This window comes from Pelodiscus sinensis, chromosome 1, assembly GCF_049634645.1.
Source record: "Pelodiscus sinensis isolate JC-2024 chromosome 1, ASM4963464v1, whole genome shotgun sequence".
In the NCBI taxonomy this organism is placed as follows: domain Eukaryota; kingdom Metazoa; phylum Chordata; order Testudines; family Trionychidae; genus Pelodiscus; species Pelodiscus sinensis.
This window is the reverse complement of record NC_134711.1, coordinates 245,040,996-245,113,084: the sequence shown is the minus strand read 5'-3', so window position 1 is coordinate 245,113,084 and position 72,089 is coordinate 245,040,996. Positions and strand designations below refer to the sequence as shown.

Here is a 72,089-nt window from a genome sequence, read left to right as displayed (position 1 = left end):
AGAAACTAGTTTCTCAAACCAAAGGCAAAAGACCTAGTTGCTCAGGACTAAGATTCCCCCAGATGGGTAGATGGTCTTATACGAAGATTGAGATTTTTATTGGTTTATTATTGTTTCAAGAATTAGGAATTACATTTTTAAAAAATAAGGACACGACTTCTTGCTTGTATAATGCTACCTTCAGTGCTCATACCCAGCATGCATAAAAGAAAGCCACTTATGCTGCATCTCCACATTGATTTAAGATGTTGGAAAGTTAAGAAAAAGGCCTATTCTCAAAAGACATTAAGAGAATGAAACAGACATCAGATAACTGAGAACAGATGCTGTTAAAATGTCAAATAAAACAGCTGCTGGATAGATATAGACAAGCTTTAAAAAGGTTAGACTTTGATCCAGTTTGGGTTATGAGGATTAAATATATCAAACCGAAGCCATAATTTACACTCTGGACTAGCTTGTGCCAGCCTTTCTCCAGTACTTCGCTCCATATTGATTTCAGTCAGAGTGCTTACAGAGTAAGAGGCTAATCAGAATTTCAGTTAAGGTGACACAATTTGTCCCATCATTTGCATTTCTGTTACCCTATGCTTAAAAAAAAACACTTCACAAAGACTCGCAATCACTGTCTTCAGTATGGCCCTGCTCATTCAATTGAGACTAAAGTTTTGTCCCTTGTAGATTTTTTTTCAAATTTATCACCATAAGGATTACATTGTGTCCTTAGTAGGCTTGCCAGATGCTTTCACCAAAAATCCCGAACATGAAAAAAAACAACCCAGAGACAAAAGTTTCACAAACTTGTTGAGAAAAAACAAAAAAAAACAAAAAATGTACAACAACAACAAAAACCAAGTGCTGCACTTTTAAGAATCCCTACATTCCTTGCTTCTCCCCCACCCACGCCAGATGTGGCAGGGTAAGATTGTCCCTGCCGACCTTCCAACCGGCTTTAACATGTTCTGTATTTTCTGGTTTTATTACCGGACGGGGCCAGAAAAAAACGGACTGTCCGGGTGAAAATCAGACACCTGGCAATCCTAGTCTTTAGGCATAACACTGAGTAAGAGTAGTGAGCAATCTCTACCACTCTAGTAGTAACTATAGGAAGCACTGTACCTTAGACACTCACTTCAGAGGCATGATTCCTTTTCTGCTCCTACCTTACTCTAGTAGGCTAACAACTTACCAGAGAGGTTTTTAAAGGCTAGATGGTTCTTAAGTCACACTGACTAGTAACTCACTCTGTAAGCACTCATTATCTACATTCAGCAAGAATAAAGGTAATCCAGTCTAGTCTTTTGAGTTTAATAAGCTGCTTCACCTGTCACATAACACTAGCTGGAGTTGCTAGGCTCAGTCCAGAGTAAGGTGATGTGTACAGAGGTGCAGACAGCCTCTGTGGACCCCTAAGTAAGGGGGGTGGGACAGCTCCACACTCCTGGAAGGGGCCAGGCCTGAAGCAGGAGTGGGACTGGGGCAGCCAACCCTCTATGCTCCTGGAAGGAGGGTGGGGGCCTCAAGTGGAAGAGGCAGCTGGGTGTAGTCAACTCTCTTCACCGCCTGGAGTGCATCACCAAACACACACATACACACACACACACACAGCACTCAATACCACCCAGAGAGCAGATCCCCACCCAACCCTCAGAGCCTCATAAAGTAGATGGCACAGTGCTCCAATGGAGATTTAAAAGGCCCAGAGCTCTGATCACTGCTGCTGCCACAGTAGCACAGGGGCGGCTGGGAGCCCCAGTACCCTTTTGAATCACCAGATCCCAGAGCAACTGACCCCTTTGTTCCCCCCTCCTCAGTGAGCAGGCTTGGGTGTGTAAGTTGACAAGGAGGAATTGGAAAAGAGGCAAAAAATCCTCCTCCGCTCCCCTCTTATTCTGCTTCTCTCCACTGATTTGCTCATAATGGAAGGTAGATACATTTGAGCATCTCCCATGCTCTGCCTATACACAGAGCCAGAATCTGGACAACGCTAGCCCTAGTCTGTACAGGGAAGTAAGGGTGGGCCTCTCTCTCTCACCTTTGACTATTTAAAACTCATCCACAAATGAGACACAACTTAGTAATAGCAAAATCTATTTCATCAGCATTCAGACCTTGTGACTGAAAATAATACGCTGCTAGTTAATTAGTATGTTCATTGCTACTTATCAGTGCTTGGACATCAAATATGACTGTGGCCTAAAAGACTCAGGGTATTAGGGCCCAACCTTGCTTCTACTGGAATCAGTGAACATTTTGCCATTGATTTTAATGAACAGTCATAGTGATGAGACCTTTATAGGTAATACAATATATTTACTTTTTGGGGGTTACTCTATTTTACAGTAACCAACATAAAGCCCTGCCATATTACTAACTTTTTGTACTGAGGGTTTTTCTTCTGACTACAATAATGACAGAGGGGGAAAAAAGTGTGATGATCCTATTTTGTAACATCATCTGTTACGATTGTTCAATAACACCATTTTTCAGATAAAAGCCCCATGCAACAGCTGAGCTATGGAGTGACTCTCTCTGGTGTCAGTGTGACACTTTACCACTTCAGTTCTCTGTGACCTATTGCTGAATATAGCTCTAACCTTTAAAAGAATTGCCGATAACAGCTTTTTCTTTTGCAGGGATAATAGCCTCCAAGAGTTGTGCTCTCAGTTCAACTTAAAGATTCCTCTTGCTTTTATGGGCTTTATAGGTTTAACACAATGGTTTTGTTTTATTACTCTGTTCAGAATCTTCTCATCTGTCCTGCTCAACTTACTTGGTTTCCATTTAGGTTATATGTCAAAGTTGTTCTATTATTTTTACACTGACTTGGGAAATTAGTAGTCCATTTGTACTGACTAGGTTGGCTAAACACTGAATTAGGGATTGATAACCATACCCCTTTGTGATGAGCCATCATTACCCAGTAAAATTTAGAGCAATCTCAACTGTAATAATTTTGCACTTGGCATATTTAAAATGTTGTAAATATTGTATTAAGCAAGCAATTTAAATTTTTGTGAATTAATAGTTTAGTGAACAAATCTGTGCCTCTTTTACCACTTTATTATGCATGCCCATGCTTAGTCCCAGTAACCTACCAGTGAAATGAGTGCAACAAAAGCCCGTCACCCAAATTAAACTATCCGGCCACTAAAAATGAAACATCCATGTAAACTTAAATTAGACATTCTGTTCCTCGTAATGGACAAAAGGATAGTATTTTAGATTCAATATTATTCCTCAATGGCCCTCTAGTAAAATTATGCAGAACAATACAACCAATCACCCAAATAGAAATATGTACATAAAACTACATATGTAAATCAGGGCAACAAAATATACCAACCAAAATTCCTCAGTAATGCTATATACAATTTTCCTGATGTTCTAAGGGAAGCTTTGGGCAGAGATGCCGGAACTAGGGGTGGGGTGGGCGGTGGTGCAGCATACCCCCTGACTTACAGTGGTTTCTATCATATACAGGGTTTACAGTTTTCTAAATGTCTTTCACCCCCCTCACTATAAAAAAAAATGTTCCAACTACACTGCTTTGAAGCAACATGTAGCTATTTATAATGTTAATTAGATTCATGGTCAACAGAAAATTTAACTTATCCACTCTCCTTCCAAGTAGGCTCAAGAATATTATGAGGTATCAGGAGACCCACATGTGGGTAAGTATGGGGCCAGTCCATTCAGCCCCAAAGCCTACTAGTTGATTCACTATACTGGAAATGACTGGGTCAAACAGTTGGCAGCAAAGCAGTCTGACCCCATTGTACAAGGATGAACAAACTATGAAGCAAATCCAAATCTGGTGTTCCAGAATATTTCAATGTTGAAATGGCAAAAGCCTGAACAAAGCTAAAAGGTGGATGCTTGTCATTGTTTTATGTTCTTAAAATGCCCATTGACAATGGTTAACACCTCTGTTTTAAATATCACGGACTGGTTAGCAGCTAGTCATCACTGCACTTAATAATGGACCTTCTCCAGCGGGTGAATACATAGCCAGTCTTCTAAAAAATAATGGCCAGAGACGGTATTTATCTAGCATAATCTAACACCTAGAAGCCATTTATGAAAAAAGTTCAATTCTTGCAATGTCAAGCAAAACACCTATTGACTCAGATGAACTGGAAATGAAAATTCCAGCTCACTTTCATCCTTTAAAGCTGTGAAATGCAGTAATATTCCACCCAAAGATACGTGTACCCAAATAGCATAGGGATCAAGACTGAAAAATGAAAAATTTTCCTACCTGTGCTACATTTCCTTATACAATATATTGTTTATTATAAAATAAGTATATGAGACTTTTGTGGACAAATAATCATTTGTGGGGGAATTAGATTATAAACTCCTTTGCGGGCAGCAATCTATGCCTTGGGTAAAAAAAGTATAGTGTTAGCTCTTACTCCAACAGAACAACAACAACAAAGAGATGTAGGACGACATAGTCCTTCACTCAGAACAATTTGATAAGCCACCAATAACCCACATTTTCTTCTGAATGCTTTCAGGCCTTGTCTTGGGATATTTATAGAAAAGGTTTGAGCAAGTCAGTTTAAGACTGTAGAGGCTTGATTATTAGACACTGTGGCTATGTCTAGACTACACTGATCAATCAGAAAAAGATACACAAAGTGCACCCTGCAATTTGCGTATCTTTTTCTAATAGTTGTTTCGGAAGAGGCTTTTCTGAAATTTGGCTCATCTATACTGGGCCAAATTTCAGAAAAGCCTCCTCTTTCAGAAGAGCCCCTCTTCCTCGTGGAAGGCGGAAGACAGGGCTTCCGAAAGAGTGTGTCTGCTCATATGCAAAAAAAAGCAGAAGAGCAGATGCATTCTCTGGATGCGGCAGAGTTTTTCTGAGATACCTCCAGTGTCCCAGAAAAACCCCTGTAGTGTAGACATAGCCTGTGTAGCCTTGCTTCTATTTTCAGGCTTCATTTAAGATTTGGTATTCCAAGTTCTTTCTTTGAATGGGAGATTAAATGTGAAAGTCACTCTGAGAAAAATGAAAACATCTCAGTGTGCTTAGCCTTGATAAATCCTATATACTGCTATATTAGGTTGTATTTTACTGACAAAAGTGAGCTAAACTCCCTTCACTGATCCAACATTGCATGTATTTGGATACCCCACTATATTCAATTTGAAATGCCTTCCTATCCTCTCCTTCCTAGGGCACAAGGCTAGGAGTGAGTCAGAACCAAGCTTCAGGGACTCTCTAGGTCTCCTGACTGTTGGATGACTGTTTTAAATGTACTTCGTCACACTGCTCATATTAAATACTCAAATAATCTGAAAATCACGGGGAGTACTAAAGATAAAATAGGTGATAAATAACCTCTATCCTTGTGAATGCACCATGGTGAGGCTCTGAATTTCATATCCAGGGTTAACAGGGACAAGTGCATAATCCAGGTTCCTCTAGTAGTGTAAAAACAGGGAAGGACCAGTGTTTCCTTTAGCTGCCTAATATGGTTAGAGAGTAGAACATCGTGGTGTATGAAAGGAATGCTTTCCCATGCTCATGCCTCCTGCCTCTTCCCACACTTCCCTGGATTACACAGGAAACTAAAAGGTGCTGAAGGAAACCTCACTCATTAAAATAAAATAAGTAAACAACAAAAAGTAGAATTGTTTGCTGAAGCTGAGAAGGGAACTAGGAGTGATAGAGGTTTCCCTGTTTTCAGTGACGTTTCCTGACATACAGACTGCCAAGAGGCTCAGAGAAAAGACAAGGAACCATAAACCATACTAGGTCAGGGGAGACATTCATATGAGAACAGAAAACCTATTGGTGTTAGACAAGGGTCTCCTATTCAAATCTGGACCAAAGAGTGAAAAAGAGGTCAGATTCCAGAATATTTAAGACTTTCCCCAAGATCCCATGTGTTTAAAAACAAAAACATAAAAATAAAAACCTGTGTTTACATATAGCAAAGATGTTTTCAAACTACTATGCATGCTAAACAAAATGAAAAGCAAGCCACGTCCTGGAGCGCATGCTGCTGCCCTGCCTACAGTCCCAAAACTCCACTCTTGCTCAGAGAATATGTTACGCTCGTAGATTATTTATTTTTGTTTACCCCATGATTCTGTAAAGAACATAAAAACATGATTAAATCATGTACTGAATCATGTACTAACCAGAAGTGAGTATCTCCAAGCATAATGTATGTACTTAAATCCCGAAGAAGCTACATTTGCTGACTAAGGATTGATGATGTGCTTAAATTAATCAGGGGTATACTGGGGAGATTTTGAAATGCACAAGTGGGACAGATGAAAATCAATTTACATCACTGAAAACCTTCCATTATGTGCTTTGATGAATAAGGGCCTATACGGATTGCTTTAACGTTAGGTACCTAAATAAATAGCCCAATTTTCACAGTTATTAAGCTTATCATAGAATACTAGGACTGGAAGGAACCTCGAGAGGTCATTGAGTCCAGTTCCAATCCAAATCAGTGAGTTCTACATGTACTCCGCACCTCTATGAGGGTACGTCCACACTGCATGGCTGCTACCCCACGTCTACACAAGCTGCCCGTTATTTTTAAATATTTCTTGAAATAACAGGCTTGCTATTTTGCCATCCTGGTAAACCTTGCGCAAGGGATAGCTCAAAATAGCACGTCAGAAGGCCTCTTCCTCTACACTGCCTGGGTTCCATGGGGGTGAGATGCAGGCTCCCTGCTGTCATTTGTAATGCATGGCCACACCCTGGTCCAGAAGAGCTATTACAGGGAAAATCCTTCTGCGTTCTATATCCCTGGGCTGGTGCATGCTTTCTTGCTCTGAGAGGATATTATATGCGTGGTCTGGTGAGACTATACTGGGCATGCTCAGTGAGGATGAATCTTAGGAAATTGTCACTATGAAGAGCTAACAAATCTCCAGTGAACATGTCTGAATGAAAATTTTTCAAAGGCTTGTATCTTGGCCAGCTTTGGACAGATTTTAAAAAGAATAACAAAAGACATATCTCTAGAATAAAGCCCACATGTTTGCCAAATTTCAAGACCCTTCTTCAAAGTATTAGGAGTGGCATTTAGGGAAAATGTTTAAAGAGTTATCTTACAGGGAGATTTTTAAAAAAAATCAGCAGAAGACAGCCACCCAGCATGGAACATTTTAGCAATCATGAGGGTACATCTACATTGCAACACTATTCTGAAATAACTAGTGCTATTTTGAAATAACTTTGTCCACATCTACACAGCAGGCTGTTATTTTGAAATAGTGTCAAAATACTGTCAAGCTGTTGTGAAGACCAAGACTTTAACAGGGTTCAAGAACTAGATAAATTCATAGAGGTTAGGTCCATCAATGGCTATTAGCCAAGATGGATAGGAAAAGTGTCCCTAACCTTTGTCAGAGGCTGGGAATGGGTGACGGGAGAAGTATTGCTTAAAGATTTCCTGTTCTGTTCACTCCCTCTGGGGCATCTGGCATTGTCCACTGTCAGCAGACAGGATGCTGATACCGGCTAGAGGGACCTTTGGTCTGACCCAGTATGGCCATTCTTATGTTCTTATGTTCATATGCCCTGTGATAAACCATTTATCTCTTTGGTCTTCTAATGTATTAAATTTTCTTAAGAGATCCTTTTCACTATTGGATTCTGAAACAAAAAAGCATGCTCTCCTTGACTTAGCCACTATGTTACATCATGTGAGTTCCATTGTCACAATGCATCTTCAGAAAGGTATTCTAGTTGAGAAGGTTGGCCCATGAAGGACATAAAACACCTGAACTAAAACTCCCAAGAGGCACACATGTCATTCCTTAATAGAAATATTGAGGTTTTAGTTTTGAGGCATTTGATTTTTCATTAAAACATTTTTGGAAAGTGAATTCTTTATGTAAAAATTTGATTTGTGGGGATCTCAATTTTCTACTGAAAAAAGTTTTGAAGGAAAATTTTTGACTAGGGCAAATTTACAGAAAGATGTACTTGAACTAATATAGAGACATTTTCCAAGACTAGATATGCAAAATTAATATTGAATAATTTTGTTTCTATATCAGAACTAGATGACAGAATGGCACTAGAACTTTTGGAATATTAATTGTTGCATAGTAGCGTTGGAAACCACAATTAGGGATCAGGCCTTGCTTAATTTGGTGTTGAACAGATGTAGGTTAAAAAAAAATCAATCTTGAGCCCAAAGAGCCTACAGTGCATGGTAATGACAAGATAAAACATATTACTGTAGCAAACAAATGGATTTCTTATGGAGTGATATCTAAATATTGTTTTGTTTCTCATCTATAATCTGTTAGTGATTTTTTTATTCTAAAAATCACAATATAATGCTGTAGTTCCCAAATAAGATTCATGGACCACTGGTGGTCTATGGAAAGCTTTCTAACCACAGGATGCTGGCTTTCCTTATTTAAATACAAACTTTGTGTTACTTTTTAACACAAGCAATTTCTGCAGTTGCCACAGGGATATTATTTGAGCATGAACTTAAGGCAGGTGGTATATGTTATCCCATGTAGGGGATGGTCCAACAGGCATAGTATCATAATGTGTAATTGACCAAGAGAAAAATCTTGAGAACCACCTCCCTACTGTGATTTAAGTGTTAGACTGAAGGTCTTCAAATATACCTCCCCAAACTCCTATGAACCTCCTCCCCCTACCTCTTATTGTGTTTGGATTTCAGATTCAAAATCATCTTTGAACTTAAAAATACAATCAAGAGAGCTACTATGTTTCCTTGATATTGGTAAAATGCAAAGTCATTTATATTACATTATTTTTACACATAAGACATTCTGTTTTACTTACTAACTTATGTCAGAGGATGTTTGGAAATATGGAGCAGGACAGACTGTACTCTACCTCATCTAAATGTGGGTTAATTTGTTTAATTCAATGTATTTGTTTAGTGAATGGAGGTAAATACATATGCCTTAGAAACAGTTTTTAAATGCCTTTTCAAATGAACAGGAACTGTACCAGGGTTTGATGCAAGGTTTTGTTTTCCCTGTTATTTTCAGCCTGATGGTGTGTGAAATGTGCTCTTCACATAAAACCTGGCGTATTTGTAGCTCTCTGACATATCTAAAGTGTATCCTGCCTCATGTGAGGGTGCATTTCTTAGCCTCACAGTCAACAACAAAAAAGAGGGTGACCACTTCACAACAAACCATAATATAGATAGACCTAGATTTTTGTTAGATTTTTATATGAGCAATTTTTATATGCAATGCCACAGACACTTCTCTGAATCACAATTTCCTCCCTGTTTCTGTTACTTTGGTTGGCATAGGAGGAGGAGATTGCTGCAGGCACAATTTGCTGCTTAACCCAGCACAAAACAATGGTGCTCCCATTACTCCTCCACCCATCAAGAACTAAGTCTCCAATCACTCTACTACCAACTGTTCTAGGGAGGGAGTAAACAAGCATTGAGCATCTGCCCACTTAATTCTGTGTGCCTGAGCCCAAGGTCCAGATACATTTCATAGAAGCATTAGGTGAGTGGTATTGCTCTCTTACACCACTGTTGTGCAGGCCATGTAGTCTCAGTCAGGCCTGGTCTACTATACATGGGGAGGTCGAAGTAAGGTACACAACTCCAGCTATGTAAATTACTTGGCTGGATTAGAAGTATCTTACATCGTGTTTCCACATTACCCGCACAGAGGAAGCAAACTCCCCTCTTGGCTTCCCTTACTCCTCATGAGGAGCAGGAGAACTGATGTCGACAGGGGCACCTGGTGAGTTTGATTTAGCAGGTCAATACTCCATCTGCTAAACTGAACTCTGGAAGATCGATGGGGCAGCATCAGTCTTCCAGCTAGTGTAGATGAACCCTCACAGTCTAGTCCATAATGTTTATTAAAATCAGGATAAACTTAATAAACAATCAATAATCTGGTAGCACTTTAAAGACTAACAAAACATGTAGATAGCATCATGAGCTTTCGTGGGCACAACCCACTCCTTCCGATGAAAATCAGGTTATCATAACTTCATCCTGAAACTGATGATGTGACAGCGTAGTGAGCGGAATACAATGTAAAAGTCTGCTTGTAAAAGTAGACTAATGAAAGAACAAAATGAGAGTCTCTGTGTGGGGGGATTGGTACCATTTCCTAGAAGCAGAGTGGCTACACATTCAGCAAATAGAAATGCTAGAGTAAAAAAAGAAAAAAAACCCTCTGGAGATTAAATTCTTGCAGGTGAATTCACATTGCAAATTACTCTACGGTTAACTTAAACAAGGGATAGTTTAAATTGAACTTCATGGGCATTTGTTCAGCAACTTGTGTAAAATCTACCATCATTACTCTCAAAGATAAGGTGGTTCAGAATACATTAGTAGTCAATCCCTTATGAGAAAAGAAGATTAGATGCCTCCTGCTTTATTTCATTATTTACTCGATGCACATATTTACATTTTGTATTTGGGAAATTACCTTTTTCCAAATGCTCTATATACTGTGCATTTTATTTGCTGGTGAGCTCAACAGAGGTGGATGGTAAACCTGAAAGCTGCGGCAGCTCTCTGCAGTACTGTCAACAAGAACAGTGCAAAATATTCACAGCTAAGTTGAAAACCCTGTGGCTGCATCTACACTGGCATGATTTTGTGCAAATACTTTTAACGGAAAACTCCGGTGTCATCCGAGAGGAAAACTCCTCTCCTCCCCACCCTCCCCAGAGCCCTTAAAGGGGTAGAGTCTGTTTGGCCACAGTGCTTGTGCCAGCTCCAAGACTGCCAGCCCAGAGCCAGCAGTCACCGTCTGTGACCCAGTTGCCTCAACATGAGCGAGGCAGCCAGTGCCAGCCAGCCCTCCACCGCTCCCCGGGACCAGTCTGCAAGCTCCCAGGAGCCTGCCAGGAGATGGAAAAAGCGGGCACCTTCCTGGTCCGGTGTGGAGATCATGGACCTGATCGAGGTTTGGGGAGAATCCTCCAATGTCCATAATCTCCACACTAGACAGAGGAATATGACCGTCTATAGGCAGATGGCTGCCAGCCTGGCCACCAAAAGCCACATGCAAAGCCAGGAACAGGTATGCATGAAAATAAAGGAGCTGCAGCATGCTATTCCAGGGTCACAGTGGGCAGCTCCCAAGCAGGAGCAGACCCAGACTCCTGCCCGTATTTTGATGCCGTGGACCACATCCTGGGAGGCCAGATGGTCCGTGTCCCCTAGGTGGTCAACAACCCTGGGGCAGAGGGACCTGGACATGAGACCAAAGAGGAGGAGGAGGATTGCCAGGAGCTGCAGGAGCCTGAAGGGAGCGCGCCATGCACCCAGGACTCCCAAGCCATCCCAGTGAGCCTGTCGCCGGTGTCATCCGAGGCCGGGGAGGCAATGACATGTGAGTGCCAAAACTGTCCCCTTATGTGGCGGGGATGGGGAGGGGAGGAGAGGGAGACCACAGATCACCCCTGGGCACATTGCCCCAGCTGGCTGCCACTCAGGGGCCTTGGCCTATTACCCACATGTGTGTATGTATGAAGGCACATGACGTGCTCCTGACCCCGGGGTGGGACACTACACGATGCGCTCCCTCCACAAGTCCCCTCTACGCAGAGGCAGTGGACATTTCCCCTCCCCCCACACACTATATACAGCACAGGTGCAGTCCTGGGCCAACTCCCACTCCCGGGGATAGCAGGACATGCCGAACATGGCCTGTGTGCAAGCACATCGGCTCCGACAGTGCAGAGACCTGCCGTCCTCGCCTTGCAGAGGGGGGCTGGGCTTCATCCACTGTGTTCCTAGGGAGAACTGACCACTTCTCTTGTTTCTCCACAGCTGCAGCAGCTGTGAATGCAGGGCGCACCACCCCGCCCAGGACATCCTCCCGCACCCGGGCCAGAAGGCTGACCCGTAACCAAGAGGAGTACCAGCGGCAGCACCTGGGGATCCTGTGAGGCCATCACCACACCCTGGACTACTGGGTGCATGAAGACATGCAGCTGCAGTGGGAGAGCTGGTGGGAGCTGCTTGATCAGGGCCATGCCATCTCTGACCACCTGCAGACCCTAATGCAGAGATTGCTGCCTCCTGCCGCTTCAGCCCCTGATGCTGCCCCAGCTACCACTCCATCTCCCACCCCTGCTTCTTCCCCCCCCCACTATCCACCCCACCCTCCATACCCGCTCCCACCCGGGGATGCCAAGACCCCCGCACCGGCAGTGCTAGAAGACAGGAGGGCCAGCAAGACCCCCAACCCTGAGCTTATCCTCCCCCTTCCTCCCCTTGCCTCCCCCTTCCAGCTCCCTCTTTCCAGGTTTCCCCCTCCCCTCTCCTACCCTCTCGCCTCCCCTCTCCAGCTCTTATTCCCCCCCCACCCCAGTTTTGTCCAGTAAACAGAGTTTGTTTTTGTCAACACATGTGTCTTTATTTACATGAGGAAAGATGTTTAGGGCGGGGTCAGTGAAAGGATACGAGGGTGAAATGAGGCACAAGCCCCCAGTGGGGCACACCAGGGAGACTTTAGTCCTCCTCTGGGTGGAAGCTCTCTTGCAGGGCCTCCTGGATGTGGACAGCCCCCCGATGGGCCTCCCGGCTGGTAACTGTGCGGGGCTGCGTGTACAGGCCAGCCAAGTGCTCGGTCTCTGCCATCCAGGCTGTAAGGAAAGCCTCCCCCTTCCTCTTGTGCAAATTATTCAGCATACAACACGCTGCCACCACGTGCGGAACATTCCGCTTGGAGAGGTCCAGGCGAGTGAGAAGGCATCTAAAACGGGCCTTTAACTGGCCGAATGCCCCCTCCATCATGATGCGGGCCCTGCCGAGCTTGGCATTAAAGGCCTGTCAGGAGAGGTTGAGGTGTCCCGTGTAAGGCTTCATCAGCCAGAGTTGTAGGGGATAGGCCATATCCCCCACCAGGTACACAGGGATGTCCATGTTCCCGACCCTGATATGGAGGTTGGGGAAGAAAGTCCTGGCGTGCAGCCTTTGGCACACGGAGTAGTTGCGGTAAACCTGTGCATCATGTGCTTTGCCGGACCAGCCCACGTTAATGTCCACGAAGTGGCCCCAGTGGTCAGACACAACCTGCAGGATGATGGAAAAGTATCCCTTCCAGTTTATGTACAGGGGCATGGATGGGGATGTGTGTCCCGTCGATTGCCCTCCCTCCCTGCAGTTGGGGAAGCCCAGGGCACCAAACTCCTCGATCACCGCATCCACATCAGTGAGGCGGATGACCTAGTGGAGCAGCACTCTTTTGATGGCCTTGACAACCTGCAGAGGGACACACAAAACCAAGAGTCACTGGGGTGCCAGGGTGGCTGAGAGTGCTCCTTCACCTGTGCTTTTTCCAATAGGGGTTTCTTGCACAAAAAACCCCTCTGACGCATCCACACTTGCCTTTTTGCACAATAGCTGTAGTGCAAAAGGGAGTTAGGTAAACTAGAAAGAGGTTTACCTAAGCCAGCAAAAGCTCTCTGGTCTGCTGTTTTACTGCTGATTTACTTGCACAAAAGCACATTTGAGGTGTGGACGCTCCACAGGTTTTTGCTCAAAAAACAGCCATTTTTGTGCAAAAAACCTTTAGTATAGACGTAGCCTCAGAGAACTAATAATCTTCATTGCTTTTGTAAAGACACATAATTTATTACCCCAATAAAATTAATACACCCTTTCTTTCAAACACAGGGTTGAATTGGTTTATATATATATATATATATATATATATATATATATATATATATATATATATATACAAAAAACAATTTTTAACAGTCAGACATGGGTTAAGTGATGCAAAGTAAAATACATAAAAGTAGAGACAATTACAAGAAAATAAAGGTGAAAATATACATTTAACAGTTTAATACTTAAATTAGCAAGGTCCAGGCTTTGCTCAAGAGGATTTCTCTCACCAATCTTCCTTCTTCCTAGCTGTGCCTGACTTTCCCTTAATCAGGACCTTCCACTGAAGCACAGGGAGATGATTTCCCTTGTCTTTCTAGGTGAAAGATCTTTACCTAAGCAGTTTTTCACTTATATTTGGTTTCCAGAGACTTCAATTCGTCTCCCGAGCCCCACAAATCCTTGGAAGAAGGATGCATCTTTCTCAGCTTTGGAGAGATCTGTTCCTTTATGTCTGTCTAGTGATGGATGCCAAGATAGCTTCTGTCTTTGCTTATGTCTTCAACAGTTCAATGACCTTGTTTTAAGAAACTTAAAAAACAGTGAATAGTCCTGCAGCTTCTTAGAGACTCACAAAAAATGTTGATAGTATCGTGAGCTTTCATTGGGAAAACTCACTTCTTCAGATAAACCTGAAGAAGTGGGTTGTGCACACGAAAGCTCATGATACCATCTACATTTGTTGTGATTCTCTAAGGTGCTGCAGGACAATTTGCTGTTTTTTTTTTTTAAGTGTAGACAGTTACAGACTAACATGGGTACCTCTCTGAATCTTTTGTTGAAAGAGACAGGATAACCACATACTGATTTTTCTTTCCCTTGCGCTTTACATCCCTCTGTATGTAATGGAGATTCTCATTGTTTTGATTCTACTCGTATAGGAGATAGGTCAATAATGGTACGTCTACACTGCCCAGCTATTTCAGGATACCTCCAGTCTATCCCATGTCTACACAAGCCGCCCATTATTTTGAAATATTTTTTGAAATAATGGGCGTGCTCTTTCACCATCCCAGTAAACCTCATTGCATGAGGTTAAGAGAAGCTTGAAATAGCGTGCTATTTTGAAATTTGGCACTTTGTAGATGCCCCAAATTTCAAAATAAGCTACCGTATATACTCGAGTATAAGTCGACCTGAATATAAGCCGAGGCACCTAATTTTACCACAAAGAACTGGGAAACAGTATTGACTCGAGTATAAGCCTAGGGTAGGAAATGAGGCAGCTACTGGTAAATGTAAAAAATGAAGATAGATACCAATAAAATTACATGAATATTTATTTCAAAGAAAAACAATAACCTAGCTCTGTAAGGGGAAAAGGGGGTCAACAAAAACAATATGGTTCTGCAGGCACAGCCACAGCTCAGCCCCCGCAGCCCCCGCGTTCCGGCCCCCTCGCCTGCCAACGAGCCCCCTCTAAACGAGCCAGCGGGGAGGAGGGCTGTGAGAGACCAGAGCCGGGCATCGATGGGCCAATGAGCCAGCGGGGGGGGGGGGCTGTGAGAGACCAGAGCCGGGCATCGATGGGCCAATGAGCCAGCGGGGGGGGGAGCTGTGCGAGACCCGGGCCAGGCGTCGATGGGCCAATGAGGCAGCGGGGGGGGAGGCCGGTTGTTCCCGGCGCCCTGGGCCATCTGCTGCTGCTGCTGCTTGAGGGAGCCGCCGCCTCGGCCGGTTGCTCCCAAACAGTGTGAGCCGAGCCGAGCCGGGCCGGGTAGGGGAGGGAGGGGGAGCGCGTGGGCAGCGGGGCGCGGAGGGATCCGGCAGGGGGAGGGGAGGGGCGCTGCGTACCTGCCCACCCAGCCCTGCCCGCTGCCTGACAGCGCCCCGCCAGGGGGCTGCGCCCCGCCCCGCGGCCCCGGCAGCCCGCCCGGGAGCGCTCGGGGGCCCGGCTCCGCTCCGTTCCGCGGCCGGGAGCGCCTCCGCGGCTGGACTCTTTACGGGAAGTCAGAAGGGTCTGAGCGGGGAAGCGGTAGGTGAAGGAGCGGCCGGGGAGCGAGGGGACAGGGGGGCTGAGAGGGTCAGGAGGGCAGGGGCCGGAAGGGCCAGGAGGGCAGGGGCTGGGGGGCCGGAGCTCCGGGCTCACGCATCTAGACCCGGCCGGCGGCAGAGACGTGCTGAGCCCGCCCGCGAGCAGGAGGCTGACTCGAGTATAAGCCGAGGGGGGCAATTTTCAGCACAAAAACTGTGCTGAAAAACTCGGCTTATACTCGAGTATATACGATATTTCAAAATAGATTTGAGATAAGATACGCAATTTGCGTAGCGCAAATTGATTATCTTATTTTGAGTTTAGGGTGCTGTTTAGATGCAACCTAATTGTCACATTCCCTCCTGTCAGAAGAAGAGGTCTCTTTCTCCATTGTCAGGCATGTCAAACTGGCATTTGGCGGGCCATATGCAGCTAAATACAGGCCCACCAGTATATTTTTTTAAAGAAATAATGTGCAGCCCGCTGGCCGCTCAGAGCAGGTGGCCGAGTGCAGATCACAGCTGGCCAGGCCACTCTGTGCTGCAGGGACTGCTCACGGCAGGGGCTTCTCTGCGCACGGCGCCCAGCATGTGCTCATGGCCAGCCAGGCTGCTCTGTGTTGGGTGCTCTGCACATGCTCTTGCAGATGGCTGGGACACTCAGCACACAGTGCCCAGCTGGCCACTGTGCTCACACCGCGCCAGTGCGCCTGAGGAAGAAATGTGTGGCGGCAGCAACGGTGACTCTGGGGCCCAGGTATTAGATTAGGGGAGTCTGGGAGTGCTTGGCTATGAGGGAAGATAGAGGCATTAGGTTGGAAGTGCTGGCTCTGGTGGAGGGGGGAAGCATTAGGTGGGGGTGCCTGGCTGTGGGGGTGGGGGAAGCATTAGGTTGGGAGTTCCTGGCTCTGGGGGAGGGAGGAGGCATTGGGGTGGGAGGGGTTGGCTCTTGGGGAGAGGTAGGCGTTAGGTTCGGGGGGCTGGGAGTGCCTGGCTCTTGGGGGAGGGGGAGGCATTGAGTTGGGAGGGCCTGGCTCTGGGGGATCAGGGGGCATTGCATTGGGTTAGAATGGGGATTTGGGAGTGCCTGGCTCTGGGGGAGAGAACGGGGTTATTTTATTATTATTTTGTTTTGTATTTATTTATTCCTAAATAAAATCACAAAATGTATACTAATTTTATATGAATAAATATATGTCAATTTTTTGCAATTGCAGGAATAATGATATGTTTATGCAAAATCTTAAACTTACAAAGTATCTGAAATTTTCACAGAAGCGTGTTCTATTTGATTAACCCTAATCTATACTTGTTTTTATTTCAACAAAACAAGTTATGTATCATATACAAAATTTAAAAGTACCTTAAATTTATATTTACATAAAAATATATTTTATATGATCAAATAACAATTTTACACATCAAATTATTGTATTATATTAAAACAAGACCTGAAAACATATTATAAAATATACCTAAAACATAATCTATAATAATAAATAATTACGACTTTCTGATGAAGTACATTTTCTTTGGTGGCCCTGAACTCTATCAGTTTTTGTTTGTGTGGCCCTCAGTAGGCTTCGAGTTTGACATGCCCGCTGTAAAGCCGACCATCAATGAATACTCATTGTTCCTTAAGTTATGTTAATACATTCATTTTACAGTATTAACCACCTGTGTGTCACAGGCTTTCATCAAGCCTTTCACTTAATAAACTTTCAAAACACATTAATATTATAAATAATCAATTGATTAAGTTACTTAACACTTGAGATTGAGACTCCTGTCTTTACAGCCAAGATAAAGTTCTCCCTGGCAAAAGCTGGCTCCTATACCACTTTTAGCTAATTGCCGTATTTGCATAATATGTAAATGGACTTTCATTGTCTCAGCCTGAAACCGTGGTTGGTCCGAGAAGCAGCTGGTCATAGCTGTTTACCAATTCACCTGACATTTTTAGCTTAAACAAATTTTACTAATCATTATGTCCTACATCCATAACTTTTAATATACATCGTGTACATACATCATGTACATGTACTAATGATTAGGTTCTTATTAATTCTCCAATGCCATGTTCTATGACATCTTTCAGGATCAGATTATAAACCATACTCTATGTCTAAACTAAACCCCTCTGTCAGAGGAGGGATGTAAATGAAGCACTTCGAAAGTGCAAATGAAGTGGGGATTTAAATACCCCGCACTTCATTTGCATAATCACGTCATGGCGCTGTTTAGAACAAGCGCCATGTCGAAAGTTAAAACACAATTTCGATGCAGTTTTTTCAACAACGGGGCGATTTTTCAAAAGATCTTGTACTCTTCATTTGTACTCATGAGGAGTACAAGATCTTTCGAAAAATCACCCCGTTGTCGAAAAAAACACGTCTAAACTGCGGTTTAACTTTCGACATGGCGCTTGTTTGAAACAGTGCCATGATGTGATTATGAAAATGAAGCACAGGATATTTAAATCCCTGCTTCATTTGCACTTTCAAAGTGCTTCATTTACATCCCTCTGCCAACAGAGGGGTGTAGTTTAGATGTGTGCTGTGATACACTGTGTGCTGGGATACACTGAACTGGACAGGCCAGCTGACATTTATTTCATGATACCAGTGAGCCCCTGGTCTTTTGGCACTGGATTGCTTTTAGGGTCAGACTTTTTCATTTGCAAATATGCAGGTACATTAGTTACTGGTTGATCCAGGGGAATTGGTTAGAGTCCTTTTTCCTGAACATGGTGTTTGTCTCCGTATTTCATTTGCCTTTTATAAAGAAGAAACCTGTTTTGTCACCCTTATCTGTTTTCAATCTCCAGGACATAATATCAGAGAACACCCATAATTTCACGCAGAGAGTAGTTACAAACATTACACCGTGACATTAATGACCAGTCTGTTAGATTTCTAAAGATCTGTTTATTCGTAACCTTTTAAATAAGTATTTTGACACCAGGGTGTGAGGTATAGTGAGTATGTCAGGCTGATATGAGTTGCTGACCCAGAGCAGTAAACCACAAATGGGTCCTTGTGCCACACTATCATGTCTAGATAATTCTTAGGTGTTTGCAGGAATTGTATTTCATGAAAAGTGATTTGAAGAAAAGTATAGTAACCTTATGGCCTGGGTCCAGTCAGGAAAGGAGTTCTGTGTGTCAGTGTGGATGTGGAAGAAGACTGGACATGAGAAAGTCTGCAAAACAGGAAAACAAAGTTTATCTCTTCTTGTGGCTGTGAGGATAGTTAAGACATGGCTTGATTTTTATTCCAGGAATTCAGGGACAATTCACTGCAGAAAATCAAAGCAGCTGAACATAACATTTAACAAAGAAGTAAACAAACAAAAAACTACTGCCTTGCTTCAAGTGTAAATTAGCCTACTACATATGCAGGCAACACCATTTCCATGGTTACAAATGACCTGCTAATCTCTTAAATTATCCAGTCATGCTGAAAAACAGGCCTAGTAAATAATTATATTAAAAATGCAGAGCTGATGAAGTACTTGCAACAACTGAACCCTCTAAAGTGGAGAGCACCTGTTAGCAGTTACTTGTGCAGAGTAACATGTGGTAAGGACACATCAAACAACCTCTCTTGAAATGGCATTCACCTGAATTATTAATCTAACATATTTGAAGTGGATTCTAGGAGCACAGTCAATGGCTATTGTTGATTTATATGTATTTGGGAACAGGAAAAAAAAACACACTTTACTTCCTGTGTAAAGATTGGTATTCTGAGAGCATGACTGTGCAGGCAGTTTGTGTTTCTTTATTTCATTCTTCTAAAAAGGAATTTTATCACACAGTAGGGAGACTGCTGAACTGGAATTCATTTACAAGTTTGACACACTGTTAATCTGAGCTTGAATAAAGATATTAACTGGCTAGCACACTATGAAGCTAATTTTCCCAACCTTTGATATTTAAATTTTACATCAATTACCCTGAATGTGACACATGCAGCCTACTTAATTAGCTTCATTAACTTGGGACCTACAAATGACGGGTAACTGCTTTTGCTCTTATATATATACCTTGCATTCTGTATTTTCCACTCCAACTCATCTGATGAAATGGGTTTTACTCATGAAAGCTCATGATCTAATATATTTGTTAGTCTCGCAAGTGCCATTTCATTCTATTTTTGTTATATCTGGTAGGCTGCTAGACTATCACTGATGGATTAGTTATTAAGGTATTTGAAGGAAAATGTAAATATTCAATGAATAATTGAGCAGCTCTTATCTTTCTTTAACATATACTTGTGCAAATATATATACACTGAATTTCTCTTTTTGTACGTTTCTAAACCTACTACCCTGTTTTCAGCCTGAAACAAACATAAGAAGAACTCTTGCATGAAGGTTACAAATTTTTGAAATAAATGCTGAGGCATGCATATTTGGTCACAATTACAGTTATAATGAAGTGTTAACTTTCTTATGATATGGTGACTAAAACAGAGTGACAGAAAATATAATACTAAATACATCCGAGACTGCACTTTTCATCCCAAGTGATCCCAGATGAGTACTTTAACTGGTAAGATTATTCTGCCATGCATATTGTCTCTCCATTCAATTTAATGTTTAAATATTTCAAAGTCTAATGGCTTCAGTGGGAGGGAGGAATAAATCTACTCCAAAATACCCGAGAGTGGGTTAAGAGTGGTAAGACTAGAAAAAGACCTGGTTTCAGCTCCATGCTCCATAGCAAAGATTCAAATCTTGGGCTTCCCCATCACAGGAGAATGTCCTGATCACTGACCTCTAAGACACAAGAACGCTACTGCCGAGTTGAGCTCTTATTTCCAAATATAATTTGCTTTTATTATTAAAAATGCCCAGATAATACACAAAACATTTCGGTTTGAGTCACATGCACTGCTAGTGAACAGAAAAATCAGTTCTTTGCACATTTCTAATCAGATTCTCCTCTTGCATCCTTTTGTACTTGCGTAATTCCACTTCAGTGGAGTTATTCCTAGTCAATAAACAGTTTACATGTATCAGTTCCATTACCAGAGTCTCATGAGTCTTGCAATATTTAGCATTTCATAAAGGCCCCCCTCCTAGAGTCACTTGATTGTGTCAAAATGTCAGCTTCATTCTTTAACCAAAGAATGGTTCTATTGCTCATAATAAATGAGAGAAGCTTGAAAAATGGATGGATGCAGGGTATGTCATAGATCCAAATATATACAACAAAACTTTTCTTATACAGGTTGGACCTCCCTGGTCCAGCACCCTTAGGACCTGACCAATTGAGGTTCCCCTCTACTGACAGACTCTGGGCTCTCCCGGGATCTGTCAGCAAATCTTCTCCTTAACATCTGAATTCTGGCCTTTCCTTTCTGCCTATGCCACCAAAACTCTTCTCTAGGTTCTTATCTCTAGTCTCAATTATTGTTACCTATTTTCTAATCTTGATCTACCTCCCCTCAATTACATTCAAAATGTTAATATCTTTCAAGCCTGTCATTTGAACCATGTTAGCTCCTCTTTACATTTTTCACTGCCATCTTCTTCTCAATCACATCAAGTTCTAGAGTTGTCTTCACCTTTAAGAACCTTTGTGAGATGCTTTTTAGTGGCTTTGTTAACTTAGCATAATACCCACCAGTGCTTTTGCCAGTGATCCTAGCTTTCACCACCCAGTTAGATATTCCATTAGCACTTACTTGCCTTTTCCCATGACATCCTGTATGAGCGGAGAAACTCCCTGACAAAATCCATCTAGTCACCATGTTGTTAATCTTCAAATAATGCTTAAAACTCCTCTCTGTGATGCCTCCAAGATAGTTATCTGACAAAGTCTAGGCAAGTACTAAGCCATGGCTTATGTTCATTGTGCTAAAGTAGGCCACCTGACCATCCATCTCTCTTCTCAGTCCTCACCCTCTTCTTTCTGTCAGAGCCTAGATTGTAAAATCTTTGGAGGAGGAGGAGGGTGACAGGATGTAAAGACTCCTCAAAGATGAGGAATGTTCCAGACAGGCTCTGGTGGCAAGGCTAATCTCAATCCTGTCACCCTATGAATCATATGTTATAGCAAGAGCGGGGAATCTTTCTTGCGTCGGGGGCTGTCCATCAACAGAGAAAAATCTCTTGGGGGCCGCACACAAGCGAGAATCCTCATGGGACAGATCCAGGCAAGTCTGGGGCCGCATCCAGCCCCCAGACCTGAGGTTCCCCAGTCCGGATTAGACAATCTTTAGGCATGCAGAAGAAGGAGAAAGACACTCCTCACGTTCACCTCACACACCAGAGCCTACAGGGGCACAGCTTAGTAGATTTTGTGTGTTCCAGCCCCACAGTGGGGGTGCGCATGAGCTTAGGGAGCTGCATCCAGTCCCCGGGCCTGAGGTTCCCCACCCCTGTGCTATAGGAAGAAATCCATTAAAGGGAGTAAACAGCAGTCAGCTGAGGGAAAGATGGAGAAATGAGCAGAATTGCCCTAAGAAAAAGATTGCAGAAAAGACTCCTGAAGCCATGGGGTGGGGAGAGAGGTGTCCCTACAGAGAGTGTAGTGAGCTTCCAGGGTAAGCAGAACCTTCTAAGTTTGATTCAAAGCCAGAGAAGTTTTCCAAAACCAATAACAGGGGTGATACAGTATTGACAGCACTGTAGACTCCCCCACCATTCTGAAGGAATTGGAGAAGGGGGAGGTGTGAATATGTCGGAATCTATGATTTTCCTTTTGATTTTTCCCTGAGCAGAGATTAAGAAGGCCTGCAAAGGCTAGGGCACCCTTGCAAGTGATGAGGCCTGTGCTGGAGCCACCCAAAAGAGAGAACAGGGTGTGGTCAGATTTTCCATCATCATCTGTGCGGAAAATCATGGGGGACTCTGTTACAAGGAGGGATTGTTTTTCTCATGGCTGTTCCCCACTCTGGCACTCCGAGATCAGAAGGTGGGGGCCCCAAAAAGACCTTCAGTATCTCGCCTCTCTATAGGCTTTGCTTACAAAAAAACTCCCCAGAGTCACAGATGTACTGGCTCTGGAAGATAGGCTGCCACCATCAAGAGATTTTAAAGAACTCTGAAAAAAACAGGAAGGAACAATTGAATCCCTTCCCCAGGGGTACCCCAACCTCTTCTGCCACAATACAGCTTGAAAAAAGAAACAAAAGAAAACACAGAAAACAAACTGTGTCTTTGATAGCTGACCTCTCAGGCTAGGCGGACACACATATGGAACAGACCTATTACCTTCTAGGACATAAGAATAAAATTATCACCTTAAAAACATGATTTTATTAACAAAAAATCAAAAGATATCCTTAATAAAGTAGACTTGGTTGTAGGTGTTACAGAGCAACAGAAAAAAAAAATTAAAACACAGACACTGTGTCTAGACTGGCAAGTTTTTCCACAAAAGCAGCTGCTTTTGCAGAAAAACTAGCCAGATGTCTACACAGGCTAGAATTTCCGCAAAAGCACTGACTTCCTACTGTCTGAAATCAGTGCTTCTTGCGGAAATACTATGCTGCTCCTGTTCGGGCAAAACTCCTTTTGTGCAAAGCTTTTGCGCAAAAGGGCCAGTGTAGAGAGCTCAGATTTGTTTTGTGCAAAAAAGCTCCGATCGCAAAATTGGCGATTGGGGCTTTTTTGTGCAAAAGCGCGTCTAGATTGGCACGGATGCTTTTCTGCAAAAAGTACGTTTTCGGAAAAGCGTCCGTGCCAATCTAGATGCTCTTTTGCGCAAATGCTTTTAACGGAAAACTTTTCCGTTAAAAGCATTTGCGGAAAATCATTCCAGTCTAGACGTAACCAGAGACTATTGTATCTCTCAGTACAGCTTAGATAGTGAAGGGAGTGGGGAGAGAGAGCACATGGATTTTACACAGAAGCTTAACCAAACAACCAAAAAAATACCCTGATTGTGACTAAACATACATTCCCCTTTTTACTCATGATCTGTACTGATCTATATTTCAAGGCCCAGTTCATTCCCATGCTCAGTATTTCTTGTAGGCATGATAATTCTGTCGGATTACTTCATATTGCTTCCTCCAGCTCTCAACTTAGGACTCATACAAAGAGAAAGGGCAGCACGATTTAAATTTCAGCACTGAATTCCATTGGTTCTTCTGGTTCCCTGCCAACACCCTTAGCTACCTGCGTTTAACCCTTTTGTCACCTCGTGCTGGCTAACACTCCTCCTATCCATCACAGCTTTTTAAAAAGGTTTTGTAAGATGGCTAGCCCAATGAGGGTCAATCTTTGATAAGGGCTTTCTGAAACTTCCATTCTAATTATTACAATTAATACCATGGATGGGGAATCTTTTTCAGGTTGGGGGCTGCTGACCCACAGAAAAATCAATCGGGGGCCGCACACAAGTGAGAAGCCTTGTGGGACGGATCCAGACAACTCTGGGGCTGCATGTGGCCCTCGGGCCTGAGGTTCCCCAACCATGATTAATACAATCTTCAGGCATGCTGAATATCTTCTCATTTACACTAGGGTTTCAGATGTTCAGAATCTTTCTAGACTTAACCATTGTAATGTTTTATTTCTGTTGTGAATTTGCATTCAGCCATGACATTTTCTCCTATGTACAGTTAACCTATTTCAGAACTTTTTTTCATATGTTTACATTCTTTATTGTGCTTTAATAAACAAACAGGTAAAATTTACAGTGAATGGAAGCCATACACTATAATTATACTATATGGATGGACAATTAAAGTATAAAATAAATCCTCACATAGGCTACATCTATACTGCAGCACTAGATCTACTAGTATACTGGAGGTATCCGGAAATAGCTATTTTGCAACTTTTGAGCATGCAGGAGGTATCCCGAAATAGCTATTCCATGTCTTTTGAGTGCACCCTGTTATTTAGAAATATAACGGGTTCACTATTACATCATCCCTGTAAATCTCATTGCATGAGGAGTAAGGGACTTTACTCGATTTATTTTTAAATAAGTGCTGTATAGACAGCTCCAAATTTAAAATAAGCTATTTCAAAATTGACTCAAAATGAGCTATGCAATTTATGTAGCACAAATTGTGTAGCTTATTTCGAGCTAAGGGTACCGTGTAAACCCACCCATGCAGTCTTCACTATCAAGGCTGTCACAAACATGTAATTTAGATGGACAGGAGAGGTGCTGAGAATACATTCCTAGTTTAAGCTTATTTCTCTGAAACAAGATTACTATGGCAAATTAAGTATCCGTAGCCCCTTCTGCAAACCTACTGTTGGTGCACATGGAAGCAGATGTAAGACTATGCAAAGGAGAAAAAGGAGTTCATAAAACTGTGAAGTCTCTCTTTCCCCCGAGTAGAAGAAAAGGGAAGTGTTCAGATACAAAAAACCAATATTGTTTTCTTTGGCCCTTCTCTCCTCTTATACCTACAATCTATGTGAAAAATTAGTTAATTCTGCCATGATTAAGTACTAGTCAAGTAGGATTGACAGAGCATGGAGGAGTCCTAGAATGGGTCTAGCATCCAATGACAGTTCAATAAGTGAGCCACTGCATGTAAGGGACCGGGACATAGGCTGTCAGGTTTGAGGCCACTGCCAGGTAGAAGTCTGCCCACCAGTGACAGTACTCACTGGTCAGGACTTGGAGGAATCACAAGTGCCAGCTTCCCTAAGCAAGAATGCAGGCTAGAGTCAGTCTGGCATCAGAGACCATAAATCAAAAATATCCAAGCCTGGAATCCTGAGGCAAGGATTGGGGTCATGCAGCAGAAGTCAGAGGCTGGAGATCAAAGGCAGTACTACTTGAACTGAGAGATGGGAATGAGAATGAGAGTGAAAGTCAGGTTGGAGTCAGACTGGAGATCAAGCAAAGTCTGGTGTTGAATTAGGCCAAAGTTTGGTTGGCTGGGCAGCCCCGGGAGTTAAACAGGTGCTTGGCCAATCACAGGGCCATAGAGTACTGTCAGTCTGTACCTGTTCTACTTCTACTTCCTCAGATACCTTTTCTACATAGTTATCTCCGACTGTACTGCTTATAGCATCTTGGTGGCACCATGGGAATATTTGCTGCATCCGACTCTGGAAACCTGGATTTTAATCCTTGTGTCCTTAGGCTGTGTTGTCATTGCTCTGGCATGGAAAGCTTTGCTAACCCCCTTCTCATTTCTCTCATGAAACACACTGAGCCCCCTACCTTTGCTTATTTTCATGGGTTTGTTCCAATTTGCCAGTCCCAGCACATAGGAGTTGCAGGTGGTATCTGGCCCAAAGACTGCACTTCAAATCCCACCTTGTTTTCTTCCATGTACTTTTTTTTTTTTTTTTAAAGAAAATCCTTGGCCATATCTAAATTGTATTTCATGATAGTGGAAATTTTTTATCTCATAGTAATGCATTGAATAGGACAAATAGATGACTATAATAAATCACTTGAAGGCATTGTGACAATAGGACAATGCTTTTTGAGTTGGTTGTGGTACTTGATCTCCGGGCAATCACTAATTTTTTGAGTTGTGGTGGTGTGGTGATCTCCTGACAGTCACTCATTCCTGGCTAGTATTTCTCTCTTAAAGAAATTACAAAAAAAAAAAAAAAAAAAAGGGTTTGAGCTGAAGAATGTTAGATTAATAGAACAGACATGTAATGCAGTTTCCTTATATTAGGCAGAGAAACCGCTGATTCCAAGCATTGTGATAGATGTACAGTATATAGGAAAGACACGATGGCAGCAGAGCTACTGACAAGCAGCGCTGAATGGATTTCATCAAAGAATATCTTCTTTGCAAATAAGATGTTAAAGCAGAAGATTATAAAACTAGTGCTGTGCTTGTAGCTTCATGCAAAGTATCAACATTTGCACTTTCCCTAGAGTCCATCACTCTTCAACTTGAAGGGTACATCAACCAGCACTGACACGGAGAAAAAAGTTCTACCTATGTTCGCTCTCCCAGCATATTTGCAGTATGCATTGCAGCCAGCTATAGTAAGGTGACTCCTCTGGGACTGACCAGTCTTGGTTTCTCACTTGAGTAAGATTAGGTGACTTGCAGTGGCAGCTGCAGAAGATGCAGTGGGACACACAGATCAAATAGAGATAGCGGGGGTTGGTACCAAGTCCAACCATGCAGGTTAGGACAGAGCTGTGGCCAGAAAAGGGAGAATTGATTTGGAAGTGTGGCAGAGAGGATTTGAGTGTCTAGGAGGAAGTATGAGTACTGCAAAGGGAAAAGTAAGAAAAAACAAAAGCATGGGAAAGAGGAGGAGTAAGCATCCTCTCAGATATTTTAGGTGTGGATAGAAGGATCTTCCCCTTGAATAATGGGGTCTGTGGGAAAGAAGAAACTCTGCAGTTGGAAGGACAGTCAGTCCTGGGTGCCTAAAGTGAGAGAATCAAGTGGGAAAGTGACAGTCACAGCATCCCCTTCTGGAATGAGCAGAGGGGACAGAGAATAAAGTTGGAGGTGGCTGCAGGGAACCGTGACTAGAAAGAAGGGATGCCCAGTGCAGTGAAAGTGGGTGCTATGGTTATGGCAGCCCCTCTTACAGCTGCCAAACAGTGCAATGCATCTTTAAGAAGACAGGGTATTGAAAACCAAGCCTTTCTGGCTAGAAGTACTGAGTAAAACAAGGGTGGGCAATCATTTTTGATGGGGGCCCATGCCAAGATTTTGGAAAGTGGTTGAGTGCCTCACTTTTCCTTGGTATTAATGAAGGAAGTGCCAGGTCTAGGATGGAGGTTGGGTGCAGAAGGGAGCTTGGGATAAGGGATTGGGTTGCAAGAGGGTTTGTGGGGTCTGGAAGGTAGTTTCAGTGAGCAGGGTTTGGGATTTCTTGTTGAAATGCTGGAGGATGAAAAGAACAGACTTCATCTCCAGAAGTTTGATGTGCAGAGGGTGCTGCAGGAGGGAGCAGTTATGCTCACAGGTTAGCCAACTGAACAGGGATCTGGAGTGTCTACAGACAGAAAACAGTCTAGAAAAGGACAATGAAAGAAGTTAATAGTGGATGAATTGGGGTGCAGGCACGTGTAGGGAAAAATATATTCCTACAGCTAGAACTTGTCCTGGGGTAGGCAAGATTCTAAAGAGGATGGGCATTACAGATAGCTGACCTTGATTACTAAATGATCCACTGCTGGATTGGATCAGGTGACTACCCTGTAAAGAACAGCAGGTACCTGCAAAGAAGGGGGTTCTCAGGAGGCAGGCAACCCTCTTATAAGTATCTGATATCACCCAAAGACACAACTAAGAAATATATAATACAGGTGACCAGTGTTCCCTCCATCTTTTCAGATGGAGAAATTTTTTTATGTGCATTGCATCATGTATGTACCACCAGTAGAAGCACATGATGCTGGCTGTGGGCACTGTAGGTGCTCTGCTAATCAGCTGGGCAGCACCTGAATCTCTCTCTTGGGCAGCTGCCCAACTGCTCAGTTTACAATCTCCTCCCTTGGTTATATGTTCTGTGACTGCACTCATGAAATGCCTTTGTACCTGTTCTGGTTTAGATTTCTGAGCATGACTCTTCCACCTTGTAGATGATTCAGTTATAGTCAATTCTATTTTAAAAGTCAACAGCTGACACAATGTGATATCAGAGATGCCGCAATTATTTCCTACAGAGTACAGGAGGAAGCAATGTGATTACAGATGCCATGGTACACCAACTGTTGGGGAAAAATGTGGCTCTTTTTGATAATAACCATTACCACCTTTGTCAACTTTTGCATCCTCAGTCCTCCCTCCACAAACACAAGTCAATGTCACACTATTCCATTTTGTTGTGAGCACTTTCTTTCCATTTCTGGCCAGACTTTTGTCATGAGATCATGGCAGCGCATTTTTGGTTTGTGCAGTGATCATTTGTTGTCTCTGGACATCCAGTCACTAATGCGGTTTGCCCACCTATTGTCTTGCCTGCAGATTCCATGTCCTACCCATCTCCACTTTGCATCGTACGTTGCCAATATACTTGTATTAAACTATGTCAAATGTTTTGTATAATATAAAATTAAGATTTCAAGTCTTTAGTTTTAGCTGAGATGTCTTGGCAGAAGATCACTGTAATTAAGGATTTATTGATAATATTTAGTTGAATTAAAAGACAGGATAACATTTTTATACCACTCCTGAACCAACATTATTTGCTCTCAGAACTCAGTCAATTTCACATGTGAGAGTTGAAACCAAGTGACATTGGATAGAAAAATGCTGCAAAATGCTGGGGATTTGGTCATTTATTTGCTTCCCAAAAATGCACTCTGTTTTTTTCCCCCTAACTAAATACTTGGAAGTGGGGTGGTTGATTGGCATGTGTGTTCTCTGCATATGGAGCCTGGCAAATGATATTCAAACTTTTCTCAGCCTAACAAGAAGAATTAACTTTCCCCCACCACCACTATAGGCAATGTTGCCTTTCTTTAAAGTTCATTTGTCAAAAGTGGCAGGAAGAAGAAATATGAAGAGAATTATAGCATTTGGAAATGGGAGAAAAACTATCATGTCATGCAGTCAATCAGTCACTCTAAGAGGCAGTGCAGAATTGGTCTGTACTGTGAATGTATTAATGTCTTTTCCAGTCTTATTTTAAAAGTGCTTAATGCAGAACAAAAGTTTTCATTACTTCCTTGGGAAACTCCTTGATAGCCTCTTCTTAATTTTACTCCATTATCCCCACTTATTCCCCTCTTATTATGCTAATAAATTCATAACCCTCAGTAAGTTTTTGAGTTACACCTCTTCCTTTGTAACTCAGTCCTTGCAGTTGCTTAGTAGATGCCGCAGCTGTGCTTAGTTCAGGGCCATGGTTCTACCCATGCAGAACAGCTTGCAGGAGGGAAATTGAGTTTGTTATGTGAACTCCTTCCATTTAATCAATTCTTTACTGGAATGTGTTGCTCTGAACTGAACAAGATATTTCCTGGAATGGTCATCCAAGGGCCATATGAAAAGGGACTGTTATCTCCCCAGTCTATGATGTCATGCCTTCATGTAATAATGAAATTAAGTTCCATTATCACTCCTTGGCTTCACTCAGCATTACAGTTTCTTAGGTGTGGGTCCTGTTAAATTTCTATGCTGGAACAATGTTTCCTCAGATGCGTTAGCCTGCATTTTTTCCAAGCTGAATTTCTTCCTGTTAGTATTCCTAAAACAGTTTTAGATTTTCTCTTCACATTTGTGGGTACTCTGGATGACTCTCAATTTAAAATAATGCATTAATTTAATGTGTATTACCTTTACAGAGTGACAGCTAAAATGTATTACTTACAAGGGGGAGCACAGAGCTATTGGTTTAAGTAGTTGTATGGCCCCATCACCATTGCATCTCACATCCCTTATACATCTCACAGTGGTAAGATAGGGAAGTCTGATTGTCTGCACTTTGTGAATGGTAAATGAGGCACAGAAAGGCAAAGTGATTTGTCCGGTCACACAGAAAATCTATGGAATGGCACGGAATTGGACCTACGTCTTTAGCCTATATCTAGGCAGTTCTGCTCCTCTTGACAATCCAGCAAAATTTAATTGAAGTGATGTTGCTAAGCTTCCTAACAGCCAGAAAAGGAAAAGGGCTCCACATCTCTTGGTATTTCTGCATCTTCTCTTTGACCCAATTTCCTCCCATCTTTCTCCTTCTCTATGCAAATTAGAAATCTACTGGGTTTTGCTTTGAGTGTTGATAGGTGCAAAACGCATTATAAAAAGCATGGCCTGAATGTGCTAAAAGGAATATATAAAATGTGTGTGTGTATATATATATATATTGAGAGAGAGAGAGAGAGAGAGAGAGAGAGAGAGAGAGAGAGAGTGTTTGTGCATTTGTTTGTCTATCCATGAGTCCATCAGTCCATATGTGAATCCGTTTGTTCAAAATCGAAAAAATAAGAGATAGGACCACTACATTTGGTATGCAGCCTCCTCTTATCCTAGTTTAAAAGCATTGTCAGGAAAATGGGAAGTGACTGGATTGGGATTGTTTTCCATAACATGGAAAGGCAGGAGTCTGAGAGCAGGGACAGTTATGTTCTGCAATGAGGCAGCGATCAGAGGGGATAGATAGGCTATGTCTACACAGCAGTGTATTTCAGAATAATTCTCATTATTTTGAAATAACAAAATGCACATCTACACAGCATGCCACTATTTCGAAATAATGTTGAGCTGGAGGACTTCTTACTTTGACTCCTGTAGCCCTCGTTTCACAAGCGGTGAGGAAATCAAAGGAAGAGTGTTCTTCTTTTCAACTTCCTACTCTGTAGACAGTGTCAAAAGCCAGATTAAGCTATTTTGACTTCAGTTACACAATTAATGTAGCTGGAGTTGTGTAGATGAATTCAACTTTTGCTCTGCTGTGTAGATGTGCCCTTATACTGCAGAGTGACCACAGGGGGGCAGCTGCACTAAGAAGAGAGTGGTTAGCTGGGGCCAAAGATTCCCATGTGGCAGGCCACTGGCCTGGTTAAGTGTCCTCCCCCACCAAAGCTTTTGGGGCCAGAACGGGGGAGAACGGGAGCATCACTAGGTGGGCAGTGCAGCCCCGCCCCTGGGTAGGAATTGCCCTCAGAGCAGCACTGCCCTCATAGCCATGGGCAGCCCCAGTAAGTCCCCTCCAACCTCCCAGCTCCCTATACCAAGCTCCTGAACCCTGCACCGACTGCCCTGACTCCTCCTCTACTGCCTATCTAGAGCCCTCACACCTCCCAGCCCTGACATCTGCACCCCCCCCTTGCCCAGAGTCCTCAACACACCCAACCCCCTTCCCTATACAATCATATAAATACATCATGTATATTTTCCTTTTAATTAAAAACAATCAATCAAACAAACAAACAACAACAAAAATTACTTCATTTAAGGGCCTGAGCAGTTCTGGGTACATCTTTTAGCTGATCTACTATATATTTGAGAGAATTTATCTGGCAATCTGCCTGTTTGTCTGTTTGTTCAAGAACTCCCCATAAACAGTAAGAGCTTGGACCACTATGTTCAGTATATGGCTTGCTCTTATCATAATTTAAAGCAACATAAGATACAGTTATGTCAGGGAAATGGGATGTGCTTGGAACGGGATTGCTTCTCATAAAACCATACAGAAAAGAGACACCAGGCAGATGAAACGGGCTGCCTACGGGTGCCTCTTCTCCTGTCCAGGACTGCCCCAGACCTGAGCCTTCCATTCTCCAGGTGCCCATTAGAGAGGGCAGGGAGCTGAAATTCACCCTTCCCAATTCATAGGGGAACATTGCTGGCTGTTCCCCTTCATCAGGGAATGAGAGGAAAGTACACAGTTTGCTGAATTCTTCACTCTGGCTGGAGACCACAGGGGACAGGTGAGCTGTGCACTTTGCTACTATCCTATCCTATTCTGTCCTATCCTATCTATCTTGGAGTATGTCTACACTACCACCCTAGTTCAAACGAGGGTGGTTAATGTAGTCATACGAACTTGCAAATGAAGCCCGGATTTGAATTTCCCGGGCTTCATTTGCATGTTGCCGGGCGCCGCCATTTTTAAATGTCCGCTAGTGCGGACTCCGTGCCTGCAGCTACACGCGGCACAAACTAGGTAGTTCGGACTAGGCTTCCTATTCCGAACTATCTGTACACCTCATTCCATGAGGCATACAGGTAGTTCGGAATAGGAAGCCTAGTTTGAACTACCTAGTTCGTGCTGCGTGTAGCTGCAGGCACGGAGTCCGCACTAGTGGACATTTAAAAATGGCGGCGCCCGGCAACATGCAAATGAAGCCCGGGAAATTCAAATCCGGGCTTCATTTGCAAGTTCGTATGACTACATTAACCACCCTCATTTGAACTAGGGTGGTAGTGTAGACATATCCCTAATGTCTTGATGTGTTATATTGATAGGTCTGTTGGATAGGTCTTGAAAGCAACATCTAACGTGTGTTCTTTGTTTCTGTCTGTGCATGCTTCCAGCTTCTGTCCTTTCAGTATCAGCTTTACTGTTACCTGAACTGGTAAACTCCTTCGGGGGCAGCCTCAGGAAAAAGGTGTAGGTGAGCAGGGCATGGAGGATACAACTGACCGCACACGAAGTACACAAATCAAAGAGAAAACACTGACGAGAGTAATATAAAAGAAACAGCTGTGCTTGGTAAGCTTTTTTTCTTTCTTTTTTTTTTAAATGTTATTTCAGCTAGTAACATGGTGAAGCTGTGCTATCAAGTCTCTGCCTGACAACTGCAATGATAAATTCAATCACTTCCCTGGGAAATGTTTGTTTCTCTCCCAAGTTCCTCCAAGAAAACTCCATTTATGCAACAATTTCTATTACTTTTTTCATTGATAATCTTGCATGGTTCTTTTGTGACCCAACTACCAGTTCTCATAGGCCATGCGGAGAGAGAACATAGTTTATGCATGACTGAATAGAGAAACTGAGGTTGAGAACGCTATATCAATGGGGCTGCCGGTATTTAATGAAAGGCAAAAGAAATGGCAGCTGTCAATTTGATATGAAACATCGTTTCTGTCTACATGCAGTGATTTGCAAGCAGCATGCTGGTAATAAATTGGGCCGTAAGTGTTTCAGTTAGGATAATCAGATAACAGTAAAAAATCAGGACAGGGGATGTGAGCTAAGAGGCATCTATCCAAGAATAATCTGTCTATCAGAACTGTCACTATAAAATTAGGACATCTTCTCACTCCATTTTCAGTCTGTGCATCTGAAAGCTTTAATACAAACTCCTACAAAATATATTTTGTATGAAATAACATTGAAACAAAAAGAAATGTAACTTCCTCTTTGATGAAGTTTACCCCCATGTTTTCTCAACACTCCCTTTAACTTTTTTATGCTCTCTGCTCTGTTTTAACTCTCTACCCTTGTTATCACTAGTACTCAAAAGACATATTAATGGATTTTATTTTTTATTTAGTAAAAAATCATAGTAAACTGAAATTAACATACTATTATCATTTTACCCCATGAAAAGGAAGGGTCTCTTTATCATATGTAATTTTAATTTTGCTTTTAATGTTTAGTTTGAATTCAATGGATGTTGAAGACTTGCACTGGACACGTCCATCAATCATTTTACCAAGGTTCCTGACATAATTTGATCTAATTGAAAATAGCAAAACGAGCTACATGAACAGAGAAAGAATGGTCAGAATTAATAAAGGAGAAATGCAATTCTTATGCTCATTTGCAACTGTTTTTTTAAGGAAATTTACCCTGAATGCAGAATGATATGATGACTTTTATAGATTCGCTGCTGGTCTCTGTGTTTGGCAACATGATGGAAAGAAGTCATTCCAGGGATATAGTACAATGTCCTTTAGTCCTTTAGGGCAGGAAAAGAATACATGGCAAGGATGTATGATTGAGTGCTGTCAATATATGGGTGTTGAGGTGCGGAGCCCACCAGTGTCAGTTCAGTACATGTGCGGCCTGCCACTTGCTGTCCTACCTCCCTGGGGGGAGGGTTTGGTCTCGTCCTGGGGGGGGGGTTTCCCGCGCTGGGGATCTCAAGTATCCGGCGCCTCTCCCAGTGGTGCCTCCACGTACGGGTGGCTGCGGGGTAGAGGGGCTTGGGCCCGCCCTCTCTCATGGGCCCCAGCCCAGGGCCCTAAGGGCAGGTTCAACTGAACCTGTCCAGCCGGTGGGGGTCTTAGCCCGCAACCCGCCGGATCACCAGCCGTACCTCCAGGCCCTGCCCTGGGCTGCTTCTTATCCTGTGTTCTGGCCTTTCTCCCTTCCTCTCCCCTCCTCCGTGCCAACTCCTCCTCCTTCCTCCCTCTCCTTGGAACTCGCCTCCCTTTTAACCTTCCCGCCTCCTGACGTCACCCGCCGATCCTCCTGATGTCATGTCCCTGACCCCATGCTGATGTCAGCCCCCGTCGCCGCTGCCGCCTCCTGCCGCCACGTCCCACTCATGCGCCTAACCCCGCCCCCACTGCTTAGCTGGGCCGCCGCGGCCATGCACGGTGGACAAAGTCTCCACGCCCCTCGATCTGCCCCGAGGAACGCGAGGGTGACTGCCGGGTCAGTGCAGGGTGGATCCACCTCGGAGGGACAGAGGCGGTCTGTCCCATCACAATGGGCAATATCAACATTTTTAGGCCAGGTCTAAATGAGAGAAGCCATGTTAATCAATAGACCAACAAGGTTTGACCCAGGCCACAAAAGTGTGTGGGAAGCTGTTTAGGGTCAGCAAGCATTCAGAGGAAACATCAATAATGAGGGGAACTGTGAAAGTGGAGGGACCTTGAAGAGAAGCTTGGTGAACTAGCATGTGTAACCCACACACATAGGCTATGTCTACACTACAAAGGTTCTTTTCGAAAAATGTGTTTTTCTGAAAAAACTTCACTTAAGTCCACACTGCAATCTTTTGGAAAAAAAATTAAAAGAACAGAGGGGTTTTTCCAACATTGGTAAACCTCTTTCTACAAGGAAGAAGCCTTTTTCTGAAAGAGCTCTTTTGGAAAAAGGCATGTGTGGATGGGGGAGAGGGAGTTCTTTCACAAGGAGAGGAAAGAGGAAAAGCATAAGTACCCTGGTACCCCATCCATAGTAATCACAGCTGAAATGCGAGATAGTGTCCATTCAGTGTGGACTCTATCTTTTGAAAAAGCAGATTGCTTTTTCGATGCACTTTGGCAGTGTCACCATGCAAGGCACTGTATTTAGCCCTATGGAGTGGAAATTCATCAACCTCATGACATGCATCTGATGAAGTGGGTCTTTGCCCAGGAAAGCTTATGCTCCAATAAATCTGTTAGTCTATAAGGGTATGTCTACACTAGCCACCCTAGTTCGAACTAGGGTGGCTAATGTAGTCATTCAAACTTGCAATCATTTAAATCATTTATCATAATGTAGTCATTTAAATATCCCGGGCTTCATTTGCATGTTCCTGCGCGCCACCATTTTTAAATGCCCCATAGTTCAAACTACCTGCCTGCGGCTACACGTGGTAGTTCCTAACTCCTTTGGTAGTTCATATCCTAAGGTGCCACAGGACTTCTTGTTGTTCTTGCAGATTCAGACTAACACGGCTACCCCTCTGATATTTAGCAGTGTGGACGCTGTCTTCTGGAAAAGCTTCTTCCAAAAGAAGCCTGCAGTCTAGACATAGTCTTAGTGTGATTTGCTGTCCCATGTAGTGGCACTTAGACCGTTTACAGCAAGAGATAAGAACAAGGGAGCTCTACAGCCTAAGCTAAGAGACAGCTGGTTTTATAGCTTAAGCTGTAGAGGCTCCTACAATAAGCTCCACAGAGGCTTTAGGTTCAAATCTGCCCAGCGGCGATTACACATTTATTTGCTGGCTGTAGCTTTCCCAGCTGTCTTGGTGGAAGAATAATGATAGGATGGCATACAAGTAGGCTGCGTCTAGACTGGCAAATTTTTCCACAAAAGTGGCCAGTTTTGCAGAAAAACTTGCCAGCTGTCTACACTGGCCGCTTGAATTTGCGCAAGAACTCTGACAATCTAATGTAAGATTGTCAGTGTTCTTGCGCAAATACTATGCTGCTCCCATTCGGGAAAAAGCCCTCTTGCGCAAATGTATATGTGCAAGAGGGCCAATGTAGACAGCTAAAAACTGTTTTGCGCAAAAAAGCCCCGATGGCGAAAATGGTGATTGGGGCTTTCTTGCGCAAAACCGTGTCTAGATTGGCATGGACGCTTTTCCGCAAAAAGTGCTTTTGCAGAAAAGCGTCTGTGCCAATCTAGATGCTCTTTTCCGCAAATGCTTTTAACGGAAAAACATTTGCAGAAAATCATGCCAGTCTAGATGTAGCCATAGTGTATTGGCGTGTGGAGGATGGTGGGAAAGTGAAAAGGTTAGTGTTGGGGAGGACTTTAATGGTGTGTAGGAACTAAAACTAGGCAAATAACTGTGGGTTTGCTTGTTTGTTCCAGTTCAGTGGCAGTTCCACTACAATCTCCTTTTCCTCAGGTCATCCTGTGAATATCTAAAATAATTTGTGTCAAATTGGTAAGTAGTTTTTTTGTTGACAGAAACTACATTTTCTAACAATTGAACCCTTTGTCTCATAATTTCCACATATCCTTCTAACAGGGACAACAGGAGAGGGAGTTTGTCACTATTTGTGGGTATTCACTGAGTTGATCCTGAATTTGAATGGGATGAAAATGAGTGTGCTAAAACTTTTTCCACACTGGGACTCTGCCCTTCCTTTCCATACTGGCACTACTCCAGACTCTCTATCCCTTCTAGTTGAGCTCTAGCTGGGAATTCCATCCTATTTGGCAACATAGGAAGTCAAAGGTGCAATGTAGGTTCCCTAACTGAAGGGAAAAAGTAGGTCCCTCCAGCTCCTTTTGTCCTTGTTTTTATATATTTCATATCAAGCAGGAAGAAGATTACGTATCTTCTATTCTGCTTCCGCTTCTGTATTCCAGAAGCTACGGATATTAAGATTTTGCAGTCTTCTCAGTACATGACTACTATCAAGCTTCTTGGTAGGCAAACCCTCTAAAACAGAGCATTTTCTTGCACACTGCATGTTTTTCTTAGTTCACAGGCAAGGGAGGCTGCTTTAGAAAAAGAAGGCACGGTTCTGCAGCATGTCAGCATGTCTGAAGAAGACAGAGTATTTTTTGATTTGCGAAAGTGTTAGGCTATCAGCTCAAATTCAGGTGGCTTTAAGCAATTTTAATCAGATAAACTTACTTTATAAAATAACTCTAAAATCAAGCTGAAATTGTTAGGTCATACTCTGATCCTTTACCAAAGTAGTTCAATTGAATCCAATTTTGTAAAAAAAAAAAAATGCTTTTCCATTTTAACTGCAATGTCATCATGGAGTGTGAGAGTCTACAGGTCATATAAACGAAGAGGGTCAGAGGAGGGAATGTGGGGAAGAGTGTTCAGTACTTAAAAAAGATCGGAAAATGTGTGGCTTTGAGTAGGGTTTCATAATAGCAGTGCTTCAGCCAAAGTTCAGTTTGAAGGTAATGGAGGATAAAATAATCTCCCATTGAGGACTGCCCATGTGAAATGGCAACAAATGAAAGTAACAGTTTTTAAAACCACTGAAGCACAGACACCAAGTGCAATTTGAAGACTGGCCTCTCTGCAGATAGCTGGAGTATGATAGATGGAGAGAAGCAAGATTAGATTGATAGAAGTTGTAGAAGTGGCGTGAAGGGTGATAGATCATCACCCTGCTTGACATTGAAGTGAGAACAGTATATATTCATTTTTTTGGCTGCTGCTATCTGTTAATGTACTGGAGGGACAGAGAGAAAAAGCAGATCCCAGAAGAAGTCAAGTGGTAGTTGGCAACGCGTACTTGTGTTGATAGTGAGCTTTCATAATCTTTTTTCATGGCATGACTTTGCTGAGCTAAGACCTTCCTCTGTTCACAAAACTAAATTTAATTTGTACTTTATACTTTGGCACATAGTAACAGATTATCTCACATTCTAAGTATATCTTTCACCAGTCCAATCCCACAACTGGAATGAAAATTGATTTTAAAGTAAAGCTGCAAAGGTTTAGCATACATTCTAATCAAAAAGAGCTCTATTTCTGGTTAGCAGGGCAAATGCAATTTTTCCTCCCTGAAACACTTGTCGAGGCTAAACCAGGATCTCTGTTTTCCCAACCTTTCTGCTTTAGTTTTATGTTATTCTGCGCTCTCATCTAGTCACAAGGCCATCAATTCCTTACTCCATTTGTTATCATCCTACTTTTCTATTATGTACCTTGAGATAATGAGGATTCTTAATCACAGTAACATTGTTTTGCTAGCTTCTGAAAACAAAGTCCAAATGGCAGTGTGAGAAAAAATTGCTACATTGGATACTTTTCAAGTGCCTTTTCTTCCTTTGCCACTTTATAGTAATCATTTCACCAAAATAGTCCATATGGAATTGGTTTAATTGGGCCGCATTAGGTGCCAAGTAACCTTAAAGTTTGTCATTCAGAAGCTAGTTCTCTGGGTTTACCACCAAAAAAAGAAGAACCCCTACATTTAAGTCATTGCACAATTCATTTGCATGCAGTCGATACAGTGCCAAAGTGATGTGATGAATCCCGTTTTCTTTCATAAAATTTCCAAACTCCTGAGAGATGAACTATGAACCATTGTCACTCACAAGTTGTTCTGGCAGACCAAAACGACTAAAGATTCCACACAGTTTCTGGATAGTTCTCTCAGCAGTAGTGGACAACATTATAAAGATTTCTGGCCACCTGGAATAAGCATCTACCACAATCAAGAACGTGCTTCCTTCAAATGGGCTAGCAAAATCAATGTAAATATGTTGCCACCATTTTTCATACCAGTCCCATGGGTGTAGAGGTGCCAACTGAGGTGCATAACTCACCTTGATCATCCTGAATCTGCTTGATGATATGCAAGTTTTCCTTTTTGGTCCGCTAGTCCACAGACGTCTTTTTCTTTTGTTGCAGACACGCTCAATGTGTCCCTTTTCGCCACACTGTCGACACACTAGGTCCTTTCACAAGCATTCTGATGCATGGAGACTCAGCTTACTATAGTGGTATCATTCCTGGTTTCCTGCTGTTTTGTGGGTAGGTTCTTGGGATACTTTATGCACCCTAGGGGTCGCACTGAGGTACCACACCTCCCATGTGGCTACTTCCATGGAGACCACAATATCAACAGCTTCTGTAGAGTGACCTGGGCTTCTGTTAATAGCTGGTTCTGTATAAGCTTCACTGTGCAGACCACACACTAACTTGTCATGTATAGCATCATTTAACATCTTCTTACATTCACAGTGTTCCGCAAGCCTTTTCAAAATTGCTACAAACTGTATAACTGTTTTATTTCTTTTTGGTCTCTTTTGTGGAACTTATACCTTTCTGCAATTACCAGTGCTTTTTGGAGCATGTAACTCCAGGATTTCCACAATGTCACTCTAAGATTTGGTTTCTGGCTTAACAGGGAGCAGCAAACTGCGTAGCAGAGAGTAGGTCTTAGCCCCTACAATACTTATGAATATTGGTACCTTCTTCTCTTCCTTAATGTCATTTGTAATAACGAAAAGTTCAAAAGACTTATTATATATGTGCCATTGCTCTATAGTCTCCTCAAAAGATCCCAGCAGCCCTATGAACATAGCCATGCTGCTGCACCTCCTTTCTTTTTTGTTTCCTCCCAGCCCCTGGGCTTCACTGATTTTAATTTCAGTTTGCACTGTCAGTGTAACAGTCAGTTCTCACCCTATCTTCCAAAACAGCAAAAAGGTTTGTTTTCTTACACTGACTTCTACTTCTTCTATTGCTGGAGGAAGCACAGGCATTCCATCCTCGTCCCCACTTTGTTATACTCTTTGGAGCTGCTGAGTTTAGAGAGAAATCACTTTAAACACTGTAGGCTACGTCTACATAGCTAATTTTTGTGGCAGAAAATATGCTAATGAGTGACTCATTAGCATAAGTTGAGCTCTCATTAGCATATTTTCTGATGTTTCTTTTTGGACAAGGGGTGTTTGTGCAAAAAGAAGCAGTATAGCTGCTTCCATTTTGTGCAAAAGCCCCATTTTGTGCAAGATCCTTATGCCTCTCTGGGTTTTTTTGTGCACGACGGAAGCAGCTACACTGCTTCTTTTTGTGCAAAACCCCTTGCGCAAAAAGAAACAGCAGAAAATATGCTACTGAGATCACGACTTATGCTAATGAGCATAAGCATATTAGCATATTTTCTGCTGCAAAAACTCGCAGTGTAGACATAGCCAGAGAGAGGAAGCAGTTGCAATCTTCCCCTTTATTGCATAACACAGAACTAACTAGAACCAGCCAGAACTGTCTGGGCTGACCCCTAATGACCTAACATAGTTACTATACCAACAAAAGATCTATATGTATGACAACCCAATATACAACAAGTATCACTGGATAATCCATGTCTGGGTTCCTCGCTTAACTTATGTCTACACTGGTGGTACACTAACAGAAACAGGAAAGTCACTGCTTCTAGTTAAAAAGTTCACACTTTGTTTCTATTGACTCTCCTAGATTTCCCGAGCATCCTGCCAACTTGCTAGGACCAGCTGTCTTTGGTTTTAACACTTACAGGCAAGACAATTAAGGTTAGGTTTTAAGAGTTAAGAACTGTAAAAACATGTTAGTCAACTGAATGGCTAGAATATCCAGAAAAGGATATTGCCCACTCCATTCACCACAGATGTCAAAAGGAAAGTGTTAGTATCTGGTGTATTAGAGAATATTAAATTGAAAAGAGCAGTTTGGAGGGCGAGGACTCTTGGCACATGTCTACACTCGGAAATTATTTGGGAATAACTTATTTCCAAATAATAACTCTTAACATAATTATTTTGAAATTGCATGTCTACACTACAGGAAAGCCTCAAAATTAGTCCAAGGCAGGCTCCCGTCATGTGGATGCACTACCTCAACTTAGAGCCCCAGGAAGCACTGGGGAGTAATTACTTTGAATGACTTTGAGGAGTAGTTATTTCAAAATAGCAGGAGTGGGGCATCCACACTACTGCCATTTCAAAATAGCTATTTTGAAATAAGCATTATTCCCTGAGGAAAGCAGAAGTTATTATTTTGAAATAACCAGCCACTTATTTCAAAATAATGGGCTTGGTAGTCTGGACATTCCATTTGTTATTTCAAAATAAGGGGAATTATATCTTAGTAACTCCCTAGTGTAGACTAGAGTGGACCCAGATAATGGGATTAATGTGAAGAAGAAGAAGAAGAAGAAGAAGAAGAAGACATATAATGATTGCAGGAGGGAGGCATCTGGGATATACCACTTTAAGAAAGAGGGTGGGACAAGGTACAGAGGCGTGGACATTCCTGCAGATGCAAAGTGGGTCAGCTTGGCAACACTGACGCATCCCCCTGGAACCTGAAGAAAGGGATGAACAGGAGGGGTGTGTCTAGACTACAGGGTTTTGTCGACAAAAGTGGACTTTTGTCGACAAAACTATACCTGCGTCCACACTACCGCTGAGTTCTGTCGACATAACGTCGACAGAACTCAGCAGTTTTGTCGACGCTGGTAAACCTCATTCTACGAGGCATAGCTCCTTCTGTCAACAGAGTTTCTGTTGACAGAAGGTGTTATTGCATGTAAACTGTCCTTTGCGTCCACACTACCATGTCAACAAAGCAGCTTGCTTTGTCGACAGAACTCAATGTAGTCTAGACGCTCTAGGTCGACAGAAGTTTTGTCGACAGTGTCTGTCGACAAAACTTCTGTCGACAGAAGCCTGTAGTCTAGACGTACCCGAGGTGGCCTTGTTAAGGATGACTTTTTTGTGTGTGTTGCTTTTAGGATCAAGTTAGTACTTAGGTCCCATAGGGATTTTAATGAAAGGACTCTGGGGTTGTGGAGTATACACTGGAAATGATATTAAATTTGCTAATGTCAAAGATGCACCAAGAAGGCTGGGGGTCAATCATTTCTCCTCCAGATAGGGGGCAACCCCAAGGTCTGCACAATGGAGGCTTTAAGGACATACAGAATGATAATACCAGAGAGGGATGACTCCTTTTTTATGCACATTGGTGGGAGTCCCCTCTCAACATTCTGGTTTGTTACAATGGTGAGATAGGGACTGCGAAGGCTGACTCTTCCAGCCCGGGAGTTTGGTTCCTGCTTCTTCAGGATGGCAACAGCAGCTACATAACTGGATATGGGGGTGAGGGTAACCCTTCAGGCAATTGGGTGTTGGCATTCAGAAGCACACAGACATTATATGAGACCCTATACGGGAAGTCCGTCTTAAATTTTTATTCTGCTTTCATTCCAGACGTGGGAAGGTGGGCCACACAGATAGTGGTATGAATCTGCAGGCATAGTATTTTATGCTGGGTGCATAGGCAGGTGTACAAGTTGCCTGAGGGCTCACAACTGGGACACAGTGATGAAGCAGCTGGCATGGAAAGAGGGGCATCTTTTGGGAGCATCTCTACCTCTGGGGCCCATAAGCAGGCTCCAGATATAATTGTGGTGTACATAAGGAATATGTGTAGTGAGGCAGCCTTAATGATTAGAGCTAAGAGGGTCTTGGGGCAGATGTGGGAACTCTTTCCAGGAGTAAAAATCATATATTTGGATATACTAGAATGGAAAGTGCTGTGGGAAACTTTAAAGCCCCCTTCTGTCAATGGGGCTTGGAGGTATGTGAACAGGGAGATGGCCAAATTTATGGAAGTTAAAGGAAGGTTGTTATTTTTGCAGTTTAACATAGTATGTGGGGCACCAAAATTATTCAGGAAAGAAGGGGTTCGCCTGTTAGACTTGGTGGCTGATATTAAAAGGGGGTTTTAGGAGATGTCTGGGAATTCAGCTGGTAATGGGCGGGGGGGGGGGGGGAGGAGGGGAGCAGCCAAGCTAATTGCTGGCACTCCCTTGTGGCAGATGTCCAGTGCAGGTACTCTCAAGGGAATGGATACAGTGATCAGATAAATGGTTTCTTAAAGGATTTAAAGGAGGTCTCAGGTAAAGGAGTAGAAACAGTGTTGTTTCGGGGTTCCTTTGAGTAGCATGGCAGGATGCCAGCCCTTCCCCCATTCATGGCACACATTAACCCACATTCAAGGGCAGATTAAAGTGCCAGTGGCTGCTTGGTGAAGGACCAGTCTGGAAAGGGGTTGTTGTGGGAAGCTCTTCAAGTCGATATTGAAATAATCATTGAGTTATGTGCTACACACTTCCATCTGCTGGGTACTCCCAGGCAGCGAATAATGAAGCTGCAGCCTAATTAAACTATATCCAGTGTTTCCACCCCTTTTTCTGCTGTAACCAGGTGATGTAAAAATGGAACACTGCATGTTGTGTTGAATGCCCCACCATAATGGTCTAATCTGCTATTTTAGTCTCTTCATCAGAAACAATTTTCTTCCACTTTTCCCTCTTTTCTTGATTGCAGTATACAATGGAAAATTCTTTATGATTGTAAGTGGGTTTGATTCAGGGGATATCAATACAGTTGTGTCCAGTTACACTGGCAATCTGAAGCTAGTTGTGTTCATTTTAGAAACCAAGTTCTAATATTCATAATTTCTCTTTGTACAGCTATTGGCAATTTACTTGTTATTGTCTGTTCTGTCTTTGGTTTCTAATACTCTTCACAGGGGAACCAGTTAAAATGACCTGAGTTACAAAGGTCAAAGAAAGTAACTTTGCTGTAGTTTGAGGAACCATTGAATTCAGGTTCTGAGATTGGGCCCAGTCATTCCTATTATGGTGGGTTTTAAAAAAATCTGTAAGCACATCTGCATTAGGAATTGAACTAAGACCATTTAACACATATTCAAAAGGAAAACAGTTTTCAACTGGTAATGAACTCAGTCATTAGTGACCTGGTCTGAGTTTGTACTAACAACCTGGACAGGGAAGGCTCTTAATCACAATGCTAGTCTCCTTTAGAACCATTCAGTTACTCTTCCAAATTCCCATTTTTCTTAAAATGATGTGCAGTCTGTGGTTCTGGCTTGGTAGTTCTGGGTCAGAGTAATGCCTTATAATTTTGAAGACTTTTTCTCTTGTGTAAGAGGACCGACTGCACCAGGAAGCAAATAATTGAGCCTGAGAGTTTTGCCAATTAAAGACTGAGTAATGACTTCAGGATTTGGCCCAATAATAATGAGCACTTACACGCTACTTTCCATTTTCAAAGTGCCGTACAAACATTATCTAATTAAAACAAATGTGGCTAATTAAACAGTCAACCCACATGCATTTCTGGTGAAATAAAAAACAAAGATGACAAATTAACCACACTGTTCACCAAACATTTCTCTTTGTGGACTGCAGCTGATATTTGGAATGGAAACAGTTCGTCCATCCCCAATATTTTGAGCTAGATTGTTTTTCTTTTACATAAATAAACTGAGTGCATATTATTTAAGGAGCCCTGTTTAGTAAGTTAGTGTGTGTTACAACAAATTAACTCTGGAGGTTATGACAAATATCCTCCATAACATTATTAAGTGAATTAGCACAGGAAATTTTAGCAGTAGCTTTTAGCAGCATATGGTACAGAATTTTAATGTACTTTATTTTTTAAAAGGTTAAGTGTTCCTCCAAGCCCACTCATTTTGTTATCATTCCAAAACAAAATAGAGAACTTTCTTTTTCCAAGCTACTTGTTTAGTCAAATATTTTAATATAAGATCTGTTGCTTTCATAATCCTCCTCCTAAATGAGCAGTCAATACTCTGTTTAAACTATTCTTGTTTTAAATAGCATGTTGCTGAGTATAGTGAACAACACACATTAGTGGAAAAATGTGTGAGGCAAGTGCTAGTCCTAGAGGATATTAATTTAGCTGGTTCCCAAGATGTACAAGATAATCATTGTTATTGAGGCATTTGTGCACAGCTTACCTATGTTTTGCTATAAAAGTCTGATGGCCTTGTGTAATCAGCCACCTGACTTATGCACAAAATGGCTAAGCAATTCATGTTTTCATGTATTCCACTGTTATTACAACATAATACTGTGCTTTTAAAATTTATGTTATAAATCTAACATTTAACTTAGGAAAAAACAAACATTTTAGTTATACTAAGTAGCCCTTCCCCTACCCTGTCATGCTTTTCCTCATCATGCCCAACTTTTGGTGAAGCAAGTTAGTTCAGGTCCCATTATCAGATGTTAAAGACAATCAACACACTGTTAATCAAGCACTGGAGTCTTGATATGTATAACAATGAGGAGATTCTTATTTTGTCACATTTCATTGGCTGGAAGAAGTTGCAGGTATTGAGAATGAAGGGAGAACCTGCAGATATGCCTACAGTGGGTCTGCAATCAAGTCTCCCAGCCTAGGTCAACAGACTCGTGTTAGCAGGGTTGTGCTGCTGCTATGTAAACATTGCAAATGTGGCTGGACCTTGGGCTTGCAGATTTTTTTTAAGGATGGAGTGTATGGATAGAGCCCAGACTTCATGGCTGAGTTGCATTGGGAACAGTGGGAGGCTCTGGATTCAGTAATTCTTTTCTGGGGGATCATGGAGCTGTCTTGGCCATGCCTCCCTCAACTCTCTCACAGTGCACCATTCCTTCCAGATTGATCATCCTTTTGTTTCTCTACTGCTATTTTGTGCTTAGCCTGTTTCTTTTGACTCCCTGTTCCCTGATCATGTTCCTCTCAGTCTTACCTCCCTACTGATCTGTCCTTAAGTTTGGCCAGGCATTGTTTTCTTTATGCTCACTCCTTCCATGGGCAAGCCCATGCTGGCTGGCTGAGCAACGGCAGGAGGCACATTGGAAGCAGAAGAAAGAGACGCAACTTTCATATTAAGAGGGCTGCAGCTGGGGGAATCCACTCCTAGTAAAACTCTGCTTAGTCCCAGTAGTTCTTCCAGATGCTCTAGTTGGTGTTGAAACAAGCAGCCAATAAATGGAGAGAACTCCCTGTAGTGATTTGGCTTTTTTTGTGAAATTAAATAAAAACTAAAACTAGAATTTCAGACACTTTTGTTTGAGAGAGAGCTTTTCCTGTCTTAAACAGAGGGGCTACGTCTAGACTGGCATGATTTTCTGGAAATACTTTTAACGGAAAAGGTTTTCCGTTAAAAGTATTTCTACAAAAGAGCATCTAGATTGGTCCTGGAGTTATCGTTAGAACAACGCGCTTTTGCGGAAAAGCGCGTCTAGATTGGCGGTGCGAATTTGCACAAAAGCAGAAGCCTGGAACCATTTTGAAGAGGGCAAAATGGCACCAGCCCTTTCCGGGGGCGGGGCTGGAGCGCCGTTCAGACACGTGCTTAAAGGGGTCTCACTGTTTGTCTCCTGCTCCGCGTGTTAGGACCTCTGGCAGGGACTGACAGCCATAGCAGGTTTGGTGGTTGCCCTCTGACTTTTGGGGACACCACCCTTTTGCCCCCTACTGCTTTTTCCTGGTTTTGGTTTCTTGTACCCTGCTCTGTCTGCCATGGAGCCATGGGTGGCCATGTGCCTGCTCTGGCCCCTGTCGGCCATTTTCGAGTGCCTGCAGCTGGTGTTCCAGGCTGGTGCCCTTGTCTTTCAGGACCAGGAGGCAGAGATCACCTTCGACTCCCTCACCAGGGAGGCCATGCCATTCCTGTGGCATCAGCACCCCACCATGGAGAGGCCACTCTGGAGATTGGACACCAGCACTGACTGGTGGGACTGGATGGTTCTTGGGCAATGGGACGACCAGCAATGGCTCCGGAATTTCCACATGTGAAAACGGACGTTCCTGGAGCTGTGTGCCTGGCTCACCCCCGCGCTACAGAGAGCCACCACACGGTTGCGTGCACCTATCCCCATCAACAAGAGGGTCGCCACCGCGCTATGGAAGCTGGCCACCCCGGACAGCTACCAATCAGTGGCACAGCAATTCGGGGTGGGAAGATCCACCGTGGGTGTCGTCGTAATGGAGGTAAGTCCCAGGGGGAGTGGAGTGTGGGGAGGGTGTTGCACTCTATGCCCAGGGGTAGCCAAGACTCAAGGCTGGGTCACCCAGGGGTTTGGGCTGTCCCTCCCTTGCACAGGCCTGCTGGTGAGGGGGGAGGGCGTGGGGCGAGGGGACCCTGGTGTATGTGTGTGTGTGCGTGCGTGAGGACAGAGGAAATCACGGGAGGAGGCCCAAGGGAGCGCACACTCACCCCTGTCTTATGTGATGTGTTCCCTTGTGTTTCTCTGCATCCTTCTGCAGGTCATCCATGCCATCAATGATGTCCTGCTACCAAGAGTCATCTGCTTGCGCGACGTGGACACTACGCTGGCCAGCTTCGCTGCCCTTGGGTTCCCCAACTGCGGGGGAGCCCTGGATGAAACCCACATCCCCGTCCGGGCCCCGGAGCATTGAGCAGCCCATTTCATGAACAGGAAGGGGTACTGCTCTATTGTTCTCCAGGCCCTCGTGGACCACTGGGGCCGTTTCCTGGACGTCTACGTGGGCTGGTCCAGCAGGGCACATGACGCCCGCATCCTCCGCAACTCCAGACTCTTTCGCAGGCTGAAGGAGGGCACCTACTTCCCCCGTTGGGAGTTGACTGTTGGGGATGTGCCTATGCCCATCTGCGTCATCGGGGACACAGCCTACCCCCTGCTGCCCTGGCTAATGCGGCCCTACACGGGGCAGCCGGACCAGAACCGGGCCCAGTTCAACGACCACCTCAACCGGGCTCGAAATCAGGTGGAGCTCACCTTTGGCTGCTTAAAAGCCCGCTTCCGTTGTTTGCTCACCCCTTACTTCCTCCCAATTGTAAAGCGTCGGTTCCAAGCACATCGGCCATCATCATGAATGTTCGTTGGGTGCGTCGGACATAGGGTTTTTCTTTTTAGTTTAGGCTAGGTTTTAGGCCACCATCACCTGTCCGAGCTGTCCCGAAGAACAGGAAGAGGATTCGTGGTTCGTACGGAAGGCTCGAGTCAGCGTACCCGAGTCCAGTCGTCTTCGAGGGATCTCCTGGCTGTTCCTCTCCCGAGGCCTGGAAGGACCAAAGGATTGAGGTTGCCAGCAACACTACAATCGTTCCCTGTGTCTAGACTATGTTACATATTCTTTTGTGTGTGTCTTTAAACCTTTCTTGCTTGCTTATTATCTATGTTAATATAGTTGTGGTTTAAATTTTACTTAAAAGTGTCAGTATTTATTTATGCGCCACAAACCAATGAGCACTTAAAGGGACGACCAGTGCTAGATACAGAATTTGGTGTCCGCATTTTGTAATCCTCTTAAATTTAGTTGGCTAATTGGCATCTCAAACCATTTGTTACAGTTACCTCGAGTAACACAATAACCAACACAGTTTTGTTTTCAACTGAAAAATTGTCTGTTTTTATTTACAAAGGGGAGGGGGAGGAGGAGGAGACCTTCAACTGGGATGGGGAGGGGGAGGAGCTACTCCTGGGAGGGGTGGCCCCTGCAAGCGCTCCTGCGGGGGCGGACCTGGACATGCGGGGCAGGCCGCATCAGGGCAGGCTGCACGGAGAGGTGGGCAGGAGGAGGGGGCATTGCAGGGGCAGCAGGAGGAGGGGGCATTTCCAGTGGCGGAGCCTGTGCCTGCGTGGTTGGGCAGCTGGGGGTGCCGCTGCTGCCGGACTGGAGGGTCCCCGGCTTGTGCTTGGTCCCGCTGCAGGGAAGAGAAGAAAGGATGGGTCAATCAGGCAGGCCGGCCACTGTCCCCACACCTCATGCCCTCCACCCCTGAGCCAAGGTGACCCCACAGTAGTGTGTCTTGGGCCCACTTGGTTCCCCCCCGGCCCACCGTGTTGTATGTTTGCAAGGAGGACCGCCCCTGGAGTGGGGTCCTCTCCATGTATTGTAACCACCGGTCTGTGTCCTGGCCCCGTGGAGGGCGGGAGGGCACTTGTGTTGTGTTCACCTGCGGAACTCCCTGCCGGTGGGGACTGTGAGGCTTTGGGCTAATCACTGGTGTTTGACAGGGAGCGAGATGCATCCCCACACGGTGCCTGGGAGCACATCTGGCAGAGGAAGTCTGGGCTCTCAGATCCCCTCACGTGGTATATCTCCTGGACGGAACCAGGAGAGTGACTGGGGGGGAGGGGTGTCCCATCCTTGCAGCAAAACTCAGGTGGCCCTAAGGGCCGCCTGAGCACTTCCCCCCCCTTCTCCCTCTCACTAGCCCTCACACACGTAGCCCAGGGACACGTGTGGCCGCAGTGGGGACTCCCCTCTGGGGGCCAGCCAAGGCACCGGCAGCAGGCAAGGGGCTCGATAGGGGCCATGTTAACAGGGCTGTGATGCTGCGGTTTTCCCAGGAGCAGCTGGCTGTGCCTCACAGCCAGGCATGGGACAGTGTGCCATTCTGTGTGCTGCACCCTTGGCGGAGGTGCGGGTTCTGGGCTGAGTCCCTGGGGCCCTGGCTGGTTCCAGCCGGCATCCACCCTTCCCCCTGGTCCCGCCGAATGTGTGTGAGCAGCACGGTCCCAGGCGTGCCCTGCAGCTGCCTGCTGCGACCACGTGCCGCTCGGTCACCAGGCTGCACGTGGTTGCACGTCCTGCTTGCTGCCTAATGTTACACAGTGTGCAGCTCACATGGCCTGAGTGACATGCTCTCCCCCTTCTCCCTCCGGGCACCTGGCTCCCCTCCCGCCCCCTGCCCTTGTGAATGCAAAGTGTAAGACTCACCAGTGGATCCTTCCCTGGCCTCGGAAGATGCGCTGAGACGTCAGGGCTGCTGGAGGGGGTCTGCTGGGTGGCGATGCTGGCCTCATCCTCGGACGCACTGCTGTCTCCTTCCCCCGCCTCGGTGGTCCCGGTGACCGGGGGGAGGCGCACGCAGGTGTCGACCGGCAAGTCTGGGGCTTGCGGGGCTGTCTGGCCCAGGATGGAGTACAGCCGGTCGTAGTGGGGGCAGGTGTCTGGTCCTGCACCCCTGCCCTCGCTGGCCTGCACATAGCCCAGGAGCAGCTCTTTAACTTTAGCCCGGACCTGTTCAAGGTTCCGAGCCGGATGTCCCTGCTGGGCTAGCGCCTGGGCCATGCGGCCGTAGATGTCAGCGTTGCGGCGCCGGGACGTGGTGTCATGGAGGCCCTCCTCCTCTTGGCACAAGTCCATGAGGGTCTCCAGCTCCCTCGGGGACTACAAGGGGGCCCATCGTTTCAGGCCCCTGGGGGCCTCCTGTGCTGGGGGTGCAGGTGGCTGAGTGCCCGGAGCTGCCATGGCTGGCTCTGATATGGCTGCTGGGCAGGGCAGGGGCGCCATGGCAGACCTCAGGCCAGAGGTCTGAGGCACGCTTCTTCCACGTGCGCTCAGGAGCCTGCGACTGCTTTATGTGATTGGGTTACCAGGAAGTCCGGGGCTCCTATGGGGTCTCCCGGCGTCCAAACCACTTTTTTCCGTTTAGCCTGCTTTTGCGCAAAAATGTTAGCTAGCTGTCTACACTGGCCCTTTTGCGCAACAATTTTTCGCAAAAAGGACTTTTGCCCGAACGGGAGTGTCAAAGCTTTTCCGGAAAAAGCACTGATTTCAGACAGTAGAACATCAGTACTTTTGCGGAAAATCAAGTGGCCAGTGTAGACTGCTGGCAAGTTTTTCTGGAAAAGCGGCTGATTTTCCAGCAAAAGTGGCCAGTCTAGACATAGCTAGGCTCTGTGGAGCAGCCATTACTCATTATTCTCAGTAGGAAGAGTCACATGAATAAAGACTACTTGCTGTCAAAAGGTTTGTTAGATGTGACCTCCACAATTGGAATCCAGTCCAGATTTTTTCAACGTTTGTATGGGTTCAGTCCTGCAATTTAGTTTAGGTTCAGCTTCAAGGGTATGTCTACACTACCTCCCTAGTTCGAACTAGGGGGGTAATGTATGCATACCGAACTTGCTAATGAAGCCCGGGATTTGAATTTCCCGGGCTTCATTAGCATAAAGCCGGCTCCGCCATTTTTAAAAGTCGGCTTGTTCGAACCCCGTGCCGCGCGGCTACACGCAGCACGGGCTAGATAGTTCGAACTATGTAGCCATTCCGATCTATCTGTACGCCTCGTGGAACTAGTTCGAACTATCTAGCCCGTGCCGCGTGTAGCCGCGCGGCACGGGGTTTGAACAAGCCGGCTTTTAAAAATGGCGGAGCCGGCTTTATGCTAATGAAGCCCGGGAAATTCAAATCCCGGGCTTCATTAGCAAGTTCGGTATGCATACATTACCCCCCTAGTTCGAACTAGGGGGGTAGTGTAGACATACCCCAATTTATTTTACAAGAATACGGGAAGGACTCATGTTAAAAATAAGATGACCCCTCTTATCTCTGTATCCTTGCTTTAGTTACCAATAAAAGAGAGATTTCTTTAATGTGGATGCCAAAATTTATGCCAGTGTGTTAGTAAACAGATTGAATGTCATCTTCCCCATATATGCTTACTTGAGTAATCTGAGTTCATTGCTCTTATTCATCTGCCTGATAATAATATAAATATACAGAAATTTAATCATGCTACTTCTAGCAATTCTTCCTTCATGCTACTTTCTTTGGCACTAAGAAAGTCCTTGACTGCCTGCAGTGAAGGTACCTCAGACAGATTTCGGCAATGTTTTGTTTTGGAAAATCAGTTTTATACAGACATATTGGCCCTACAGACCAATCTTAAAGCGTCTGCTTTGGTTAATGGTCTTCAGTCCTCTTCTCTTAATTTGTTTAAGAATGAGAGTCAGAATTACCCATTATTCCCCCTCTTTGTTTTGTCAATTAACTTGAAAACAGCTGCTCAGTAAAGGGCATCAAAACACCTTCTGGATAAGAACACAAAGTAGCTTTGTATGTTGAGACTGTCTTGTTATATTTGCAGGATCCAAAAGCCTTCATAAGAGTGACAGATCATTTGACTTTGGAAATTGGGCAGGTATCAGGCTTTAAATAAATTCTAATAAATCTGAAAGTGTAGGAATTAATATTCTCAAAGGGCTTGTCTACACAGCAGTGTTATTTCAAAATAACCAGCATTATTCTGAAATAACAAAGTGAGCATCTACACAGCAAGCCTGTTATTTCAAAAAAATTACAAAATAACGGGCACCTCATTCTGAAATCTTTAACCCTCATTTCACAAGGAATAATGCATATTTTGAAATAGGGCATATCTACACTACAGTGTTATTTCAAAATATCTTATTTTTGAAATAGTTATTTCAAAATAGCTTTTTTCAAAATAATGCATTTTGAAATAGAATGTTGCTATTTTGAAATAGCGCCTCCACACTGATTGGATGCTGAATTGCATTTAAGGCTGGCCAAAACCAGTTCCGGCGGGGCACCAGGTCAGGACTTACTGTGTGGGGCTTCTGTCTGAGGCTATCGGAGGTCTGTGCTTAAAGGGACACCCCTGGACAGCCAGTTTTCAGGTTTCCCTGCTTGCTTGTCTACCTCAATGAGGGACAGCAAAGCATTTTATCTTTGCGTGCTCTGATTGCCCTCACTCAGGACACCACAGCACTCTGCAACATGGAGCCAGAGATGCTCCTGGGCACTCTGGTGCTTCTCTTGGACACGTTGCTGTGAGCCTGGCTGCACTTTCTGCAGGCTGCCCATCCAGAAGGTCCATCGGGGGTCTGTCAGTATCCAGGAGGCCCTGCGGGAGAGCTTTTGCCCTGAGGAGCACTAAGATCCTCCCTGGTCTGCCCCACTGGGGGCTTGTGCCTCATTCCTCCCTCACGTTCTTCCACTTACCTCCCCCAGGCCTCTTTCCTGATGTCAAATAAAATACATGTATTTTCATGAACACAAACGCTCTTTATTTAACAAAATGGGGGCTGGAGGTGAAACTCTGGTGAGACTGGGGAAAGGAGGTGGGAGAGGGGAGACGAGAGCGTCAAAGAAGGGAGGGGGAAACCTGGGGTGAAGGAGCTGGAAGGGGGAAGCAAGGGGAAGAAGGGGGAGGGAAAGCTTGGGACTCAGGAGTGAGGGTCTCATCAGACCAACTTGATTTTCATGTGAACCTGATCCTGGGTTCACATGTGGCCTTTGGTGGCCAAGCTGGCAGCTATCCTGCCATAGACAGCCGCATTCCTCCATCTAATGCGGAGATCATGGAAGTTGGGGGCATCCCCCCTAAACCTGAACAAGGTCCATGATCTCCATCCTGGACCAGGAAGGCGCCCGCCTTCTTCGGGCCCTGTCAGGCTCCTGACAGCTGGCAGACTGTTCCTGGGGAGCAGTGGAGGGCTGGCTGCCAGTGGCTTGCTGGCTCATGTTTTGGGGCCACTGGGTCGGGGCAGTGACTGCTGTCTCTGGGCTGGCAGGCTTGGAGCTGGCACAGGCACTGTGGCCAGAGTCAACCCCTTTAAGGGCTCTGGGGAGGGGGAAGGGAGAGGAGTTTTCTTTGTTGAGGCTGGAGGGGCCAACAGAGCACCCTGGGAAGGCTGGAGGCCCCCTATTTCGATATGTGTGTCTACACAGCATTTATTTCAAAATAGCTATTTCAAATTTGGCTTTATTCCTCATGGAATGAGGTTTACCAAATTCGAAATAAGTGCTCCGCTATTTTGAATTGCTTTTACAAAATAGTGGTTTGGCTGTGTAGACGCTAGGAAAGTTATTTTGAAATAGGGGCTGTTATTTCGAAATAACTTAGTTGTGTAGACATACCCATAGTTATTTCGGATTAGGGTATGTATAGACAGGGCAGCTGGAGTTATTTCAAAATAAGTGGCCCCCAGAGCTTCCCACAGGGGCTGCTGGCACTCTGTCCACACTCATCAGGACTCTATAGTTCCCCTTCCCTGGCAGCCCTAAAGCTGCAGCCACAGGGGAAAGGGCTTGTGCCATACAGCAGCAGCCTTCACAGCCACCCCCGTTCTCCACCAAGTCATCCGTGGCTGCAGCTGCCCAGGGTCAGAAGAGGTGTGCACTTTCCTGGTCTGGTACAGAGTTCCTGGACCTCATTGAGGTCTAGGGAGAGGAGACAAACCTCGAGGATCTCTGTGCCAGATGCAGGAATGCCAAGATCTGTGTCCAGATGGCTATTAGCTAGAGCCACAAGGGCCACATGAGCACCCAGGAGCAGGTGCACATGAAAGTTAAAGAACTAAGGCAGGCCTACATGAAGGCCAGGGATTGGAGCTCCCGCTCTGGGATGGCACCTCAGACCTGCCCTTATTATGACCAGCTCCACCGTCAGTCCCTCCCCCCTTCTCCGTTGTGGACTGGGCTGGAGATGCCTGTTATTACCCTCCTGGGGGCAGAGTTGGTGTGGGGGAGGAGGAGGAGAAGCCAGCCAAGACCAGTGCCAGCTCCATGCCTGCCAACCAGGAGGTCACGCTCGCCCTTGAGCCAGTGCCCCATTTCTAGGATGTCTCCCAGGCTTTGTCCGAAGCCAGAGAAGGCCCTTCAGGTGAGTGCCATTACTTTCCCTAGACACACCTAGGTGGAGGTGGCGGGCAGCGAGGGGCAGCTGCACACTCTTTACTAGGCCTTCTCATCCGGGATTGCACAGCAGCGTGTGCATGTGGGTGCACATGGATTGCCAGTCCTGGGTGCACAGCCTCAGGAGGCTGCAACAGAGGACCCTTGTGCTCTGGCTCACAGGATGTCTGGAGAGGCCTGCTGTGCTCCCGACACTGGGGTGGGTGGGGCTCCTGCTGCTGCTCCTGATCCCATTCCTGCTGCGGCTCCTGCTCCTTCTCCCTTCTTTTCCCCCCTAGCTCCTCAGTGGCTCCTGAGGGCCCCACACAAGAGGCAGTGGGACCACGCATCTGGTGCTTGTGTCTAAGATTTAAATCTTTCTGAGAAAATTATTAAAGAGATTCATCTTATGTTGAAATGCTAGATTCCTAGAGATGCCATGACCCGCTTGCCAACTGCTGCAGCAAAGGATCTACACACGCAGAACTATACATTACTTTATTTTTTACTGTTAGCATTAACAATTGAACTTTGAATTGCACGTCGTTGGAAAATGTGGTAAACTATGGACTGTCATTGTAATGGAAAAGCTTGCACACTGAGTATGCACATCCAAGACTCCCCAAAAAGAGGATAGGTACTTAGAAATTGAGTCATCCTTTTTAGACTACTCAGAGAAGGAGGGGTCCCCAGCCAGAAAGTCATAATTTACCTCCTGGTAACTTTAAATGTTAGCCAGAATATGAATAATTAATAAGTAATGCAATATGTTAATATTCTATTGTAATTTTACATTAACAAAAAGCCCCCCACCTGAAACATATCTCTATCTCTATCTCTGTCTCCCCGGGTATGTCTACACTACCACCCTAGTTTGAACTAGGGTGGTTAATGTAGTCATTCGAAGTTGCAAATGAAGCCCGGGGTTTAAATATCCCGGGCTTCATTTGCATCTTGCTGGGCACCACCATTTTTAAATCCCCGGTAGTGTGGACTCCTCGTGGAACAAGGTGTACCGGTAGTTCGAGTTAGAAAGCCTAATTCGAACTACCTACTCCGTGCCGCGTGTAGCCGCGGACACGGAGTCCGCACTAACGGGGATTTAAAAATGGTGGCGCCCGGCAAGATGCAAATGAATCCCAGGATATTTAAATCCTGGGCTTCATTTGCAACTTCTAATGACTACATTGACCACCCTAGGTCGAACTAGGGTGGTAGTATAGACATACCCTCTGAGAGTTTGTCTGTGAGGTTGTCTGTTTAAGAACTTCTCCTAAACAGTAAGATCTAGGATCACCAAATGTGGTAACAAGATGGTTTATTAGATGATGAGCTTTCGTGGGCCAGACCAACTTCCTCAGATCAACAAAAAGATTTTGATCTGAGGAAGTGGGTCTGGCCCACGAAAGCTCATCACCTAATAAACCATCTTGTTAGTCTTTAAAGTGCTACATAGTCCTGTATTTTGTTTCAGCTACACCAGACTAACACGGCTACATTTCTATCACTATTCCAAATGTGGTAAGCAGCTTCCTTTTATCATCACTATCTTCTTTTTCTTTTTCCTTAAGGCCTCAACCTCCAAGAAGCCAGCTGTTGTGCTTTGCAGGGTATTGGACTGTTTACAGATTTTGTCTTTTTTATTTTGAATTTCTAAACTGTAATCTCTGATGAAGAACAATTCATCTTGCAGGAAATCACAAATTCACTTATACCATTGCAGCCCAACTAGAATAAAATAAATCTTAGCAGACAAGAAATCAAATAAATTGCTATGAAATAACAAATCTAAATCAACAGCTGACACTGTGCAGATCAAGAGAAATACACAGCCAAAACATGTCAGCAGGGAAACTGACAACAGGTGGACAAATATACTCTCAGAAAATCTGCCAAGCACTGAAAAGTGCAATAAAGGAAGACACAATATAGTGCTTATGAAGTAATTACAAAATTGAATTGGGGAGGGATGAAAATTAATGTGGAGAGACTGCCAGAGAAGGAATGAACAGAGCAGCAGAAATACAGAGAATGACTGATGAGGCCTTCATGCAGTAATAGACTGATAAGGCCAATGTTCATAATCTGCATTTGAAAGCATCAAGCCAAGTTCTGCATTCTGTTACAACTATGTGATTTCCACTTTATTGATCTGCAGTTGCCTGATGTAAATGTCGAAAGAATTTGCCCCACTGCTTTCATTCTCTGGATTTCAACTATGCAATTTTTCCATAGGCACTATATTGTGTTCCTGTACTTTTCAAAGGTTGGCATCTTTACTGCAGCTATATTTGTCTATCTGTTACCTGTGGTGTCACAGACTTGTCTCCTTTTATGTTCTTTTTCTTGTTGTTTCTCAATCTCAGCTGTTCTGACTTGTTATTTCACAGTCATTTGTCTGATTATTTGCCAGGTAAGATAATGCTTGTCATCACTTTGTCTCTTCTGGTCCGACAGTGGCAGATTTCTCCTTCAATTTGCTAGAGAGGGAACTATATCCCGGAAACATTTTGCCATTATCAGGATGAAAGATATTCAAGATCTTTAGATGAGTCATTCTCTAAGGGTGTGTCTAGACTACAGGGTTTTGTCTACAAAACTATACCTGGGTCTACACTACGCCACGTTCTTTCGACAATAAGTCAACAGAATGCAGCAGTTTTGTCGACAGCAATAAACCTCATTTTATGAGGAATAACACCTTTTTTTGAAAGTACTCTTTCAAAAAAAAGTACTCTTTCAAAAAAAGGTGCTATTGCATGCAAACTGTGCTTTTTCGAAAGAGAGCATCTAGACTCTCTTTAAAAAAAACGGCTTACTTTGTCAACAATACTGATCGTACTCTAGACACTCTTTTTCGACAGAGGCTTTGTCAACAGTATCTGTCGACAAAGTCTCTGTTAAAAAAGACATGCAGTCTAGATGTAGCCTAAGATCTGCTGGAGTGAAAATTTGTTTGGCTCAAAAAGAGTGAGAACACCTTGTTGTTTCTGTAATAATCAATTGCATCAAATACTACTACATCATAAGGGTTTTAATCAATTGATTTGTGGAACATTTTAAAATCTTTAGATAAATAGTGCTATTCCAGTTCTAAGTATGTTTAAAACATATTTCACATAGAAAAATGATGGAAAAATGTGATTTAGGCCATTGGTCAGACATAATGCAAAAGGCTGAATAAATATGTAAGATCATCTTTGCAATATGTGTACATCCTAACAAAATGATCTGAAAATAAAAAGTAGTTAGCCAAAAATTCCATTTAAAAACTGGTTTGCTTCACTGTTTCAAGCCATCTTGAGGATATTTGTTTTCAACATCTCTGGTCAGCTACACAGCTACAAGTACAAGCAGTCCCCAAGTTACGCGGCTCCGACTTATGTCGGATCCGCAGTTACGAACGGGGATTTTCTTGCCCCGGAGGACTGGAGCGGCGGGATGCCTGGTCCCGCCGCCCGCCTCCTCCGGGGTGAGAAAAGCTGCTCCCCGTCTCCCTGGTCTGCTGGGGGAGCCAGCAGACCAGGGAGACGGGGAGCAAAGCGGCGGAGGACCCGGGGCCGGACCTGCGGTGCTTCCAGCTGATCTGGAAGCGCCGCGGGTCCAGCCCCGGGTCCTCTGCGGCTTTGCTCAGCGTCTCCCTGGTCTGCTGGGGTGGGGGGATGCAGCTAGTGCCCCCCCCAGCAGACCAGGGAGAGGTGGAGCAAAGCCCGGGGCCTGTGGAAGAGCAGGTGGGGTGCTGCCGGTTGGTCCCGCAGCACCGCTCCTTGGCACTACTGGACCAACCCGGCAGCACCCCAGCTGCTCTGTCCCAGGAGTCCTGATTCAGCCGCTGCTGATCAGTTTCGGCAGTGGCTGAATCAGGACGCCTGGGGCAGAGCAGCTGGGGTGCTGCTGGGTTGGTCCAGTAGCGCCGAGGAGCAGCCGCGCTACTGGACCAACCCAGCAGCACCCAAGCTGCTCTGCCCCAGGCGTCCCCAAGTCAGCCGCTGCTGAAACTGACCAGTGGCTGACTACAGGAAGCCCAAAGCAGAGTTGCTCTGCCCCAGGCTTCCTGGAATCAGCTGCTGATCAGTTTCAGCAGCAGCAGCTGACTTGGGGACACCTGGGGTTCTTAAGTTGAATCTGTATGTAAGTCGGAACTGGTGTCCAGATTCAGCCGCTGCTGAAACTGATCAGTTTCAACAGCGGCTGAATCTGGATGCCAGTTCCGACTTACATACAGATTCAACTTAAGAACAAACCTACAGTCCCTATCTTGTACGTAACCCGGGGACTGCCTGTATGAGTATTGAAGAGAGTAACTGTAGAAGCACATTACATTTTGGAATCAGATGTAGTTAATAGATCATTTTGTTTCTGAATGTGGGCTGTGACACAGAATTCTATTGCTTGTACTAGAGCAGGTTATACAATCTTTCCCCCTAATTACTTACAGTTCCAGTTAATGGAATATCTGAGTGCCTCAAAAACATTAAAAAATATATCCTTACTCTCCTCGTGTAGGTGTGTAAAATCTGCACCTAAATGATTTGTGTCACATAATATAGAAAGTCCATGACAGACCCAGATCCCCTGAGTCCAGTCCCACGTCTTAATCACAAGTCACTATTTCCGCCTTATAAATTATTCATTAGATATATTATTTACTTAATAACTGTATTCAACTAACTGCAGCTCATACCGTCATCTTTAAGCCAATTTTGAGTTAAAAGAATCAGTAAAACACATATAGGCCACTGTCATATTTTCCTTTTAGAACAATTTCTTCCTCACCCCTTAAAAAAAAAACAACTCCCAAACAAAAAGCAAAGAAATAGATTGACTTATTCAGATAATCTCTTACAGAATGGAAAGTACTTTTCACCCTCTGATAGCCCACTTGGAGTTATACCACTAACTCAATTAATATAAATAGCGGTTTTATTCTTTATAATAATAGTTTTTAAGCCTTAATAAGATCTTTTTTCCATCAGCTAGAGCAGACTACATTTGTTTTGTCTTGACTCCTGGAATATGGGATTACAGGGTTTTAATAAGTGTAAGTCCCAAGAACTATTATTATGTGCTCCAGGAAATGGCCTTTTCTCTTCAGAAATTCAAGGTGTAAAAGGCATGTCAGCGTCACGGATATCTAACTCTGTGCTTGGTTTAGAATGAATACTGAAGATTTTCCCCCCTAACAATTTCTTTTAATGGGTGGCCATAAAATATAAGTAGCATCTGATTTCTTCATTGTACTTTGAACTTAAATGGTGCTCTTCAGAAAAGCACTTTCACAAACATGAAGTAAGCTTTATGATATCCTATCAGGCTGGTATTACCATCATTCTGTAGAAGGGGAAGTTGCCATTTTTCTGTTTCTCAAGCTGTTCCCTATGCTGGAATATCTTGTCTAAGATTGTGCCTAATGGTCTTGCTCCACACGCTCAAGCCAGTGAGAAGGACTGGGGGGAGATGTTACGGCCCAGGCAGCTCTGAGAACTGGCTGTCCTCAGCCCTACCCTTTCTACCCTAGACCCCACCCTGTGGGAGTGCATAGCCACCCCTCTTTGCCCAGGGGCCCATGGAGGCTCTCGACTCCGCTGCCTCTGTTTCATCAATTTCCATTAAACTCATTTTGTTCTTCCCACCTCTCTTCTGCAAAATATATTGACAACGTATATGAGTAACCAGTGGTACTACCTACATGAACCAAGTTACTCACAAGTTTATATATGCACAAAAATAAGCCTTAAACTTTAAATATAACTTATTCTAGTTCTTTATTTTTATACCTAAAAGCTATATTTAAATGTCAGAAGAAATTAATCAGCCAGCTACTTAAGAAATAATTAAAGTTGAAAGAATAGATAAGTGGAGTCTACTTGACCCAGAAATGTTTTATAACTTCCATATGTTTCATCTTGTACTGCAGAAACAGCCCAAAACCCTAAAAGTGTGAAATGCTGAAAGTAAACAGTTAAGGGATGCAGCTATTTTACTCAAGGAATGTTTTTGTTTCATGGACTCTTAAGTACTTGCAAGTTACACCTCCTCATCTGACCTAAACTAAACCCCTGCTGATGTTAAGTTCTGAAATAATATCAGTGGATTTCCAGAGATGAAATAATGCATTAATAAATAATTATTAAAGGTCTCAAGACTAAATTAGTCCCACAGGGTATTAGTATATGAGAGCTTCTTGTGGCTATCTTTAGGGATGTGTAATATACTATTCTCACACCAGGAAATATATATGTTGTTGATTGCTAGATTTACTGGTAGTGTTAAGAAAACAGAATGTGTACTATTTCTAAAAAAATCAGCAACCGTTGGAAAGAAAAACCTTGACAAGGCAACCAGATTTTACAATCTCCCACCATTACATCTCCTGTAGACTTTACTGAAGCTTAAAAATCAAGTTAAGTTTTGTACATAAGGTTGGATAAAAGTCTAGTTTCATGTAATAGATAATGAATACAATTATAATTTATAGAATTAGTGTGATTTAAATCACAAGCTTACAAAGCTAATGTTCTGTTTTTCCTGTTCAAGTACTTACATTCTCCACTTTAATAATACATTAATTTATTTGCATAGAAAGCTTGCATTTTAATTACGAGTTGTAAAAGTGATTTGTTTTCATGAGGTCAGAGTCTTTTGTTGCCATAGACATAGAAGATAATCTCTGTAGATCTGTCAGAGGCTCTTACATTTATCTATGCCAGATAAGTGCCTAGTAGAAACTGCTCCTTCTCTACCTGATACCAAGGAATATTACGAACTATCAGTACTAGACAATTCAGTCATACACAGCAAACTGGGAGTTAATGATCAAATGTCTTAAACAAAATGCAATCAAGTCTGTAACCTTAGAAGTTCCTGAAGTACTTATTACATTTTTACTGAGTTCTTATTCAGGGAGAATTCTCATTGTTAAAATCTGATGGCTGAATCTGCAGCATGAATCTGTTTCTGTTGGCTTCAATATGACTGTTCATGCAAGTACACATTACTAAATGCTATAGAAACAGGACTTGGCCTAGAGCTGTCATAAAGACAAAAAAGAGATCCTTGAATCATCTACTTTGAATATTTAGGCTACATCTACAGTGGCAAGATTTTGCGCAAATACTTTTAACGCAAGAGTTTTTGCGTTAAAGTATTTGCACAAGAGAGTGTCTACACTGGCATGTGCCTTCGCGCAAGAGATGTGCTTTTGCACAAAAGCATCCATGCCAGTGTAGATGCTCTCTTACGCAAGAAAGCTCCGATGGCCATTTTAGTCATCAGGCTTTCTTGCACAAGAAATTAACGTTGCCTGTCTACACTGGCCTCTTGCGCAAAAACAGTTGCTCAAGAGGGCTTATCCCTGAGCGGGAACATCATAGTTCTTGCACAAGAAGCACTGATTTCCTACATTAGAACGTCAGTGTTCTTGCGCAAGAACTCCCCGCCAGTGTAGACAGACAGCATGTTTTTGCGCAAAAGTGCCTGCTTTTGCGCAAAATCATGCCAATGTAGACACAGCTTTAGTGTATTATAAGATGGTGCGATAGGATCCCAAATGCTGAAGCCTTGACACACCCCACTCCAGAAGAGAAGCCAGGGAGGCTAGAGTGGTTCCAGAGGAAGCGGCCCAATCAAGGGTTAGGAAGGACTATAAAAGGAGCTGGGGAACAAAGCAGCAGTCAGTGTCTGTGGAGCCTTCAAGGTGTGTAACTGGGAGACTGGCTGGCAGAGAGAGAGAGACAGAGATGTAATTTCACATGAGATGTGTTTAACTCTGCTGGAGGGCTGAGTTGCCAATGAGCTTCAGTGGAGGAAATGCAGGTACACACACTAGGCATGAGGGAGCCCTTGCGAGGAGCGAGTGCTTCCTAATTACAGATGACATTTCTAAAAATATTTTCTCTTGTTAAGTAATATTGTTATTGGGTAGCACATTAGTATTTTTGCTGCATCTGCTAAAGCTACATGTGTAACTCCATACCATAATTCTCCATAGAAGGAGTGGTAAATCTTGACTGTCCTAGTAACAGTATTAACATTTTGGTGCCTAAACACAAAATTACATGAATGGTAACTTGTGTAACTTCAAATTGTATAACTTCATGTTTGCAAGCTGTGACCATGGACTATAATATTTAATAATTGTCTGTAGCAGGACTAGCATGCATGCAAAATGACAGCCGTGAACAGCTTAAAAATCTGAATGAGAACAAAAAAAATGGTGGTAAATTTACAACCTTCAGGGAAAAATTCTAAATGTATTCACTATAGCAACTCTAAAAGATAGCTACAATTTTAGTCAAGATTAAATTACTTTTCCATATTGTGATTTACCACAGTATTTATAAAATAACTACTGTGAAGTTTTATATAGAAATCAAAATGCTTTGCCCCTGTGAGAGAGAATCTTTTTTTTTAAAGGAATGGACTGGAAAAATTGAGTTAATTTTATATTATCGAAGTGTTGCACAGTGCTCGATGGAATTTATAGTTGCAGCTCAGCTCTACTCAAAGGTTAGTATAATGATACTTTTTAATAGATATTTGTATGTTTAGTCAAAATAAATAAAATACAGGTTGGACCTGCCTGGTCTAGCACCTTTGTCACCTGAATGGTCCTGAATGAGGGAATTTGCTGGATTGGGGGAGGTCCCCTGCCACCGGCCTCCCAAGATACTGCCCCTCCCAGCCACCACAGCCGCGCTTCTACTCCGCCTGACCAAGGCTTCTAGGGGATGGGGCTCTGCGGTTTCCCTGCTTCTGCCTCACCAGGATGGGGTTCCACAGAAACGGGGTTCACCAGTCCCACTTGTGCCCTGCCCAGTCAGGTCCCCCTGAGGATTGGGCTCTGCAACTGCCCTGCTGGTGCCCTGCTAAGACGGGGCTCCACAGGGCCAGGGTTTCTTTAGTCCCACTGCTGCCCTGCCTGGCTGGTGCTCTCCAGGGATGGGGCTCACTGGTCTGATGGTGGGGCTCCCCTCCGCTGGACTCCCTGATTTGCTCATGCCAGTGCTTTCTGGTCTAGAAATATCCATGATGCTGCCAGACCATGGGTGTTGCCAGACCACAGAGTCCTGAATTTAAGAGATTCAACCTGTATATAGAACACAAAGGCTCCGATTCTTCAATTTGCAACATGCAGGTAGTCTGCGGCACCTTTTCCTGCAGAACCTCTGTAATTTCTGAGAGCCCCTGAGCTTGCAAATTGCAGAATTGGGTACAAATGAAAGAACTGACATTTAAAACTGCAAATAGTTTAAATTAAACAATATACAGCAACAGATTTCTACTTATATTTTTTAAGGCTATAAAATAGGTATATCAGGCAGGATTAAGAAGACATACAAATATCTTAATTTTGTATTTGTTTTCTTTTGAACGTAAGGTACTTATCCTCAAAGAGAAAAATACCTGGTAAGACTCCAAGTGTAAAACAAACAAGAATCATCCAGTCAGATCTGCTCAGGTGGACCCTTGCTCTCATGTGGGTCCCATTGAAATCACTGAAATCAGTAGAACTTATGTATGAGCTTGACTGCAGAACCAGGATAGCTAATGCAGCCAGTGAAAAACATATGAATGGATTTTGTGACATTTTCTTTCATCTTAAAAATCTCAGGCTGGTTAACAGTCAACCTTAGTTAATCGTGCAAATGAAGGCTACGACCATTCACATCATATGAATTTTTACTTGTGTTAATTATAGCCAACAAAACACTGAGTCAATCAATTAAGACCAGCATGAGCATCTATTTGAAGATAAGTTTTGCCTCCCAGACAGAAGGATTTGATTTGGCATTTAGAAGTAATGCATCTATACTTGGGGAGCTGTCACAGGTTCTCTCTCTCTCTCTTTATTTTGCAGATTCACTGCAAGTTCCACATCTTGTTTCAGATTGTCAAAAAGTCAGAATGTGTCCCTGCTAACAGTCATTAATTGCAAAACTCTCTGGCTACTTTATATTTTTTAACAAACCAGACATGTTAGTAAATAAGATTGTCACTTGTGAAGATGGAGTTTCCTTTTAGTAGCAGTAGTACTGATTATTTTTAATGGTTGATATGTTAAAATGGCTGCTTAAAAGTGTTAATGGCTTTGTTTTTATGAATGACAATTGGGCTAAGGATATTGTTTGTTCTGGTTGAGTTTGTGTTGTGTGTGCATTAGAAAAATCCTTGACTCTGGTGTTATTGCCCAAGGCTCAAACATTTATTGCTAGACTAACAAAAGAAAGCAAGATATTTTAGTGAGGGTTCTATTATTTTCCAACCTGGTCTAAAAAGATAAAAATGGGACTTACAAAGATGGAGGAAATGTAACCAAAGTGCAGCACACAATTATTTTACCCTACCTACATTTTTTCTGTAGCTGTTAATGTGCAAATAGCATTAAAAGGAGAACTTGACTTGATCTTGATACAGGTCTCTGATTCAGTACTTCTTGAAGGAGAAATGTGTAAAGGACTATAGCATGAATACATGCTCTGTTTATTTTGAGTATTGGCTCTTTTCAACAGCCATGACTCAGGTCACATATAGTGTGAGAGGGTCAAACCCTCCCCTGTGGTGGTATCCCCAAACTCTCTGAAATGAAATGTGTGGGTTCTTAATCATCAACCCACTGGTGCTGGCCACCACCCTTCAAAGAAAGTTGTGAGATTTCAAAAGGTCACTATAAGGCTAAGTCTACACTGGCATGATTTTCCGGAAATGCTTAAAACGGAACAGTTTTCCGTTATAAGTATTTCCGGAAAAAGTGCGTCTACATTGGCAGGATGCTTTTCCAGAAAAGCACTTTTTCCGGAAAAGCATCTGTGCCAATGTAGACGCGCTTTTCCACAAAAAAAGCCCGATCGTCATTTTCACGATCGGGGCTTTTTTGCGGAAAAGAAATCTGTGCTGTCTACACTGACCCTTTTCCGTAACAGTTTTCTGGAAAAGGACTTTTGCCCGAACGGGAGCAGCATAGTTTTTCCAGAAAAGCACTGATGATTTTACAGTAGATCAGTAGGTGGGTGACAACCTGGGAAGCAGTGATCATGAGATGGTAGATTTCAGGATCCTGACCAAAGGAAGGAAAGAGAGTAGTAAAATACACACCTTGGACTTCAAAAAAGCAGATTTTGACTCCCTCAGAGATCTGATGGAAAGAATCCCCTGGGATGTTAACATGAAGGGGAAAGGAGTCCAGGACAGCTGGCAGTATTTTAAAGAAGCCTTATTGAAGGCACAGAAAGAAACCATCCCGACACGTAGCAAGAGAGGCAAACCTGGTAGGAGACCGGATTGGCTTACAGGGGAAATCCTTGGTGTACTTAAGCACAAAAAGGAAGCTTACAGAAAGTGGAAACTTGGACAAATGACTAGGGAGGAGCTTAAATGTATAGTTCGAGAATGCCGGGGGGTTATCAGGAAGGCGAAAGCGCAAATGGAGTTGCGACTGGCTAAGGATGTGAAGGATAACAAGAAAGGTTTCTACAGGCATGTCAACAAAAAGAAGGTGATTAGAGAGGGTGTGCAGTCCCTAATGGATGAAGGAGGTAACCTAGTGACAGAGGATGTAGGGAAAGCTGAAGTACTCAATGCTTTCTTTGCCTCTGTATTCACGGACAAGGTCGGCTCCTGGACTTCTGTGCTAAGCGACGCAAGATGGGAAGAAGATGGACAGCCCTTGGTGGGTAAAGAACAGGTTAGGAACTATTTAGAAAAACTAAACGTACACAAATCCATGGGTCCAGACTTAATGCACCCAAGGGTACTGAAGGAGTTGGCAAATGTCATTGAGGAGCCTTTGGCCATTATCTTTGAAAAGTCGTGGAGATCGGGTGAAATCCCGGATGATTGGAAAAGGGCAAATGTAGTGCCCATCTTCAAAAAAGGGAAGAAGGACGATCCAGGGAATTATAGGCCGGTCAGTCTTACCTCGGTTCCTGGAAAAATCATGGAAGGGATCCTAAAGGAATCCATTTTGAGACACTTGAATGAGAGGAAAGTGATCAGGAATAGTCAGCATGGATTCACAAAGGGCAAGTCGTGCTTGACCAATCTGATTGGCTTCTATGATGAGGTAACTGGCTCAGTGGACATGGGAAAGTCAGTGGATGTTGTGTACCTTGACTTTAGCAAGGCTTTTGATACGGTCTCCCACGATATTCTTGCCAGCAAGTTAAGGGAATGCGGATTGGATAAATGGACGGTAAGATGGATAGAAAGATGGCTAGAAGGCCGGGCCCAGCGGGTAGTGATCAACGGTTCGATGTCAGGATGGCGGTCGGTTTCTAGTGGAGTGCCCCAAGGTTCTGTTCTAGGACCGGTTTTGTTCAATATCTTTATTAATGACCTGGATGAGGGGATAGATTGCACCCTCAGCAAGTTTGCAGATGACACTAAGCTAGGGGGAGAGGTAGATACACTTAAGGGCAGAGATAGGGTCCAGAGTGACTTAGACAAATTGGAGGATTGGGCCACTAGAAATCTGATGAGATTCAACAAAGACAAGTGTAGAGTCCTGCACTTGGGACGGAAGAATCCCAAGCATAGTTACAGGCTGGGGACCAACCAGTTAAGTAGTAGTTCTGCAGAAAAGGACCTGGGGGTTACAGTGGATGAGAAGCTAGATATGAGTCAACAGTGTGCCCTTGTAGCCAAGAAGGCTAATGGCATATTAGGATGCATTAAGAGGAGCATTGCCAGCAGATCCAGAGATGTCATTATCCCCCTTTATTCGGCTTTGGTGAGGCCACATCTGGAGTACTGTGTCCAGTTCTGGGCCCCCCACTACAAAAAGGATGCGGACGCATTGGAGAGGGTCCAGCGGAGGGCAACCAAAATGATTAGGGGTCTGGAGCATATGACCTACGAGGAGAGGCTGAGGGACTTGGGTCTGTTTAGTCTGCAGAAGCGAAGAGTGAGGGGGGACTTGATAGCAGCCTTCAACTTCCTGAAGGGAGGTTCCAAAGAGGATGGAGAGAGGCTGTTCTCAGTAGTGACAGATGGCAGAACAAGGAGCAATGGTCTCAAGTTGTGGTGGGAGAGGTCCAGATTGGATATTAGGAAAAACTATTTTACTAGGAGGGTAGTGAAGCATTGGAATGGGTTACCTAGGGAAGTAGTGGAGTCTCCATCCCTAGAGGTGTTTAAGTCTCGGCTTGACAAAGCCCTGGCCGGGTTGATTTAGATGGGATTGGTCCTGCCTAGAGTGGAGGGCTGGACTTGACGACCTTCTGAGGTCTCTTCCAGTTCTGATTCTATGATAAGGGGATGGTTGGATGAAATAACATGATCTTGGTAACTAATTGACCATTCATTTCCAGTTGGAAATAGGTCAATGGAGGGATGATAGGAGTTGCTATAGGGAACTTTCTGGGTGTCTGGCTGGTGAGTCTTGCCCACATGCTCAGGGTTTAGCTGATCGCCATATTTGGGGTCAGGAAGGAATTTTCCTCCAGGGTAGATTGGCAGAGGCCCTGGAGGTTTTTCGCCTTCCTCTGTAGCATTGGGCACAGATCACAGCTGAAGGACTCTCTGCATGTTGGGGCCTTCAAAGTATTGGAAGGCTTCAATATCTGAGACATAGGTGAGAGGATTATTCTAAGAGGGGTGGGCGAGATTCTGTGGCCTGCACTGTGCAGGGGGTCAGACTAGATGATCATAATGGTCCCTTCTGACCTTAAAGTCTATGAGTCTATGAGTCTATGAGATCGTCAGTGCTTTCCCGGCAATTCAAGGGGCCAGTGTAGACAGCTGGCAAGTTATTCCGGAAAAGTGTCTGATTTTCCGGAATAACTGGCCAGTATAGACACAGCCTAGAGGTAACAGGAGCATTGGAAGTTCCCAGTATACCACAGTATTAGGTCAAGAACAAAAACAAAAACCTTCTTAGGTTCGGGAAGGAAGGAAATGGACAGGGTCTTTGGCCTCTGTTCTTCATAACAGCAAGATATGTACTGGCCCTTCCCTCAAACTCCCACCCATCTGCATATACCAGCTGGAGGGCTCTACATTGCAGAAATTATTTCTGCACAGGATAAGGTTGCCCATCAGAATCTCGGTGAGATCACCTGCTGACATGATTGGTGGAGGGTGGTTCATACCAAGTGAAGGCAAGGACCTGCTAAATTGACTGTTGAGGGAGCCCCTGTCAACCTGCAACTCCATCAGGTTGCAAGGAGTAAGGAAAGTCAACTGGAGAGTTTCTCCTGTCAACCTCACACAGTGGGGATGCCACAGAAAATTGCCCTAAGATAGTCTCATAGCTGGAGTTGCATATCTTAGGTCAACTTTCTCTAGTGTAGTTTAGACCTGGCCTTAGTGTTGAAAAAATACTGGGCTATGGAAAGTGGTGGGTTTTGTGGAATGAATTGGTGGACAGGGAGGTTACATGACACACAATGCTATGGAGAAAATTCCAGGGTTGGGGGTAGTGTAGGAAATCCTTGTTCTTTTCCTGGTTCTGTCCCAGGCTTGAACCACAGGCTTGGATGTATGGTGGGTGGAGTCCCAAACATCCTCGTCAGCAATAACAATCCTGCACTCTCTCACAGAGGTGAATTCTGTATTTAACGGTCATGGAGCATAAAGTAAGATGATGCACGATAGCATCAGCCTGCTCTTTGTTAGCGTTGTTTGACTATCTCCTAAAACCCAGTCAGGAAAGAAAGAAGGGATGGGGTGAAGGAATGTCAGCATCGGGGGAGGACACTTGCACAGCTGCATAACCAATGCTTCTTGAAGTTGGAGTGTTTTTACAAGGAAATAAAAACACACAGCTACACATCTTTTCCCCCCTGTTGCATCATATTGTATAGATTAGAAAAAGTGATTTACTCTTAGACATATTATAAAAACTAATAAAACAAAAGAAAAATAATTGCACAGAGAGAAGGTAAGGTCACAGAAGATTTACCTAGCTAGTATGAGATCAATATCATTTTTGTAACTCATTATCCTGAGCCCAAAAGACAGTATAAAAATCAACCATCTATTGAAGTAACTACATCTTCCTTGGCAAGATTTATGAGGCAAAGAAACAAGAAAAGAAGTCAGCTCCTGGAAAGCCAAAGATCTCAAATCTTCATTAATGTTGTGAAAACAGCATCATTTATATTTGTTTTCCATGGGTTAGAAAAATCCAATAAATGCATACAACAAATAATAGCATATATTTTACTATGTACACTGTACATTATATCATTTTACAAGGATTTTTTTCAAATATAATTCATGTATCCTGGTTACGTATTATATCAAGAAGTTATGATACGCTTCTTTCCATTTCCTCTCCATTCAAGGCTGGATTTTGTTCCTGATGGTTTTAAACCCAGTGCATAGAGTGCCTGATCCAGTCATTTCTATGAAAAAGAACTATCATGACAGTCAGTCGAAGTTCGGCATGCAGGGCTTATGTGTAGTGGTAACTATAGTTGGAGATATGATGCTTTGGGGAAATTACGTGCAACTTATGAATTCTGATTGTTATTGAATTGTTGCACCATGGAATGTCTCCGTGGATGTTCTGTCAGGACTATGTCATAATATCCCCCAGACCCAGGACAATGGAGAGTTTTTAACCTTAATGCCTGTGCTCTGACCATAAAATGAGTATGACAGGGAGGTTTTGCTTGCGATGTGAAATTAGTTTGACTCAGATTTTCTGCAGGCCTGGGGTTTGGAAAGAGGACAATTCCCAGACAGGAGAGCAAAAGTCAGATGTTAGCACTGAGGGTATTGAAGCACAGAGCCTGAGAGGTTTAGAGAGCGCTCAGGACTCTCAGACACACATTCAATCTGCAGTGGCTTCAGCGAACCTGAGCAGAATGGTGGCTTAGCAGGGGAGGGTGCCTAGAGGACAGAGAAGCCCCATATGCCCTGGGGGCAGGACCTAGGGCAGAGGCAGTGTACAGAGGTGAAAGTAGAGGGGTACACCCCAGTGCACAGTTCCAGCAAGAATGGTCTGAGCCACAGCAAAAGCCAGCAGGGAGCTATTTAAAGAGCTGGCAGGAACCGGGTTGCAATAGAACAGCACCTGTAAGAAATTAAGTTACTTTCACCCCTGGCAGTGTGTGAAGGGGGTGCTATGCCCTTGCCCAGGAGGCTGCTGCAGAGCCTATAAGGTTGGGGCACAAACAGGCTAGAAAGAATTTCCTTCCTGCAATTGCAGAGCTTAACTGAGGGGTGCAGAAGCTTCCCCATGCCTGTGCTGTGTGGGGCTTTGGCACATGCAGGCTTGGCTCCTCCTGGCCAGCACCTTGGTCCATAGGCTCTTGTGCTTTCTCTGGGTGCCAGCCCAGCCAGAGACAGTGGGGGAAGGAAGGAGCCTGCCAATCAGACTGTTAGTGAGCTGAATGATCTGACCAGGATTTGGCTCTCTGCATAGTGCCAGCAGCAGGACACACCCTGCTGGGAGGAGATATGGCAGAGCCAGAATGTTGCGGGGTTAAAGGGCCTCAACAGGGGAAAGACAGTAAGGGGGAAACAGGATGGGAAGCCACCAAAATATATTCCACTGGTGGATGGGTGGCTGGTGAGCAAGAATCAAACCAGCAGCAAGACCCACCAATACTGATGGGAAGAGAGAGACAGGAAATATGGGACAATTGAAACATTTGAAACAATTGAAACATACCTGCAGGAAGGCTTAAATATGAGACTGTCCCTTTAAAAATGAAACATCTGGCCACCCTAGCTAGATAGGGACCTCTAGGCAAGATGGGCAGAGTAATATGTACCTTCCCCAATTTGTAGATTATGTTGAGGCTGAGGCAGCAGGTTGGTGCCTAGAAAACTCCTACAATAGAAATGTAGGGTGGTGCAAGATGTGGTGTGAGTTTTGTGTATCTCAGGGCTGTCTAAAACTGGATCTCAGACAATTAAACCTGGTATTTAAGAACCTAAGTCCTTCTGTGGATCTGTTTCTAGGTGATGACATTAGGATAAATGATCACAAATTTCTCAAGAGAAATAGACTAAAGGAGAAATTTAGTCATCTTTTCAGGGATTACTACTGGCACTAGGGGAAATCCATGCACAGTGGAAACAGTGAGAAGCTAGCATGTCATGCTATAGATATATTTTACTTACATGCATTAATGGTACCTATCTAGGCGCATTAGGGATTTACATACAATAATAACATTCTATCCATTCCAGAATCTTAGAAGCCCAGGTGAAAAGTCTGACTCTACTAAAGTCACTGGGAATGATGCCATTGACTTCAGTAAAGTTGGGATTTCATACAAAGATTTTAGCCAGCCCCTGCAATCAGTCATTCCCCTTTCTACTTGGAAAAGGCTGAGTATATAGACTGCTGGTCACCATATGTTGACTATAAGAGGACCAAGGACATAAACATATTCCAGAGGCAAGACTATCTCTCTTGCATTAACCTTTTCCATTTCTACTAAAAATGGGCTTCAGCATCTTAAAAAATCTCAATTGCTGTGATTTGATAAATAGTCTTCTAAAATACTAAGCTTTATATTCTTTCTTCTATGACTACAGGTTTTGCAGTCACTCTAACAAAACCTTATCCCTTTCACAATATACAGTGGCAGCATGTGAGGTCCAAAAACAGTGCAAAAGTTTTAGTTTTGGCAGTGCCACATACAAAAAATATTGCTACTACTCTCTGTGTGGGCTGATTTTCTTTTTTGTGCCAGAAATGGTTTTATACTGTGTAGCCCATGATTGGTTTGAACTTCCTGGCTTTACATAGCA

At 43.9% G+C, this 72,089-nt stretch overlaps 1 long non-coding RNA gene across 1 annotated transcript; it reads left to right on the top strand.

Moving 5' to 3' along the window:
- Window positions 1–15,467: 15,467 nt before the first annotated feature.
- LOC112547099 (uncharacterized) lies at window positions 15,468–48,161 on the top strand. The gene is made up of 4 exons (XR_012901447.1): window positions 15,468–15,627; window positions 32,528–32,705; window positions 46,581–46,955; window positions 47,232–48,161. It is a non-coding gene; the product is annotated as an uncharacterized LOC112547099 (long non-coding RNA).
- Window positions 48,162–72,089: the final 23,928 nt, after the last annotated feature.